At 38.2% G+C, this 58,336-nt stretch overlaps 2 protein-coding genes across 2 annotated transcripts; one reads left to right on the forward strand and one right to left on the reverse strand.

The window, feature by feature from the left end:
* Positions 1-12,020: 12,020 nt before the first annotated feature.
* Positions 12,021-27,298, forward strand: LOC124159869 (putative gustatory receptor 28b). Its single transcript, XM_046535764.1, has 5 exons — positions 12,021-12,922; positions 18,030-18,293; positions 26,061-26,129; positions 26,593-26,682; positions 27,158-27,298. The coding sequence occupies exons 1-5, from the start codon at positions 12,203-12,205 to the stop codon at positions 27,263-27,265; spliced, it is 1,251 nt and encodes a 416-aa protein (XP_046391720.1). The 5' UTR covers positions 12,021-12,202; the 3' UTR covers positions 27,266-27,298.
* A 1,777-nt stretch (positions 27,299-29,075) lies between these two features.
* On the reverse strand, positions 29,076-42,589 carry LOC124159402 (putative serine protease K12H4.7). The gene is made up of 8 exons (XM_046535188.1): positions 42,113-42,589; positions 40,559-40,740; positions 34,156-34,388; positions 33,427-33,559; positions 31,546-31,859; positions 30,931-31,063; positions 29,382-29,551; positions 29,076-29,302 (listed from the first exon to the last, which is right to left on the reverse strand). Exons 1-8 carry the CDS (start codon positions 42,332-42,334, stop codon positions 29,196-29,198), a joined length of 1,494 nt encoding a protein of 497 aa, XP_046391144.1. The 5' UTR covers positions 42,335-42,589; the 3' UTR covers positions 29,076-29,195.
* Positions 42,590-58,336: the final 15,747 nt, after the last annotated feature.

Consider the following 58,336-nt stretch of genomic DNA (forward strand, 5'->3'; position numbering starts at 1 on the left):
TTAATTTCTCATCACTGAATACTGCTTATTCTCTGGCAGCGCAATAATTGAAATAAGTGGAAATTAGGCGGAGCTAGACGCACATAGACTTCGTTTAGGTTTAAATTTAAAAAGGGAGCGAAATGAGAAAGGAGAAAGATATGCAGATTTGTGAGAAAAAAATAATCTTATTCTATGCCACAGTATCACGACGAATCCGAAAAAAAGGGTAAATTACTTTGCACTCAACGCGATAGTTTAAAGCAATGTCTTTTCCACCAGAAAAAAATAATCATTTCGCTCAAAAATAAAAGCCATCGGCCCAGGATCATAACTAGGGGGCGGGGGGTGGCAAGCCAAGTTGTGACATTATAGCATAGAAAAGGTGAATGAAACCAACATTTTAAGAAAATTATAACAGCGCTTTATTATTTTATGAAATTATTTCCTTGAAAAAATAGTTTTATTTTAGTTACCTATCTTATTGTACTAATAAATATCATTGTACGTGAGCTTAAAGAAAATTTGTTGAATACTTTCGTTTCAATTAAGTACTGATTTTGCTTATAGACTTTTGCGATTTTTACTTCTAGAGGGGGGGAAGCTGCCCCCCTTGCCCCTCACTGGGTACGCCCATGCATCGGCCCATTCGTTTAGAAATTTTATGAGGGGATGGTAGTTTCTGCCTCCATTCTTGACGGGGGTGCCTCATTTTTCCACTTCTGTCTCGGAGAAATCTGCAACACCGGAGAACATTTGCTGACGCTAATGCCCAAACAGTTTATATTTCGACATAACATTTAGTTTGAGAGTTTCTTGCTTCACCCCATGATGACTATGAGGGGCACCACAACAAAATCGCTATAACACTTACATATTGATTTTCAATGGCAATGTTTACCTAGACTAATGCTTGTTTTCCAAAAAATGTGGTCATTCTGGTTGAAAAAATACTTCTAAATTTTGTTAACTTTCGAAAAAGCATCGTTAGTTTAAAGATAGAAATCTGTCCGAAGGTACTCATCAGTTTGTGAAAAAATCACATCTCTAATATCTTTAAGATTCGGCTAGATTTTCCGGATATTGAAATTTTTTCCAAGAAAAAAGTGACTAAACCACACACCCCATTCTTTGTATGTTCAAGGGAAAAATTACCCAATGAATATACAAAGAAAGCAATTGCCAATGAAGCGCTTCAAGTAATTACCAATTCAATATAAATTTTGGAATAAATTGTTTCATTAAATGAAAAAGAATTAAAAATCAGAAAAGTATGCTCAGGAATGCGGAGAGTCGCAAGCTTCTTCCTAATATTCCTATATTTTACAATGAAAACCATGCAATCTCAGTAGTATTTATTCATATTAACATTCATTGCAGCTTAAAGACTTCTCTGCACAACTAGTACATACAAGAGTAACATTCTCAGCATGTGGACTATTCACTCTGAATATCGCTCTTCTTAAATCGGTAAGTAAGTAAAAAAAGGAGCCGAGGTCAGTGAACGCAAACAAAACTTCTTTATTGCGATTAATGAGCCTCCAAGCATCTAAGCAATTTTATCGTTTATGAATGATTGAATGTAAGCGAGTGACAAAATTACTCTGACCCTAAAATTTCTTTTACAGATGCTAGCAGCCATTGTAGCTTACCTCGTCATTTTCACCCAGTTCCACCAATCGGCCTAATATTAACTAAGCGCCAGCGCTAATATTTTTGGGCGGCTGCGTAGCGACACACTTGAAAAAAATGTTATGAATGGAAAAGATTCAGAGACCTCAACACGGAGTTCTTCCCAAGAGTCTCCAATATATTCATCAAGACATTTTGAACTAAATTTTAACCCTCTGATAGACGCTATTAATCTGCGAGATGGTGTAACTGACAACAGAAGTCTGACAATATTTAGCCTGACTGAGAAATATTTTATATTTGTAAATGGTACCTAGTTGAGTGTCAAATAAGCGGCCTGATAATGCTTTCAAGAAGTTGCAAATTTATAAAATATGTTATATGTCCCATTTTTGTAATATAAAAAAGCAATGATATTTGGAAATATTGTATGAAAAAATATACAAGAGTATAAATGAAAAGTTTACTTTTATTTGTTATCTCCTAAGCCTATACAAAAATTGCATTAATCTGACCGATAGATTGCGGCCGAACGTGGTAAGATTTGCATTGCGTCTCTTAGATGGTTAATTGTGTTTTGAGTGGAATATTTTTTATTATTATTAACCCACAGCCTCGCATATAGTGGCAATTTTACAGCTACCACAGTAAGAAAACTGGAACAACTGAAACAATTGTAAAGTGTAGGTAAATAAAAAATTCGCAATTAATGACACAACCTGGAAAAGCTTATTCGGCGGATGCAGAAATTTTAAGTCATTGGGATTCATTGCAATTATGATGTACAAGACTACATCACTCGATGACTTCACTGTAACTGTTTCCAACGATCAACTTCAGTCGAGAAACCAAGAAAAGCTCGAAGATTGTGTATTGAATATTTTTATAAACAAACAACTGTAACATTTCACTGTCAGTCATGGTTGAGCTTCCACGCGAGACAGACGTGGGCTGGTGCTTCGCTCGAGACAGGCAGGTGCCTCAGTGATGTGTTCAGTTGCGTCCAGAGTATAAGTGCATTCAATTACGAGGATAACTTCCTACTCAATTTAGAAGCTCGAGTTACTAATATTAAGTGGAAACCGCAGTTTAAAATGGCTAATTGCAGTGTATGTAATGTGAATGTTCTTAAGCGCCAGCTAAGGATTACCTGCAGTGAATGTCAAACTCAGTGTCACGCTACTTGTGTTCACTTGTCCAAAGAGGATATCGAGTATATTGGCGCTGAAAAGCAAAGTTGGCGTTGTCCTACCTGTGCTGCGGAAAAACGTAAGAGCATGTCAGTAGTTCCACTGGCGGATACGGACACTGCTAGTATCTCTCATATTATAAACCTTCTAGAAGAAGCTAAAGAGGACAGGAAACGCATGGAATTGGACTTGAACAAGGCTATTGAGTTTGTGCACAATAGATTAGATGAAAATACTAAAGTGCTTCAAGAAAACTCAACGCAGATTGCTGAATATTTAGCGACAATAGACTTACTTAGGCAAGAAAATGTTGGCTTAAAATCTCGAGTGAGTGAATTAGAAAAGAGGTTAGACGACCAAGAGCAATATTCTCGCGTTAATGACCTTGAAATACACGGCATTCCCCAGCAACCAAATGAAAATACCTTAGAAATCGTGAAAAGTGTGGGGGACGCCCTTGGTGTTAAAATAACCGACGATATGGTGAACACATGCCACCGATTGGGAAAGAAGGGACACGAAGGCGGAACGAGAGGTATCATAGTCAAATTCGTCCGTAGGTATACAAAAGAAGAAATTCTTCAAAAGAGGCGAGTGAAAAGGACCTTCTCCACACGGCACCTGGGCTTGGCGACCGATACTCCGGTGTACATAAACGAGAGCCTGAGTCCAGGTCGGAGGAGACTCTTCGCTGCTGCGCGTCTTGCGAAGAAAGAAAAGGGATACAAATATTTATGGCTAAGGCATGGGACAATACTCATGAGGAAGAAGGAGAATGATCAAGTAATCACTCTGAAATCCTCTGATGACCTGGAGAAACTGTAAGCATTCTGTGAGTGAGTTATGTATGTCTTCAACCTATCTTTACTAACAAAATGCAGAGTACTGTTAATGATAGTGGATTTAATGGTGGCAGGTTCCTTGTCTTGCATCAAAATATAAGAAGTCTAAGAGCTAATTTTGATAAATTTGTATTTCAACTAATTAATCTCGATATAAAACCCGCTGTAATTGTTTTGACAGAAATTTGGGTCAATGACACTGAAGTATCTATGTATCAAATAACTGGCTATCGGAGTTTTGATGTGTGTAATAATAACTATAGGGCTGGAGGAGTTATTGCATATGTAGCAGATACTTATGAGTGTTCTTCTATTGATCTGGGTGAATTAAAAACTGCTGATATGGTTAAAATATCAGTAGGGATAAATGATTCTTCTTGGATAAGCATTATTGGTGTATATAGACTTAATTTTAATCCTGTTGAACATTTTTTGAGTGAATTGGAGAATGTATTAACCATCTCTCGTGAGAGGAATTTAATTGTAATTGGTGATATTAATTTATGTATATTACAACCCAACGATATTTCCTTTGAATATCAAACCCTTATGGCTAGTCATGGACTGGACCAGCTTATTCGAGTACCAACTAGAATTAGCAAAACGGGTAGTACATGTATAGATCACATTTTTTGCAGAAGTAGAGATAACTATAAGTATGAGGGAAGAGCGGACGATTGGGGTTTAACAGACCATCATGCTGTATCATGTTCTTTAAATATTAATGTACCCATTAATATATACGAACGAGTTTATCGAAGCCATTGCCGGATAAACTTTAACCATCTAAATAATAGTTTGCTAAGATGTGACTGGAATGATGTTTATTCACAACAAAATGTCAATGAAGCCTATGAAATATTTATAAATAAATTGAAATGCTGCATTGAAAAAGCTGAATACGTGTCAGACAGTAACAGATCGGGAGGAATGAAGAGGCCATGGATGACTTACGCTTTGTGCGGGAGAATTTCTAGGCGAAATTTTCTGTATAAAAAAATGAGGAAACACCCTGAAAATGAAAAGCTAAATAGGTACTACGTATCGTACACGCAAAGATTAGAATATGATATTAAAAAGCGCAAAGAAAAGTATTACAGGGACCTATTTGATAGTAATGTCAATAATACCGCTGCTCAATGGCGCATTTTAGATTCACTCACGGGAGGAAAGCAAGGAAATGAGAATTGTGTAAAAATTAGAACTAGTAATGGTATCGTTGTCTCTAAGTGCCAGGACATTGTAAACGAATTTAGTTCACATTATGGTAAAGTAATTCAAGAATTGACCCAGAACAATTATTTTGAAAGTAATACGAATAAATACAAAGAAATATTCCCAACCTCCAATTCAATTGATTCACTGTTTTTTGTTCCTACTGATGCGAAAGAAATTAGCAGCATTATTAAGGAATTAAAGTCTAAAAAATCTAAAGGTGTTGATAATATTTCCACACAAGTTATAAAAGAAGTAAATGCAAATATTTCGGAGGTCCTTGCCCATATTGCTAATCTAAGTATGTATACTGGAATATTTCCTAAACAATTAAAAACTGCAATAGTGATACCAATTTTTAAAAAAGGTGATAAAATGAACGTAAATAATTACAGACCAATATCCCTATTATCTATATTTGCTAAAATAATAGAAAAAGTTGTTAAAGTCAGACTTCTCAAATTTCTAAATCAGCATAGTTTTTTCAATAAAAACCAATTTGGATTTATGAGTGGTAAGAGTACAGAGGATGCATTATTAAAATTCTGTTCAGAGCTGAACGACGGACTGAATAAGAACTGTAGAGTTGCTGGCTTATTTGTAGACATTACCAAAGCCTTCGACTCCATTAATCATAACATACTAATGAATCGATTATGGGAAGCGGGTATACGTGGAACCGCATATGATTGGTTTCAAAGTTATCTTTGTGATCGAGATCAATGTGTGCGTCTCAAAAATTGCTACAGTGAAAAGATTCTACTCACCTGTGGTGTCCCACAGGGTTCTGTGTTGGGACCCATACTGTTTTTAATATATGTAAACAATTTATGTGCTGGCAGGTTTAAAGGTCAATTAACGTCATTCGCAGATGACACTGCACTAAGTTACTCTGTTAATAGTGTTGATGATCTATATGAACACATACAAAGTGATCTATTAACACTCAATATGTGGTTTTCGGCTAATTATATGTTGTTAAGTGAAAAAACGAAATATATTATGTTTAGCATGAGTAAATCTACCTCAAACAAAAGTAAACTATACTATCAATGTGCAAATTGTATAAAAGATAATGTTACTTCCTGTGATAAATGTATTTTGATCGAACAGGTTAGTCACATAAAATATTTAGGTATATATTTTGACCAAAATTGTAAATGGAAGTCTCACATAAATAAATTAAAATCAGAAATGATTACTATTGTAAGAAAATTCTACTTCCTCAGATACATATGCCCTGAATCAGTGTTAAAAATGGTATATTATGCTCTCGTTAATTCAAGATTGCAATACGGAATAGCCTGCTGGGGTGGAGCATATTTTATCAACATTAAACCATTGATAGTGGCGCAAAAAAGGGTTATCAGGGTTATAACACGATCGTATAGGAAAAGCCACTCATTTCCTCTATTCAAAAAATTAGATGTCCTCCCACTAAGGCATTTATTCATTTATAAAGTCCTTAGAATATTCTATAACCGTAGTGGTGAAAAGGCCCGACCACAAAACTATGACATTAGAGCTTGGAGAAACTTCCATATACCTAGGCCGACGACCGAAATTTATCGACAGTCATACAATTACTTAGGGCCTAAATTGTTTAGCATGTTGCCGAGTAATGTAGCAAACTCGGAAAAAAGATGGGGATTTAAATCCGCAGTTAAAAAATGGCTTATGATGTGTGAGGAAGTAGAGTTTCTACTAAGAAAGGTGGGTTAAAAAGTTTACAATAAAAGGTATATTCCAAAATATTTAAGTATGTTCTAAAATGTAATATTTGATTGTAAATGGAATAAATTATATATTATTATATATTATATTATTTGCCTTTTAATCCTCTGACTGTACCACTAAAAAAATGCTTAAACGTCATTGCTTTACTATTTCATTAAGATTTTGATGCATAAAGACGAGAATATTTTAAAAATATAATCAAAATTAGCTGAGAGTCTTTTTTTCCTATTCCATTCCCACCCATCACGCACGAAATATTTATTATTCCAAAGTCTTGGTTATAATTAATGTACTCGAATATGATGCTTTCTCAGGTTTACTGAACTTTTAACTGAGTGAGAGGGAAAAAAGTTCAAATGTTGAGAGAAATATAACTTTAAGTGATCTGATGGCTAACGGCAAGGTAAAAATCCATTTAAATAATAATAACTCGAGTAATGAAAATCCGGGAAGAATTAACCGACCTTATACATGTTTACTTGTTTACTGCGCGTTATACGTACTGATTTGAGAAAAGCTTTTGTTGGCTAAAATGGACATATAATTATCTTCTCGTGCAAAAAAGAAACCAAAAATCATTATAAATGCCAATAGTACAGGTAAAAGAACATCAGTAATTTTTTGCTATTCGCGTGTACAAGACGAAATTCCTTAGGTTTGTAACTCAATGTGTCGCGACTATTGCGTCGATTGTGCGATTTTTTTTATTAATAGCATGAAAGGCAATTGGAAATGAAACTCTTTTTATACACAAATCATGTTAGGCAGCAACGGTTAATTTATAGCATACAGAATCTCAGTTGAATGACTTTCAGTTTATCTCAATCACGGTTGCACGTTGGAAGTGGGTTTTCCCGTCGTAAATACAAGCATCTCTGTGGGATGTCACTCCCAAATGTACGACCTTCAACTGTAAGACTTCCCCAGTTTCATGACGCATAAAGCCTAACAATTTTAATCTAATTATGCGCAAATCAAAAACTCGGTGAGAACTTTATTTTGCGACGTTGAAGTTGTAATTTAGCAAGTTTTTTTTTTATTATAGTAGGTATGTAGGATATTTTTAGTAGACCAAGCAAGATAGAATATCATAAAACAATTCTTTATTTACATGTCATTGTTTAATTAACACGCAAGGTCAACCCAATCCTTCCCTTGATTCCAACGTCAACCTATTGGAACGACCTCTCACCATTCCGCCATAGCGATTTCAGAGCCGCATTCCCAAGCTACCAATCTTCGCCCCATTTGGGCGGAGCGAACGAGCGGAGGGAAGTCCCGTCTAGGCTTTTTAGACGATAACTCGACTTCATGGCTCCCACAGTCATCTTGTTGGTATCTTACGGTGGAAGTGACCCTTCGTTTTGGGCAGCAGGTAACACACGATTAGATTAGCCACTGTTTGTGCCACAATTAAGGTCGAAGGGCGAATTTTTATTTCCTACTACATACCAGGGGGGATCCCATTTCCCCGCCTGCAGCAGTCCCTTATTTCCTGTGCTTTCACTACTAATATTACAAGAGACGATTCTTCAGTCGGTCATCACATTTAAATGCATTTCTTTAAATCAACACTCGTGCCCTTGACGGTATGGCGATCCCAATTTCAAGGGGAAATAAATTATTACCGAGGCTGTTCACCGAAATTTATATTCATATTGACTAACTCTAACAAATATTTGAAATTTCTATGCTATTACTTTCGATCGCAAATACTCTTTTGCAAATATTGAAAAGAAATAGATCGCTCTGCATTCATCGCCGCGCGACGGACATTTTTTTACCGATTAAAATTCACCCTATGAGGCATAATTGATCTAGCTTCGAACGGACGGACTAAGGCCTTCTCTATGTTCTTCAAATGACTTCCACTGTGGCTTTCAGTAAACAGGAGCACTATCTTCGTCTCACAATATCAATAACGAAGTTTTCAACGGCGCGGCCAGGTTCCAACCGTACACGGTCGTTTAGAGCCAACGGAGTGGAATTGTTTTTTTATCTTAAAAGGCGATTTATTCCACATCTATGATTATTTTTCCCAATCAGTGGCGTAACTGAGGGGTGGATGAGGGGATAGATCTCCCCCAAAATCCTCATAGAAAAAAAAATAATTTAAAACTATTGTCTTGTTTTGACATTCAATAACTGCATCTGCTTAAAGTTAATTTTTAGGGCCAAAATTATGTAAAATGTATTTCCAGGCTTCTCATTTTCAAAAATTTTCCCGGGCCCCCTTTACCTTGGGGGGGGGGGGAGGGTCACAACCCCAAAGCATATTCCTAACTACGCCACTGTTCCCAATGATGAGCAAAAACATTTAACAAGAGATGTGCTTTGAATAAAAACATAGGCAAACGTGTTTCATCTCTAAAAAACGCAATAATCATTCAGTAAGCATAGGATCCACTGCCATAGCTAACAGTTGCCGACTGGGAATAGCCTATTGTAGACATTGCTCAAAACAGCCATTTCCAAACTAATGTGCGATGTAGAATATTTTTAGGAGAGGTTAGCAGGGGACTGAGGGGTCTTGATAAAATAGCATACGCAATCATTGTGAAATTAAATAAACAATAACTCCTAGAGAAATAATTGCGACCGTCAATAAAAAATAGAAACACAACCGGCACTCCAACCCCAACTTTACTGAAGGTTTTGTTTATCCATCTTCATAGTCCGTCTGGCTCCTTTGACGCTATAGGATATCCAAAGAACCTTAAACAACATTTAAAATGTATACTGCAGCCACTTCAGCGAATTGTATCTTCATGCCTGGTAAGGGTCCCCGCAGAAAAGTCAAGAAATATTATGTTGATCGCATAAGCAAAATAATTTAATCCTCTCACGTGCCATTAGTTTCGATTGCATATAGGCACTCCGTTGGAGTACACGCATTACGGTTCACGTCAAATATCTCCTCCTCTTATGCCTTTCCCTAATATCCGTTTTCCACGGCTGATGGCGCAACACACGTGCATAAGGCCTCTCCCGGGACTCACAAGTCAGTAAGCAATGTACCTAAGTGACTCAGAAGGCATAAATTTCCCTTGGATGTAAGCATGACTTTTTTAATTCATGACGTCCCCATACAGCAAAGGTGATAGGCGTGCAGTGCACAATTGAAGTAGGCGCGTCTTCGCGCGGGACCCAGAGCAGATAAGAAATTAAGCGTAAGGTTCATTATCTTCTGCAAATTATAATGAATTCGCTACATGAACTTAATTACCAAAAGATTTTAAGTTAATCCGAAAAAATATTGATAGTCAATCATGCTGAGGAATTATTTCCTTAATTTCATTATTTTTTCTTTTTAACTTTTTTCTTCTTAGTTAATTACGACAAACAATAGATACATTTTGGCAAGGAGTTCGCAAATAATAGATATATTTTGGCAAGGAGTTCGCATTCACTCGACAAGAATGAAAAAACGTAGGTATTCACTGATCTCACATCATAACAATATGCTTACGACATCAAATCGCCTTTCACTCTCATTGGAAGCCAGGATAATGCCCGCACTGAAATAGATTTAACGCTATTTTGAAGAAATGGCAATCACAAAATAACCTGAAAATTTCACGACTATTAACCATTGTTGTCAAAATAAAAATTCTAGAAAGAGACATAGTGAGATGAATGATGCCTTACCCATAAAAACATTTTTACTATTCGTGAACACGTTAGCTACCAATCATTCCATACTACCGAACCAAGTCAAACATTCAATCTCACCTTGTGCATTTCAATCATCCCCAACGTATAACCCTCTTCATAGATTCATTCTCCGCTCACATTGTTATTGCCAATTCTGATCTCGAAAGGTCGTATCCGCCATGCTCAAGTCAGTTACACATTTCAGTCTCATGGCTTATGGGAGTTATTGGTAGGAGTGATCTATCGTTTTCATTCTAGCAACCAGTAACGACCGGCAGGGACGCAGCTAGGAATTACGGCTAGGGGAGTTTAGACGCAACTAATACTTACGGGTGTGGGGTATTGCATACCCACCAGGGTAGGCAGGAGTTGCTGGGACCCTCCTCCAGAAAAATGTGAAGAATAATGGTTCAAAATGGTAAGTTTTACGACTTTCTGAGGGATATTTGATAAATCCTAACACTAGTCTTTAAGTAATACTGATCCAAATATGTGAAATGGATTAAACTTAAAAATTTCTCTGAGCTCTGGGGGGGGTTTTATCCCCCAAACCCCCCCACCTCGCTGCGCCACTGACGACCGGTATCCATAAAGTGCTGATCTTAAAAGGCAAAATACCCTCATGCTGTCTTTCACTGGGTATGATTTACCGTCCATACGTACGACTACTTCGAAGTCCTCCGGATAATCCAATTTCACTAGACTGTCATTAGCGCGAGCCACTACCCATTACTGTAATTTCCTTATGCAACAGGAAACCGGTCATATACTAAGTTTTTTTTATTTTTCTTAAAGAGACAGGATTTATTCGACGCGATATGGCCATTTAGATCACTTATTAGATCAGGATGTTCAGGCTCAAAATCATCAGTTTCAAATAACTACTTTTAAGTGTGCTTCGGACTAAATTCATAGTAACTGTTGCGACGGAATCATCACGAGCAATGAGATGAAACAATTATGGGAGTAAAAAAATAGAAATGCTTTCAATACATTTCATCATAGATTAGACTCCGACTGCTTACTATTTCGCAAAGAAAACCACATTTTTAACCAAGGATTAAAAAATTATTTCATGGCTAAAAAAATTTCTCCAAACGTGTAAATTGCTGTGAATGAGAAAAAAAATTATTAAATGAATAGTTGCGTGTCTCTCAGTACTATACCCTTAAAGTCAGCTATTTTCAGTATCCCTTACCAGAAAACAAATATGCACCGCAGTTTATATCGATAATGGTTTTGTGTTGAGTTTGAAAGTAGATAATCTGTATATAATTAAATGCGCAGAATCGTCCACCACTTTGAAGTCTTTTTAAATAAATCTGTAAACTAAGAGGCAAATATGATAAATCGTAAATCCACATATAAAATTAAAACACTACAAAATTAATCGTTGATTCCGAAAGGTAGAAAAAGGTTTTCACAATTAAGTCAACAGCACGGGGTCGGCTTTCATGAATTCAGCACCCTCGCATGCAATGCTTCCATTCGCAGATTAACCATTCGGCGATGGAACCCAAGTAAATATAACACCACTCCATAAAACCGTCTAATTACAAAGATGGAAATATCAACGGCAGATGATGCGACAGGTCAACCGAGGCAGTAGCAATTATCGTAATACTACAAATGCTTCTACCAGGAATCGCTAACCTTTCATGACAAAAGGAAAACAACGCCTAGTTTCCAGTTAGCGTGACACCTCATGCCACTTCAATTCCACCTCCCTCGTCCCACTGACCAAGCAAATAATACGGAGCGCCGTCTGAGCCACTTTCAAGCTGAGAGATCCTCGATTATACTCGCAGGATTATCTCGTGGCGGATCGAAGGCTGGAGTCAATTACTCCTTGGCCGCTCGCGACAACCGCGATGACTTTTCACCATACGGACAGCAGCTAAACGCACTTTTATCGATAATATTATTCATATTGTGGTAGCAGAAGACGCAGAAATGGAGCCAGAAGATTCCAAGAAATATTTTCAATCGTACCGCGCCCTGCGATATCTCCTGGCGTTCGGAAGGTTAATCGGCCTGGGAACTTTCCCCATGCAGAGACACGGCTCCATGGAGGAGGTTCCGAAGTTAGTGGTGGCTTACAGCATCACCGTATGCTTGGTTTGCGTCGTGATGCTCTTCATCTTGCTGGTGCTGATGTTCGAGAGCGGTAGGACGATCGCGAAGAGAGAAGAGGAGAAGATATTCAACGTTTACATACTGCTGACGGGCTGGAGCGCATGTGCCGTGACCGCCATCGAGTGCCAGGTGAACTTCTTCTTCAGGCGACGGAGGATTCATGATCTGATCGTGAAAATGGCAGAAATACCGACCGCCAAGGACAGCGAGAAGATGGCCCGCTCCTCGCGGACGAGCATAATGATAAACTGCTCCTTCATCGCCATCCTCGTCAGTTTCATTGCCTTCGCCAGCTACACACAGCAAATTCCACTGGATTTGACGGTGGCCGTGTCTTCGGAAGCGTACCTGACTGTGGCGGCCATCTCGCGGCTCACCATGGTCGCCATTCTGCACGTCATACGGAGTCAGTTCAGGAACATCAACGAGCAGATAATGACGATCGGAGAGGATACATTGTGGGCAAGAGCGGTCGAAAACAAGGAAATCATCCGGAATGGAAGCTCACTTAGCATGAGCGAAGCCGCGGTATGCAAGGTGAGCGAGTAAATTTCATTGGCATTTCAAGTTATCTGCTAATTAAGTTACGTTAACCTGGTTAAAGAACTCCAATTTAACTAAACTGCTACTTCAATCATGACTTGTATATCTTCCTTTGATTGGCCTCAAGACCTCTGGCCTACTTCATTCTATTCAGTAATCCTTTTTTCTCTAGTCCTTCCTCGATAACAATTCTTTTAAACTTTAAAAATTCTTTTAAACGTTACTTCATAAATGATCGGACTTGCATAGACACTGCGCTTCACGAAATGATTGACTAAATTTACGACACTTACGATCTACAGTAACTAATCCGATGGATGCTTTTACACAGCTCTCAACAAAGTCTCCTATTAATCTCTCCACTTAAACTCTCCTGAAATAATTTCCATGGGAAATATTTCCCCGTGAGTCATGAATAGAACTCCGGACCTTTGTCTTTCCGATACTATAGAAATCAAAGTACCTGGATAGCTTCGATATCTACGCAGCGCCCTGCGCAGTGAAATATTTCTGTAATTCCATGCTTGAGGAACTTAGACTGAGATATGGTATAATGTTTACGATAAAATAATTAGCCAAATACACCAATAATGTATTAAATTTGGTTAATGAATATTATATGACCTGTTATATATGTTATTTCTGGATGAAAGCTTCTCGGGTTTCCAACCGGATCAGGGTCTCCATGGTGTGGGCCGACGTTTCGTTGGGAGACTTTCCCAACATCCTCAGGGCTGATGATGCCGATGTCGCGGTGTTTCGATATTTATACCCTCCTCCTTCACCTAGGTGGTCTCTGATTGGTCCGGTATTTTTCCTCCTTCCTCGTCCTATTTAATGCCATGTTATTTCTGTTAACTAAACCATGGGCAACTGAAGTAATTCTTCATTCAGACGTATTTTGAAGTAAATACGTCAGAGAAATGATGAAGATCATCAAACATCCTCGAATGAGCTGAAATTTAAGAAATGAAAATTGTCCATATTGCACTGAAAGAAAACAATGCTACTGGAAATGTTTCCATCATTCGAAACATTTTACATCAGTTACGCATTCTTCGTTATTTCAATTTTTCGTCTCGAAAGGGATGTCAAAAACTGAGGAAATACGATTGCCACAATATAGGAATTTATGGATAAAATTTGAAAAATATACATTAGATTTAATTTTTACAAGTAATTTACTAATGAACAGTGAGCATAAAATCCTTGAATAAAACAATTTAAAGCGCATTGTAAAACTTTATTCTGCCCATGCTTGTGAAGCGATTCATGATGCAGTAATTCGTATATTACGAGTAAAACCCATTATTTGTACGTCCTTTGGGAAAGTCTAATAAAGAGGCTTAATTGAAATAAAAGCCGTTGAAGACAATCGCATCGCGACATTAACTTGAACAGTCCCCTAATTTGAATTACAAAGCGGACCAGAGAATTATTAAGATCAAAGCATGTAACCATTTCCTTTATTAATTTCAGTGAGTATAACAATTTTTACGGGAAAAAGGGCAATAAATTTCATGATTTGGAGGCGGATATCATTATAGGAGGAATAGTTGATGTTTCAGTTTTTTCTAATTTCCTCTTTCATTAATCCATGCATCAAAAACAAATAAGCTGAATGCTATGAACGGAAATTGCCGTTCAATACCCCGATGATGCCAAAAAAAATGCCTTGCGAGGCGCGACCTTCTTTTATGCCCTAGATCGTGAAAAAAAAGTTTGAATTTGCATAAAATGCGAAGTAATCCTCATAAAATTCCATTTAATAGTTCATTAGAGGACCCCACCTAACCAACGCAGTTTATGTTTGGTTAAAGGGTTTTAATTTGGAGTGTTTCTGGGAAAATGAACAAAGAAACAGCATTAATTCCATAATTTAGTGTTCACTCGGCCCAATATCCAGCAAAATTTACCGGTATAGGGCCGATAAATATCAATGACTTCTGAAACACCTTAATTCAGAAAAAATTTGACGAGAGAACGTTGACTCGCAAAAATTAAATGAGTCAGGCATCCAACGCTTAGAGCGTTGGATATCTCCGGTCACGTGTTAGCCTTCAGCATAGCCTTCGGCGACGCAGGCGCATTTTTTTATTTTTCTTCAGACATTACTTCACGTCAAAACATTCCTAAAATGAATTTCCCCAAGAAGCACATTTTTAAACACTATTTTCGCTGCATTTTATGACAAAAAGAGCGTTAAAATTAGCGCCTGCCATTGCAAATCCTTGCAAAATGTCTAAAAATTATTTATATTAAGAAAAAGTATGATAGTAATAGATGTCATAGTAGCAGATAGAGTCAAGTTTTTCAAGCAAACTGCAAAACGCCGCTCCTCAGAACTTTGTAACTATCGCAAATGTTAATTAATTCGTTAATTTCTTCAGCCGATTCAGTCGTGATGTAGTGAAAGTTCGAAATACTAAAATAAAATGTATACTTTCCCACAGTTATTTTAATAATCATGGAAAAGGGCATCTACCTTTTATTTAAAATTTTCGTTAACTTTTAACAATGAAAATTTATAATTTATCAGAAAAAAGGTATAATATCACACGGAATCGGATCGTGATTTTGAGCTATATTATTTAATGGGTATTTGCTATAGTATTTAAAATAAATGGACGTCCATCGAGTCGAAAAAGGACTGTTTGATAAAATAATTACTATGCATTACAGGCGGAAAGGGACTCCGGCCGCGGTCGTGGCATGGCAAAGGGTAAACTATAATGCAAGCAATTCCCATCATGGAAAGCAAATTTAAGCAGGCACCTACAGTATGCATGATATAAGAAGTCATATAGCTCTTATTAGTCAGTAATAAATCAAATTGGGATGCGATATGTACTGTGTTCTTTCTTAGGTACAAGTATTGAAGTTTTTACACTAGGGCCGAGATTTTTGAAACGTTGAGAGGCTGTTTTCCGAGACTACGCATATGTCGTGTATGAAGTGATCGTAAATGTTATTTCCGCTCAACTGAGGCGTACTTACGCGATTCCGTAGCACTATAAGAAGAAGATTCGAACTCCGCTGTACGAGTTCCAGCTGAGGTGGCGGCGATCTGGACGGACGCAAATCAGCTTTCTGAGTTACAACGGGGGATGGCTTCAGGGAGAAATAAAACCTCCCTCTTGATGAAGCTCCATTAAAATCAACGGCAAGTCTCGTATAAGGGCGCCCAATCGTGTATTTACATACCTAAAGGGAAATTTCCATTTCGATACCTAAAGGGAAACAAATACTGGCAGTCACTCAGTGAGGTAGAGGCGGAGAACCAGACCTTGACGACAGAGAACACATTGGGCGTTACAAGAAAGGGGTACCAGACGGAATGCTCTCATGAAACTTAACGTTAAGACCTTACCGCCTTACATGATCCTCAACTTAGTGAAAATAGCGTGCAGTCCGGTCAAGAATTCTATTGTGATTACTCCTTCCTGCGGAGAAGCTACTCTGCAAGTCTTGCTGGACCACACAATAGACAGGAGGTACAGTCTACTGTATCTGCTGAAAAAATCCGTCATTTGCTGCTGTATCTGCAAACGGGCATTGGCAATGAGGAGTTTTTGAATGATTCGAGTATTATCATAAAACCGCTGGTTTCACTGCAGCTTTGCTCTTTGCATAGAGAAAGGCTGAAGTATGGCAAAATACGTGTTCATATTCTCCGCAGTTCTGTCGCCCTATCAAATTAGAGTTTACAAAGGAAACAACTGAGTCTATCCACGCTTAGATAGGAGATATTATGCCAAAGAAGCTGAACCTAGTTGCTTTTGAAGCAGTGATCAACGGGAATAAGTTAAGTGTGACTTATAATCTCGCGTCGATAATGATCGCTGCCAAAGTATGTAATGCCATTACCAACACATCATCAACGCAAAAATGTAATCTCTTTAAGGCTGCATTGTCAGGCTTTAATGCTGTTACAGCAGCTATGATTACAGGATTGAATGAGGGCCTCCTCCGACGATTTTACAGTATACTGCAAGTGCTTCTCCTGTGGGCACGGAATAGAGCCAGACATATTTGAGAAATAAGATTTGCAGACTGCTAGACTGTTTGCAAAGTTATATCCGTGGTATTACATGCCGTTCAGCGCAGCGTACAGAAAAAACTGCTGCACGGGAAACAAATTTCCTAGATTGAAAATAAAATAGTCAAGCAATTCCGTCGGGCATTGCTCAAAACTGGGAACAATTCACGATTTTTATTAGGCAATCGGTATCTTCGGACCCAATAATATCTAGTCAGCGACCACTCCTGAAAAAACTTGTACCATTGACCAGCGATGTCTTGAACTTACTCATAATGCCATTTCAGATTTTATTCAATGACCGTGAACGTGAATGGACGACTCATCCCCGTGTTCGCAGCGAGTCGTCTAGCGAAGAAGAATTCATATTTATTTGTTACATGAATTTACTCTATATTGTTTTATTTTTATCATTCTCATCTACTATAAATATACAACTCTTTAAATTATATTACCTTTTCGCTTGAATACTGCGACCGCATCTCCGCTGGCAGACGTATGCTTGCCGGCGCGCCCTTTTCCCTCCCTTGTTCTTGAGTGCACGGCGAGACAAATTAGTATGTACTGTATTGCTCTCCACTCGCAATACACCAAATTTTATTGTATCTCATTTGTTGACAGTAAGCAAAATTTATTTAATTGCAGTGAAAAATGCTACCTACTCACACACTTCAGAGTAAATCTAATTTTTTTCTATGAAAAATGAAAGTTTTTCACTTAGGTTCTCGGTAAAATAATGTTCTAAATTTTACATAGGATACGTTTGCAACGATCAGAAATATTGAAGTGAAAATTTAGATTTGATTCGTTCAGATTTTTGTCCTGAAAATTTATTTAATGGTAAAAATTAAAAAAAAACAGAAAAAAATATATAAAAACCAGAAATATTAATACCTTGATGTCAGATTTGATTCCATGGATCTCTAAAACATATACATGCATATTTTTGAGTTGATCATGACATTTTTGGACCTTTGTCTCTATAAAGTGGGGTTGGCCCCACTTTAACATTAATAACTATGGTAATATCCTAAGATGAGTTATTTGTTTGACTATTTCTAGGTGAGGCAGCTGGCGTCCGATCACTTCCAACTCACTGAATACTGTTCCCAATGGGCATCTCTTTTCGGCTTCAACTGTGTGATGATCTCAGTGAACACATTCTTCTCCGTGGTGTGCTTTGGGTACACAACGGTCGGGAAACCCCTCAACCTGGTGCACATGAACAATTTGGAAATTGAAATCTTGTGTGCATTCGGTTGGACTATAATCACCGTCATGGGCTTCGTGTCGGTTGTCAACAGTTGCAGCGACGTAGCAGCTGAGGTGAGCTCACTGCGAAAATTACACAGGCCAACAAAAAAATTTTTTTGAAAATTTTTTTTTTATTTTAATAGCTTATCTTTATAGATTTTTACCTGCCGAATCCAAACCTGGCCTTAGTTTTTTTTTGTATCACCCATAGTTTTCAAGCAATATATATTTAATCTAATACCCCTATACGGTATATAGGGAAATCAATGAAACACTGTGTTACATCATAAAATTGTTTGTATTTACTACAGCGTGATAATACAGGGTTCACTTATCAACAGGAATTGGTCTACATTTTCTTTCCCTTTTTTCCTTGAAGCTTCTTGTGTAGCTTTATCTGCGAGGAATCCCTTGCTGAACTTCTCGGTGAGGTACCAACAGTAATCCCCCATTTTCTTCGTTCATTAGACCTACTTTTTCAATTTTATTATAACTATAAAAAAGCTGTTAAATTCTAAAACTATTACTTGATTTCATAAATTTAACTGTAAAATGTGAATAAATGGTGGGTGATTCAACTTTAAAACCATCATATTTGGATTCAGCCACTTTAAAAACATAAGAATAAGGTATTTTCAGTAAAAAGGTTTTTTCATTGTTGGCCTGTGATATGGTGCTTTGCTTTTCATTCGTTCTTATTTGGGTAACTAGACATTCTTCAATGATCTAATTTACAACCTTTGCACAAACGTGAATGCAGCCAATTAAAGTAAGACTTACTTACCTATTTATTATTATGTACCTTCGAATTTTGAATTTCAACTTTTTCATGTATATTACGGGTAGTGCAAAAGATATTCTTAAAAAATATTCAAATTGCTTCAAATTTAGAGGTCGCTCAAGAGTCAAAAATCCAATAACAATTAAATTCTTGCAATCAACATAAGAACACCAATTATGCGGGTAAATATTTAAATTAAGCACCAATATTTTCTCCGTTTTTACGTACAAACAACCATTATTTCACCACAGAATATTTCAGTACAGGATTCTGTCGTGAACCCCGCTTGAAACGCAATGCCAGGAGCTCTTCCTGTGCCCCTATTTGCCCTACATTTTCAAGGAAAACATGTTGGAGGAATTTTCTGTGGGCAACACCAGTAGAACGTCAATTATTCGCAAAAACCCTCAGCCCAAACAGCTCTAATACATTTATGTGAATATATTATTAAGTCATTGCCATATAAGTTTTTAATCAAAGTAAATACTCTACTAAATAGTTAGCTACATTTAACTAATGGGTCATTCCACCTCAATTCAAAAACGTTTGTCTCTTAAAATCTCAGATTTCGTTGAAATTTTCTATATGATCTTTATCGGTCTCAAGCTTAATACCTTGGGACCGTTTTGCGAAAGCAATTTGTGCGTTTAATTGGCTTTAAAGTTTGCCGCATTTTTCCAGAAAAACATATGGATTGAATTATATAATTCCCTCCATTTCACCACCAAATTGTCGTATAGCCGTGATTTATGGCTTATTTAAAAGCAGAGGCTTTGCGTGGGAATTAAAGTGTGTCAAAAATTGAATAATTCCCCTTTCTTATCTTTATTATATGCAAGTGTTTTTAAACTCTTAATTAACTTTCTTCAAATAATCCACCTCAGAATTGGTCCAAACATTTATTTCATAATCTAGACACATCTCCGTATTATTATGAAAATAAAATGAAATGGAAACTACTAAATGGATTTTTTTAAAATATTTTAGCATGTACACTAGGGCGGATCGGAAAAATCGATTTTTTTCAAATCCATCTGGCCCAATGAAAAAAAGTTGTGGGACCGATCAAAAATAAGACCTGAAAAATTTGAAACCTCTACGTGAACCCCTGACCCTCGCTCAAATGCAATTTAGGGGGGGGAAACGTCAAAATTCGAAAAATATTATATTTTATGGTCATTCCCTACAGATTTTGCCGAGATACTGTACTCTTAGGGAAAAATTTCGTGCATTTTGACGTATCTGGCACCGTTTAGCCACAAAATGCCTAATTTGAGTCCGCGAAGAAAATATTCCAACGCCCACGCAGCGTCGCGGATACAAGAGCCGCAGGCCGATCCCTTCCCCTCCCCGCTCGGATCTCTCCCTCCCACGCCTCGAATACAGCAAAATTTATCCCGCGTATGCTTCTAGGAGGTCGTTTGTCTTTTATAATATAAATCGGAAAATGGTAGAAGGTAATAAAGGAAGCGCAGTGGGACGACTTGTCCCTTATTAGGCGCCTCGTCGGCGTTAAACAAATCGATGTTACCAACTTTTAGAGAAGTGATGAAATATTTTTAGATCCGAGAACGCAGGAAGGGAGACTACGGTTTATGGAAAGTCCTCTTGAGTGGCTATGAAGGTGTGCGAACTATGGTGACGCTTCCCTTCCATTATGTGTGTGACTAAATGGATTTAGCGGTATCACAGGAAGTACTAAAACTTACGGAAAATACGAATAGGCCAAAATTAGGGTTTTTGTTTAAGTACAAAACTCAAGCACTTTTGAGGGAACATTTGAAATCATGCGATACTTTTGCGTGTAAGTGCAAGAAGGAGCATGAGGTTCCCCCTAATGAATAAGTATATTGAGATACCAGCGGACGAAACTAAACATGATGGCTGCTGGATTGAATCCTAAAGAAACTCGACAACTGAGGAAAAAAAGGGAATCGTCGGAGAGCATTGAGTCGACATCGTCAATTATTTATAGTGAAATTAACTTCCGGCCTCTGTAGTGACAACGGTGGAATATAAGCATACCACACAGGATACACCTTCGCTATCGTTTACTACGATTCACAAATGGATGAATACACCACGCTGCCCTAATCAAGTCCTGATCGAATTAAACCCATAAATAACAACAGCAACGCTAGACATTGGTTACCCCAGGGTGATTTACTTACTATTCGTATAATGTTTAAGATTTTTATGTCTTGATCAGTTAAATATTTTCATTCTCCCTTCAGTTTTTTCTGATGGTAGATAATACCCAAAGTCTCACCAAATCCACGTATCAAAGTATTTTTCCATATATATGGAGGTTAGAATGGGGTTGTTGTAAATTCGTGGGCGGTTTAAGCAGGCACATTTAAATTTTTCCGCAGAAAAACGGAATCCAGTCTCCCGGCTTTTACATTTCAATTATTGAGGTGCAGTTGAGTATGCCCCCATGGAATTAACTACATAAGAGATCTACAGAATATTGATAGAAAGAGTGACCCAACCACAGGCGCCTAGATGCATTCCTCGACGGCGTTTCTTGAGATGGGGAATAGGGTGACGGTTAGACGTTGAGCCCTGTGGTACGCCATTTTCCTGCTATTACGTTCCACGTATGTGGTTCCCGATTTTGACAATGAAAAAAAGTCGTTTAAAAAGTTATAAACAAATTGGTAGGTTTCCTCTTTAACATTAGCCGTGCAATTTTTCTAAAATTCTCCACCGTCAATATAATATACGTAGAAAACAAACATTGGGTACATTGATAGTACATGATTGAAGCTGAGGGCCATATTATTATGGTCTGGAGCAGTCATCACATCCATATAGGTGACTATAATCGTACGGTATGCATTTACAATGGAGTAGTCGGAATGCCGCGCGGGAGAAATATGTACATGATCAAATATTTTCTAAATATTACTTTAGAGGTTGCCACTAAATTTAATTTTTGAATTAGTCTGGCAAATGTTAGGTTATGAAATGAAAGTTAGGGCCACTTCTGAGATGTTTTTTATAAAAGTTAGTACATAATTTTAAAAATTTAATATAAAAATCATAGGAATTGGGAAAATATTCAATTTTTGAAACGCATTATTTCCTGAGCAAAAAATTAGCTTTTAAGCAAGACATAAATCATGGCAAAAGGGTGAGGAACTTTATGATTAAAGGCACTTATTGGCAAAAAAGAGCCTTCAATCATAAAATTTTTGTTATCACAATTAAATCAAGCTATCATAAAATGTTATGCGGAACAATTGAAATGCGCATAAAACGCAATTTTTTCGCAAAAAAAGTCTAAAGGTACTTAGTTTAAGATAGATATGACCCATGCAGAATATTTCATCGAAATCTTGGACCCTAAGGGACAGAGGCTGGTAGAATTGAGTTGGAATGATCCTTATGTATTGTAACAAATTATGTCATAGGTTCGAATCGAAAACCAAAGAAAATTAAAAACCAAGCCGAACCATACAGCTCATGCGATTAGAAATTAGTCCTCGGAGAATATCTTTCCAATGTCCATGCCCATATTGTTTTCGGTTTGAAAATACGTGTTGTCCTAGGGAAAAACGATGCAATACATGGTCCACGCAAAGATATCCTTTTATTAATTCAAATTCTTTGTTAAAATACCCAACTTCTCTGAATATCTCAACAGCTTGGGAGGCAATATCTTTGAATCATAAGACTCGGGACAATATTCGAATTTATAATGGGAGATATACTTCGTAATTATCACATTGGGAAAACGAGTGGATAATAAATATTGGTTTGATATTTGCTAAAACCGTTCAAATAAAAATGATTTTATTGTTTTATTTATAACATTCTGATTACATTATACCTGATCACTCGTTTATTCAGAAAAGAAACGACATGATATGCCTTAATTAAGACATTTTTGGTATCATCCTACAAACTACAATACTAAGTGACCGAAAAGGGGAGATAATTTGTGCTATTTGCGGCACCAATTGTTTCAGTGCATTCGATGAGAATGAAAGACATTAACTCGCACCGAGAAAAGTAAGACTTCACAAGCGGGTGTGTCCCAACCGCTAAAATGGGCGTGTGGAGCTAGAAAAGAGTGAAGATATATGTAGCAAGAACTAATTGAGGGAGTAAGTAGCATTGAGCTGTTTGCTAACTCACCATGAGCCTTGAGTTTTCACTGAAAATAAACAGTAAATACGAGAGGTGACAAATAACGTCCCAGGTGGGTTGAGGATAGAACAACAGAATGGAAATGAAGGCTCGAGGAGGATCGCGAAGTACACTGACCTCGCACGATATACGATTGACATGTCAACAAAAAAGAGCAAATTAACAAGTCATTATGACGGCCATTTCGGAAAACTGTATATTCCCTTTCTTTACCACGAAACTCAAACTTTACTTTCGGCTCCGTGCGTGACCGTCAACAGGTGCCCTATTTCAATTCAGGGGTCTCATCTGATGAAAATGATGGAGCGCATTGGGTAAACCACTCTTGAAAATTAAGGTCGGAAAATACAAAAGATCACCGGGAATCGGTTCGAGGGAAAATTCAATTACCACTCACCCTCACGCGAAGCCGGTGATGAGCGTTAAACTTCCCGAGGGAAAGTCAGTTCTCCCTAAATCCCTAGATCAATAGTGTATCAAACAAGCTACTCAGCAAGCACTAGGATGAAGTCGAACGGTCGGAGAGGAAAACTAGATGCCCATAGGGTCATGAGACCAATCCTGGTGCTCGGGAGAGTGATAGGCTTAGGCGCCCTACCAGTGGAGAGAGATGCTTCCATCGAAGACGTTCCCAGGATGGCGATGGTTTATAGTGCAACAGTCTGCATCGCCAGCGTGGTCATGTTCATCGGGTCGATCGCCACTTTGCTCAGTTCCGGAAAGAAAGTATTCATCCAAGACAAAGAAAAAGTATTCAATATCTACATACTGTTCATAGGTTGGACAATCCACGCCTCGACGTCCATTGAATGCCAGCTAAACTTCCTCTTCCGCAGAAGAAAAATACACAAGCTGATTAAAAGGATCGCAAAACTGCCCATGGCAAAAGACAGCGGGTGCATTTCACGCTCAACCAGAGCATGGCTGACCTTGAATTTCCTGTACATAGGCGCCCTGTCGTGCTTCATCATTTACGGAAGCTACAAGAAACAGATTCCGCTAGATTTGACCTTAACTTTTCCGCTCGTGTTGTATTTGATGGAAGTCATGATGAGCCGCATGACCATGGTCACTATTCTGCAAGTCCTGCGAAGTCAGTTCAAGTACGTCAACGTCCAGGTTCTGAACCTCAGCGAAGACGATTCTTGGGCCACAATTGTCTCCAAGGGCTTCCAGTGGAAGAGAAAAAAAGCTATTGCTTTTATAGATGGAATGATGGGTGCTACAGAGACCGCCCACAACAAGGTGAGAAACTTCATGGAATAAGAAGTATTGCTAATAAATGCAGTTCATTAAACAAAATCGATTCAATACGCCGTGGTGCTTAACTACCTATGATTTTCTAACTTTTCATCCCTTAGCTTTGGGTTATGATCATTTGACGTACTGACAGCCATTCCCGATCTCGACCACTTACAGGTCAAGCGGCTGGCGTCTGACCACCATCAGCTCACGGAATATTGTGCCCAGTGGTGTTCGCTCTTCGGTCTTAACTGCGTCATGATCACTTTGAACACTTTTTACACATTAGTGTGTTTCGTGTACAAGATGTTTGGTCAAGCTTTCAACTTACTGCGCACTAAAGACATGGAAACTGAGACGTGGTGCGCGTTTTGCTGGACTATCGCCGCTTCTGTGGCATTTATGTCCGTAGTCAAGGGATGTAGCTCTGCATCTTTTGAGGTGAGCCCTTAGCCTAACATCATCCCCATTTTGAAACCTCAATGCCTTTTCCGTGATGATTCATACTAGAATACGTACCTATATTCGCTACAGTATGTGAGCATGTTAACATTAAAAAGATTACGCTTAAAATAACTATTGATGGTACATGATGCACAATTTCTTAATGCGAAGTAAATACTTGGAGCCGTAAACATTTTTACAAAAAGTTTCCTTTACCTGGACAAAAAAAATGGATAGCACAATTAGGGCTTCGCAGGTCTCCACTTATTATTGCTGATATTATACCGATGATGTGACGGGTGATGTAGTCTACTATGGTGTACGGCATTCATTTTTCCTATCTCTCGAAGCTTCCCCATTCCCGCATGTCAAATTATGCACTCAATCCATGAAACCTGTGCTCTTCATCACCTTTCCTCACTCACATCCTTCTTGAGAACACGGGTTTCAGTATCTTCTTCCCGTTCACACTCACTCCATATACTATTCTATTTCCCTACTCAGGCAAGATTTTTCTCTCCTGAGCAGCCATTTTAAGCACACTCTTTTACCTATCCGTTCATCTTACGTACTCCATTCTCCTCCATACCCGCACCTCGAACCCTTATTGTATTCTCCATCCTCAGTGTTTCCGAACGCTATAGTACCACATTCAATGTAAGAGTCTTCGCTAGCCAGTCCTTTGTGCTTTTAAACAAAGACATTCTTTCCAACTCTTTCTGTCCGTTGAGGCCTCCTTTGTTAACGCTATTCTCATTCTCCTATCTTATACTCATTCTTTATCATCAACTTATTAGGTGTCTTTTACAGCTTTACGATATGCTCTGGGTCTCTTATTTAAATATTATTAAACTTTAATTCCATTTGATTTCTTATCCCCTATGTTTTGATTATGTTATTCAGATAGCCCCATTGCCGTGCTATGGTGTGTAACAGGTTAATGGTACTGGTAAACTGTCATACATTAATAAAAGCATGGTCATCCATTATATCATTCTCTAGATATTTATTTGCTAGGTAGATAATCATCGTGATTGCAATTGCTGTTACGCAATCCTCAAACTTTTAACCTGGTATTTGCATTATTATAAAGAATTTTTGGCTCTCATGAGTGCTTATTTATGGAATTTCTTGGCTCTAGGATGCTCTAGGATGAAAATTTGACACCTCCTGACTACTTGGTATTTTTAATAAAGCATATTTTTCTTTACTCTTAGGCTAACCAGACTGGCAGAGTAATATCTACGGCGCTGCTTAATATCAATGACGAACAACTCCAAGTTAAGGTAAAGAAGTATTGTCAACATATATTGGCTGAAGTCTCCGAAACCGCATTTCATTGGAGAATACACTTAGATATTCGTAATAGATAAATGATAAATGCTACACCAAGTAAATTATTTTTTCAGTTAATTTCATGTTGTATTTCCATTTCCGGTATAATTATTCATGCTAATTTATGCGCAGGTCCATATGCCGCGCTTCAGTGCACTGCAACCAATGCAATTTTAGTATGAGTCATTTCTAATGACAGTTTTTTCGTGGAAAAAAATAAAATATTTTCAATTGAATTATTATGCGCATTTGTTTACGCACTATAAAATTTAATCTCTTCAATACGTCACATTGTCATAAAAGATGGATCGTGAGACCTGATTTTATAGCTTAAGTCGTATCATCTTTATGCGTTACCACTATTTGTCAATAATAATCAGCATGCAAGTAATTTTTTATAATTTTTACTTGCAGCTGAAAGATTTCTCAGTTCAGCTACTTCATTCCAAGGTGAACTTCACGGCGTGCGATTTGTTCAGCATTGAAAAAAGCTTATTCACTTCGGTAAGTATTCATTTTATAATTAAAGCACTCATAAAAGAATTCCCTTTCCATAGCTTTTTATGGGCCAACAAAATTTGGTCAGTGGTTCCATAGTTATTAAAGTTTTAGATCATCCAATTTGCCCAAACAATTATTTTTACAGATTATAACTGCATACAAAAATGGTAAATATAAGTTTCAAATAATAACCCCTAATTGCCAATCATAGCCTTATTTTTCATTTGATAACTCTCTCCATGAAAAACAAACTTTTCTGTTTGGAGTTATCGGGTACCTTTTTCCATTTTCTGGCCAAAAATCTTCAAAACACGACGCATTCGGTTAACTAAATTATAATCTATGTCCAGGGCCATCGATTGAGGAAATTGAAATTAATTCCTCTGAGAAGCTCAGCTTTTGCCATGGACTGTGAAAAAAATTTCCCAAATCGAAGTAATGGTCAATCTTAATTTTAATTCTGGCCTTTCTCTTTCAGATGGGCGCAACTATTGTCACTTATTTCGTCATTATAATCCAGTTCCAGATGGCAGATGTACCTGATGCACCGACTGATTCTGTCGGAAATGAAACTTTCGTCAGTTAATTACTCATATTGTAAAGTAACATTAAAACTGTATATTTGTTTTTCTTTTTAAGATAAAATGGAATTAAATTGATCGAATAGATTTAGGTCTCCAAAAGGTATCATTTAAAAGTACTCAATTATTCATATTGACTTGCCACACTTTAAAAGATAGTCCAACATTTGACGTTATTGTGACATATTTTTAAGCGTGTAAAAATAATTTAGAATGCAGTGAAAACAAGTCGCGCCAAGGCGTCCTGCGATAAGATGGCCTTGCCGCGAAACGGTTGCTCCACTACGTTCCAGGCCCGGATCCACTCTTAAATCCCAGCCGATACTTGTATGGTATGGTATTAGGAGGAGGCGACCGACAGCAGAGGTCACTTGTGGCGCTTGAAATGTCCTCCACACAACATTCTAGTGGGGATCGGACAGTCTCTGAAATTTCCCTGCCACAGCCGGGATTTGAACCCGTGGCTACAGGGTGGAAAGCCAGCACTCTAGTCACCACACTATTGCGATCCCTCGTTATTCGAAGTACTTCCACTTTAACTATATATCATATTGAAGTGAGGTAATTTCCGAAAAATCTCTGTCTAGGTGTATCGCTAGTATAGGAACCCGAGCTCTCAGGGTAGAAATACAAAACTCCAAGCGTTAGTACATCGAGCATAAAAGACTAGTGACTGGTCAAAGCCTATGAATACCTTTGTATGCTCACTTTATGTTCGCAGGTGTGCTTTCGTGAGAGCTAGGACACTCTAGGAGAACTTCGCTGATGGGGGATGGGTAGTACCGGTAGTAACGAGGGAGAGAACAGGAGTGAACTCAACGTTACCAAATTTCGCGCTACTTTGTCACAGAAAACCCTTGAGTCATGGGTGGCAACAGGTATTTTGGAGCCGGCACCGAGACAAGATACGTGTAAGGGCGTACCCAGGATCATAATTAGGGGGGGGGCAAGCAAGTTATGACATTTTAGCATGAAAAAGGTGAATGAAACCAATATTTTTTATTATAACAGCGCTTTATTAGTTTATGATATTATTTCCTTGAAAATATAGTTTTATTTTAGTTACATATCTTATACTAATACATATCATTTTTGTTGGGTTTAAAGAAAATTTGTTGAATACTTAAGTTTCAATTCCGTACTAATTTTTCTTAAAGACTTACACGATTTTTGCTTCTGGGGAGGGGCAACTGCCCCCCCCCCCTGCCCCTCGCTGGGTACGCCCATGGATACGTGCTCATTTGGACGGTATTTAGGATAATTCCTTCACAGAATACCATTGCATTGTCAGCTACCACGCTGAATGCGGCACCCATGGTTAAAGGCATACTTAAAGGCAGTCAAGGAAAACGCGTGACGTTGGGCAACACTGCTCAACGATGTTAACGCGACGTAGGACCGAGAGCGACTGAATTTTCGCACTACGCTACGCCTTCTGTCTGCTGATTGGCCAAGGGAAAGTCACGCGTCGTGAAACATTCCCTCCCCTTACTTTAGCCACACCAGCTCATCATCAAAGATAAAATGAAGAGGATATATCTCGGGGGAAAAGGATCGAATTATGAAGACTAGTAAGAATGATTGAGGGTTTCGTAAGATGTTTTCAAAATTAGATACTTCATGATTCCCTAATTTGGCTTCTCTTCAAGAACAAGGTAATCACACACAAACTCCTATCGATCATAAAATATCCACACATTATCATTACTAATGTGACTCCAGCATATGAATTAATAATCTGCAGTAATTCCAATTACCTATATTCTTTCAGCCATGAGCAAGAAATAGGGAAAATGTCATAAGAATCAAACACACTTTCACTGCAAAATGTGTATTTCACCAGTTCCAGGAGATAAATCAGTTACAAGGCCCTTGTAATCTTCAGATAAGTAAATGATAGGCAGAGTGGCCAAGTTGAGCAATACAACCGAAACATTAAGAGAACCACTGATTCATGATTTCTCTAACTTTTTCGTGGACCTCTTTCAACTGCGGAGGATCACTGATGTAAGATGGCATCATATCGGCGCAATGAGATGTTCCTGCAACAAGAGAAATGAGACGTCATAATGAAGCGGCTACATAGCATTACTATGTAAATATTTCACCACTAGATCTTACCTTCTATGAAAATAGCCGGTGAGTTAGGATTGACGGTCTTCGTTACCCCCAATGCATGCCATGGGTCAATTGAACCATGGATAAATATTATTCTGTCAGCTTGTATTCCAGTGCCGCCATAAAATACATTAGTTCTCGCGACGGACGAGTTCAGGAACTTTGCGTCGAACCTGCGATAAATACAAAAAAAAAGTCAGTCCCCAACATTTATTACAATAAGACGAATTTCACGCACACAAATATGAATTACTTTTTATTGACCTCATTCGTTAGATATTGGAGCATTATTCCTTAATTCTAAGATAGCCAAAAATCCATATGAATTTGTTTTTTCTTTTAATGGAAATCTTTTCAACTGCATATTTAAGAATTCTATCACAGAACATTTCCCCACTGAATTAGTGATTAATTTAATCGGTAAGTATTGTAAATTAATTATTAACTTTCGAAGTTATTTCAATTAATGACCGAAATTATTCTGCATGTTACATTTTGATTGCTCGAACTAGCACACTTGTTTTTCAAAGGACGAAGGCAAATAGTTTAATTCTCCACGCCCCTCATACAATCGCCTTGGGGGGTACTGCGTTGCAGAACACAGTTGCTCAGTATGGTGCCAATTGAGTAGCACATCATCACCAAGATGACTGAAATACCAGCTAATAATATCGGAGATTTCTACAATTACAGGAACAACAGACGGGTTTCCTTTTCCAGAGTTCTTCAATTTTCATAAAAAATGCATCCCGTAAAAAAGATTAAATACAGTTTTGTGTCAACAAGGAATGCAAAAAATACAACCAAGTGAACAAAATATCCATTTCTATACTCAAACCTGACATCAAATATGACTGAATTATGGTTCTTGGCTGAAATTATGACAGGACAGAGAAATAAAGGCTGTTAACTAGAAAATTTATTACAAAGACACCTGATTCAAAATTACGACAAACCAGTTGCGAGTTCAACGCAGTATAAGCTGAGGCCGATAAATGAGAATTCTCTCACTTAAGCCGTCACCTTCAAGAAACTTCTAAACCAAGAGGTAATCCTCCATGCCTTCACAAGCAGAATTTATTTGCACCGGATTTATTTTTTAATTCATTTTATGTTTTATTTTTCACTCCGCAAACCCAACCAATAATGATAAAATCCAAATTAGGGCCAAATATGAAAAACCTGAAATTATTGGTATGGTAGTTGGAGGAGGCGACCGACAGCTGAGGTCATTTGCGCCATGAGGGATGGGTAAGGAAAGAAAGATGGAGGGACACCCGGAACAGCATTAGCCTGCTCTTAACGAACATCAGCCTCTCTTAACGGAAGACACCGAGGGGACCACGGCTAATCGTCCCTTCCGACGGATGGAATGTTGCGCTTGAAATGTCCTCCACATAGCATTCAACCAGGGATCTGAAAATTCACTGCCACCGCCGGGATTTGAACCAGAACCCACGGGGTGGGAAGCCAACACTCTAGCCACCACGACAAACCGATTCCCTCGAAACTATTTTCGAGTCATGAATAATGCAAGGCAACTGAAACTTACGTGCTGCCAAAGATGTCCTTGCATTGCTGGACGAAGAAACTCAATGGAAAGCCACTTCCGAAGGGCTGCGCTGAAGAGTCAGATGTCTGGTAAAATCCGAACTCGCTGCAGGTTTGATACATCCACTGACGCACTGGAACGCGAGATACAAAACAGCTTAATACTGCCCTCATTCAGGATTCAGGTCACTCTGAGAGAACTTTTCCAACAAATTACAATTTGAGTGGCCAACCATCCATACGAAAAAACTCACAGCCATAAAAATTAGATAAAATTGCATTAGTGGTGTAACTGCATTTCAAATGTAGTGAAGAGAGATAATAATGATGAGGTTAGAGTTTAATTGTATAAATACATGGGTTTCAATCGTTTTTACTCATTCTGCCATCAATAAAATCTATCTCCCATCCCAACATGAATAATGTAAATTATGTATAGATGAAGGGCTTAGATTGGAATAAATAGTCTTGTCATACAGGTATTATGTGATGGAATCCAGTTTACGAAGTACGAGGAATGGAAAAAGGATAGACGCGGACGGAAAAGAAATAAAACGGCCCAAGAGAAGCAGCCCAAAGCGAAGACCAAATACAGAAATGGAAATTTCACACTCACTCATGAAGTTCTCATCGCCGAAGTTTGTAGTTTTCAAGTAACCGATGTAGTCGTTGTAACTGGTATCAAGACAGCTTTCTCCCAAATTGTTCATTATGAGCGTGTTGAGGGACGAATAACGTTCCAAAGAAGTTCTTCCATCATTCCTCGTCATTACTTGACAAGCCGTCCTTATTCCGACTGTTCCAGCTTTCGGATCAATGAGTCTTCCGTTGAAGGGATTATATTGTACAACGTAAGCCCAGTTATCAGCCAGCAGCTCATAAAAATTAGAAACGTCGTTTTTCTTGCTGAAATCCAGCGGTGAACAGAGCCTAAAATATGAAGATAAAAAATTGATTGGCTTTGGCGATTGGGATTGGCGTCTACTTTACTCGCGTAGCGTTTTAACTTATGGGATGTTCATCGGCTGTGGCGCAGCTAGGGGGTGGGGGGGTTTGGGGGATAACCCCCCCCCCAGAGCTCACAGAAATTTTTAAGTTAAATCTATTTTACTTAATTGGATTAATATTGCTTACGGAACAGTGTGAGGATTAATAAAATATCCCTCATAAGACCGTAAAAATCACCAGTTTGAACCATTTATCTTATTTTTTTCCGGCGGAAGGTCTCCGCACCTCCCTTACCTTACCCAAGCCCCCCAGTATTAGTTGCGCCTGAAACCCCCCCAAGCCTTAATTCCTAGCTGCGCCCCTGTTCATGGGTATCTCATTACAACTTCTTTGACATTGAACCATTATCAAATTATGAAAACCGGAACTAGCCACGGTGACATCTTTACGGAGTCACGCGCAATGCACAAATTGTGCAAAAAATCCACAGAGAAAAAATCATTCACCTTGACAAAGTACGAACCCGGATCCCCCGATTATCGGTCGAGTGCTTTAGCCAGTTAAGTTACCGAGGCGTCACTCTTCTCTGTGATAATCAAAGGACTACACCGGACAATCATCAATCATTATCACTTATTTTTAGAGATTTTAGACGAACTTCCCCGCGAAATTTGAACTTGGGTCCATGCAGAAAATTATTTACTGCTCGCAATTGCTAATTTAGCATTATTTTTTGGGGTACAACTAAAAAGGATGTTCAATACTTTCAGGTGCTGCATACTCATATACGTAAAGCTTTAATGACAAGTTATGGAAATAATGAGCGTAGCATATAATTTTACGGAGACTTTTCAATCGTTGCTTGCGAAGGTGAAATATCCAAAGAAACGTACTCCATTTTTATAAGAAATGAACACTCAAAACCAACTGTTTTCTCTAACAACTTCAGGTTTTTTTAAAATTATTCGATTTTCTCAGGCTTCTTTAGGTAATCCTCCCTGGAATACTTTCATAATGAACAAAGACCTTTTCTCTTATAAAGCACTATTAAGTCTGCAAACGTATTTATAGACATTAAGATTCATAGAAATTCGTCATCAAGTCATATACACAAGTACAGCGGCACATCAAAAAGCCACTTGTTGAAATTAACTTGTGTTTCAATTCTTATTCAGCTACAATTTAAGTAAGTAGGTTAATTTTTCAACGATACAATACCAAATAAATTCACAGATAATTTATTAGCAATGAAAACAATCAGTGACTTTCAAAATTCATTTTAAATAGTACCACCAGTTTCGACAATCATGCCATTATCAAGCATATAAGTACCAATCCTTGGTATTTATGTATGTACTTGATAATGCCTTATTAGCCGAAACCGGTAGTATTTTTTAAATTAATTGTGGATGTCAGGAAGTGCTTTCATCACTAATATGGAGGCCTTCCACCACCTTCAAGCTTCAAGTTTCGATTTAAATCACAGATAGATTTTAAAAAAAAGGGGGGGCAGGAAATATAACGTAACAGTCTCTTCACTTTGCCTCACCTGAACATTTCAGAAATGTAACTGGATTGTCCGGCTTCTAATGACGACGCAATCTGTTGAGTTGCTTCACGGACTTCATCCACGCATTGCGGACTGACAGAGTTTATGGACTCCTGGACCACTTCAAGGTACTCTTCATGAAAAAAAAACAAACCTTATTAGTAAAATCTGCTTGAACAGAGACCAAGAAAGCGTGGCAAAAAAACGTGCTATCAGCCATAACTTGCTAGGAGTAGTGAAAATAATGAAGAGAAATAAGTAGCGCTAACACACAAATAAGGGGGCGTTCATAAATTACGTGAGGTTCTTTTGCCGATTTTTTGGAACCCCCTTACTGAGATTTCCTGAAATTTGGCACGACCTCCTCCCGCTAATTTCATGTGAGATTGTTCAAAATGCGTATTTTTAGTATAAATACGTTAATACATGCTTCATTACGTTGGATTCACTTTTTTTTAAACAATTTGTTCAGTTACATTTATTTAATATTAGGTAAGACTAGTGTTTAAGAGTACTGAGATCGTAATTTCACACAATTTCTTGCGGAAAAAAATTACGTGATACTCGCCAGGAAATTTCGCGAGAATCGGGTTTACCCCCTTCCCCCATAAAGGCCTCACGTAATTAATGGAGATGCCCTCTAACTTGCTAAATTTTAATGATAATATGCTAGAAAAATCAGTAGTGCTAGCACAAATATGACCCTTCAAGTTGTAAAAAGTCACTTACCTATGAAATCAGCCTTCGCCTGGACAGGGCCGCTGCTCGATACGGCACCATGCACCAAGTGAGGGTATTTCAACCTCATCCAAGCAGCCAGAGAACCAGGGTATGACCCGCCGAACACAACCCATTTGGTTCCCACCATGTTGTACTTTTCATTCATCGACTCAATGAAAAATGCTAGGTCAGCCAGGGCTTGTTCACTGCTTAAGTATTTTATGTTTTCCACCGACATGTCCCTATTATTTGGAAAAAATCATAAAATGGAATTTAGTAAAACAATGAAGAAAATTAGCAAGAATTTGGTCGTTACAACCACCAAGCGTTGTATATTTACAAATCAGCTTAAAATTAAGTAGATTAAAATTTTCAATGGAAAATAACTTCTTCACTTCTTGGTACGTAAAAGGTTCCCTTATTGGCGGGTGGCGTAAAGATGGCTATGCAAGGAACGATGAGGCAAGAGAAGATACTGCGATCATTTTTTTTTCATAAGTTAGCATTAGCTTAGCAAAACGTAATCGCGGGCAAACGTGTTGAGCCGACCAATACCATGGTGGGCACCAGATACGGCATATTGTTGACGAATACTTGAGAGTCAAGCGACACATAAATAAAAACAAGTTGTAAATATCTGGAGACGCTGTTTCCGAGTTTTTAGCGTGGTCAAAGTTCTGCCATCTTGGTTTGACAATTTTAGGACTAAGTCTCCCACTTATATTTTGAGCTGGCAAAGTTTTTTTTCAATGCACTACAATAAGTGTAAAATGCTACCATAATCCAATTTATTTATCCGGTGATTGACATCAGAGTTCTCCCATCATTCGTGATACTATTAATTTATAAACTCTGTGTCCTGTTAGCCAGTTTACTGGTTGGGATATCTGTGAAAATATACTTTTGTACTGTATTTTTTATTTCCATTGCCTATAATGAATTAAATACCAAAATAAGAGTACGGAAATGACTAGTTTACACTCGTTAAATTTTATTTTCTGCTAAGCTGGTTGTAGAACGTAACCGTGGTGATTGATAATAATTTTTCCGTGGAAAAGATGTTTGAAACAACTTTGCAAAGCCTACCAATGAAGTAAGAAAAAAAGGTTTACATTGTCGGTTCCACAGTTTATTTTAATTTATCAACGAGTTATGACCAAAAATTTCACCACATAGTAAGCATTTATCCTTATGGGATTGTCAATGTTTTGGTCAAAGTAGGCTCGGCTAATGTTACCCAAGTAGTCCCATTCCTGCCACACTTCGCTCCATGCTCGGAACCAGTGGTGACCCCCTCCAGTATATTACAACCGCCTTAGGTGTTAGTGACAACAATTAAAATTTAGATTTAACAACAACACACGATAGGGGAAAGTTTTTTGGTGGAAAAAAGATGTTAGTGGTAGCTTTGACAAGTGCAGCTATTTAGCGGGATTTAAATCAACTACTTAGTAAAACCTCCATTTTGTTTGAACTTTGAACCAGTTTTACACTAAAGTTAGCTTTTGCCGCTTACATCTCTTTGCTTTTCACTGCTTCAATTGATATCACCCATAGATATTGTAAAAATATAACCAAATAGGTTGAATTTTGGAGGAAAATGGGGTCGTTCACGCCGCCCAGAAATTGCAATTCATCGAATTAATTTGGGAAATGGGAAAGTTACATTAGACGAAACAAAAATATTCCCCATTAAGCCATTATCTTTTAAGATTAAAATAGGAAAACGGGACACCAACTTTTTAAGAGTTGGAGACGTCATTAAAATATTTGTTCATTAACTCGACCAGGAACAACCTTATACTGAGGGAAGGAATCATTCACAAGAAATTAAGTGACAATAAACCACGCAAGGTTATTGGACACCACCAAAGAGAAGCTGAGAAAGGGAGAAACGTTCGGTATGAGTTAGTGACTTCATCAAATTCTGTGAAAGGATGAGGGTCGTCGATTTTCCATGGTGAATAGCTCAATAACTACGTGATGGATCGAAAAAGGAAAAATGCGGATCTCTCAATTTAATTAACCCTATCACAATCGTCATTTTTTTGATTGGTGAACGAGCCAATTGATGGCTTCTAAATAATTCCAAAATATATGCATACGATTTTTTGGGGTTATTACATATTTCACAGGTTAATATTTCAAGTTAAATCGTTTTCCTAAATTGGGTTGTCAAAAATACATTATTGCAACATAATTACGCAATAGCCGATTTGACACGTTCGCGTACCACTTCCTATTCACGAGCAGCGTCGCACTGCTGACCATCTACATACTCGGGCAGTCCATTTTCAGTTTCCAACAAAGCCAATCATATGAATTTATGCCCTCTTTTCCAGAATGAAGCAGTAATTCCCGTCGCTATTACACATTCTCAAAAACCTCAATTTACAACTAGGAGTACCATTTTATGCCTGAATTGAAAAAATGCACCCTAAATGTGCGCATAGTAGCTTTCTCGAAATCCTTTTACCCCTTAATGATCTTTTATCGTATAATCACTATAATTTCGTTTGTAAGCAGTTATTCCTTGCCTCAACTATACCAATAAGTTATCATTCAATTACGATTTGTGTCTTTTCACTTAAGTGGGAGCCAACTTCTACAACTCCCTAGTTACTAGAGTTGAACTAGAGTGATCGGGAGGTACGAAAGGTGGCATAAAAATGCTCTTTTTCTCCTCATTCAATTCTCAAATAGCAAATAAATATTTTTAATATGTTAATAACTATTTAGCATTACAGCTAGCTTTCATCGTCCGATGGTTCTGTCTTAGAATCAGAGGTCGTAATATTTTTATTCATAGCCGGCTTGGGTCACTCAGCTCCTTTAATATTGAATTGTTGAATAAATTATCCATTTATAAAATTGTGTGAATTCTAGTAAGTCAACGACGGCCGTATGAAACATTCATATTTCTTCACTCAACCTTTACATTTTTGGGAAAAGGTCCATCAAGTGGAGGAAAACAATTACACTAATTACATTTTCAGGGCCATCATTCAAGATTTTACTTAGCTCAATGGCTATTATAAGGAGTTATACGGTGTACAGAGTCTAGTATTTCAAGCAATCGGTTCATGCCATACGATCATTGGACAAATGGGGATAAGTGGGCGGCCCTTTCTCTAGCGGATGCTGCACAAATTTTAGCCTCCAATTTGTTAGACGAGCATCGCTCCAAAGATAAATGATTAAATGAAGTGAGCTTAATTTTTTCTGCACTCACAATCACTTTTTATGTTAAGACAAAACAAGCAAATTAAATGAAATAATTGTCCAAAAATTATGTAACACCACTAAAGCCTTAAATCAAGGATACATTTTTCAAACGATAACAGGAAGGAAGATGGCTTGATACAGAAAAGATTTATCTTGTCATCGATAACAATCTGATTTTCTTGGAGTTATCATGACCTTGACGCAACCTTCATATCTTATGGCTGTACGCTATCAGCACCAGGTATTTCCAACACTGTCAATCGATGAAAAGAACTTAAATTTAAAACACCAATCGCAACCATGAAATGATAAGTTCTATATTCACGCGTGCATTCGGTTTGACGAATCCTCTTTTATTTATGCAAATGCTGACGCAGATAGTAGTTAATATAATACGTACGTAATATAAAAACACGTCCATACGAACCAGATAAACTATTAAAGAAAGCGAATATCTTCAAAAAATATTATAGCAGTAGCAAAATAGTCGCAAGAAAGGGTATGAATACGGTAGCAAAAGCAATTTCATAACGCACGCCCTTCGCAGCTGAAACAGCAGTAAAGGCGATGAAAGGAATGAAGCAAGCCGTTTGGATGCAGTAACGTAGGCCTGGAGTAGGCGACCGACAGCCAGGGTCATACGCCATGAAGGAAGGATAGGAAGACAAGGGTGGAGAGAAACCCGGTGTCGGAATTTGCCTACTCTCAACGAAAGGCGCTAATGGGATCACGGCTTAACGTTCCATCCGACGGCCGGAGTGCTTCACTAGAAGTGCCCTCCACTAAGCACTCAAGTGCGGATCGGGCAGCCTCTACAAAATCTCTCCCACAACCGGGATTTGAACCCGGACATTCTGGGTGGGAATCCAGTACTCTGCCGTACTTGCCTAATATTGAGAAGCAACCATAGCCGTCCAATCGGAGCATTCTACACGTTTGCGTAAATTGTACCAGCATACCCAATGACTCAAGAGTTTTTTTCGGACAAGATAAACATCATGAGGAAGAGAGCGCATCCAATAATAGAATACTCTTCCTAGAAAGATCCGGTGACAGATGGTGCAATGAGATAAATTCAGGTCAGAGTCTTCTAGAGTTCCTAATAATAGCAACGAAGTAGCATTGTCGCAAACCACCATCGTTTGGCATACCAAGATGGCGGACTGTGTTGAAACCAAGGAGGTTTGTAAATATCTGGAGGCGCTATATTCGAGTTTTAAGCGTGGTCAGAATTCCGTCATCTTGGTTTGACAATTTTCGGACTTAGTCTCAAACAGTGTACGTATATAACCAAGTATTCTATTCCTTATATCGCCTCTGATTCATAAAAGGAAAATTAAAGAATTACTTCCTGATTGTCGTCGGAGTTTTCCGATCGTTCGTCACACTACTGTGTATATTAAACTGTCCATATAGTCATATCGTGATGATAATATAGGGACATGAACATACTTTCGTACTAATATTGCGACCGGTACGCTCTCGTAAGATTTCCATTGGCTGTAATCTTATAAAATACCAGTAGAAGTGAGGGGGAATGGATATTTTACATTGGTAAAATGCTATTTTGGTTAAGCTAGTTGCACAGCGGAACCGTGGTGATTGACAATAATTTTTCCTTAGGAAAAGATATTCAAGGCATATTTTCACGAAGCCTTCCCGTAATGACAGAAAAAAGGTTTACTGTATTCGTTTGCGATAGTTTATTTTAGCGTAACAACGATCATGACCGAATATTTCACCAAATAGTTAACATTGACTCTTATGAGATTATCAATGTTTTGGTCAAAGTAGGCGTGGCCATCCTACCCAAGCACCCCCATTCCTGCCACACTGCGCTCAACGCTCGAAACCAGTGGTGCCCCCCAGTATATTTACAACCTCCTTGGTTGAAACATAGGCGTCGAGATGTATGGAGGTTCTTTTACAATTTTCCCACTCAAAATTGAAATAAATGGACAATTCGTAGGCAAAAAAATATTTCTAATAATACCATGAATGAGTTTCGGTCTCTACACTTTATTTCCAACGTTCCCATAGTTGTCACGCTTCAAAACTTCGTTTGGTTCTCATAGTCCCAGGGAATCAGCTCAATTCTTCTTGAATGCCACTCGATCTTCATACGTTGAATAAACCTTACATTATAAAAAAACATTATGTAGGGTGGCAAAAATTGTTGTCACGAAATTTTAATCTTGGATATCTGATATAGCCAGTTGGAATCAAACTTATCAATGATGATTAGGTCGAAAACGCACCATGTTTTTAAACTACAAACACTTTGAGCCGAAGGCATTCGAAGTTATGAGTCTGAAAAAAACATGTCTTGGAATTCTTTGCTTGTCGGAGATCGCGATGTATCCAAACGGTGCGTTTTCGACATAAGCATCATCTGTAATGTTCCTGCTGGAATCAGCTGTCGAGGGTTGAAGTTTTTTTGACAAAATTTTTCTCCAACCGTTACATACCACACTATCGGACATCTGTCTACGCTAGGTCTCTATATGTCACCTCTTGAGAAGTATGGAATCAATTGTCAGACGATGTAAAAAAAAATCTAAAAATGCATGTCAATTCAAAAAGAAATATTATGAAAATTGCTACATGCGAATTGATTATTGTAAGTTAACTGAATATTGTGCTAAGTTAACAAAACCAGATATTTTTATGAGTACTCATACGTTATTCTTGCTGATAGTTATATATATTCAGATGTATTTTTTGTTCGATTTTGTCATACATTAAGTCGCAATCTGTGACACCGATGTTTGATGTAAATCTACAAATTGTTTGTAATATTTTTGACTCTTATAACAACTTTGACTCTTATACTTATAACGTGTATGTTCCTAGGGTGCACACTTCACTTGTCTCGGAATAATAAATTTCATTTTCTATTTCTATATCTGTCCATTTTCCCATACGATTCTATAGGGGGCGTTTAAGTTAAGAGAGCACAGTCTTTCCTATAAGTGGAAACGTAATAGATAACTCAACTTGTTAAAGGAAAAGTGTTGAGAGTGAAGTCATGAGTAACTGCAACGCAGAAAACTCTGCATTGAAATTGCACATAAGCTATGTCCATCGTAAAGGTCCATCAGGTAAATTGAACGCTTATATTTGCAAAGAAGTGCTTGAAGTTAAATCAGGAAGGATAAATCATAAGTATAGAAAACTATTCACTTACGGGGTAGGATGACTCTTGCCGTAAAAGCGATGCTCGAGCTGGAAACATATGGCCCCGTGCAATTTGGCGAGCTCTATCCACTGACCGTATAGCATCCATCCCACGCCTATTGCTCCTTCTCCGCCAATCATTAAAAATGCTGGGCCACCAGGGTTATGATATGAGCTGTTAGTAAAAAATCGCTGCGAAACGAAGACAAAAATTTTTAATCAAGACAATAGACAAGACAAATCAAGACATCAATCAATAAAAGACAAGTTTTAAACCAACCTGTGTTCGATCAAATAAACATTACTTCGTTGAATACAGAAAAATCACAAGTGAGAAAAAACACTTAAGAAAACGGTGAGGCTATTACTGAGCACTATAGCAACAACACACTTGTAAAATATATAAAATCCTATTGTGTTAATTTTCTGTTCCACGATTAATTTTTCATACAAGAAAGAACTGTTTCCGGCAGAATAACAAATAACTTCTCGAGTAAAAATTAGATTGTTAATGTTACAGTGGTTTAAGGTATGTTAATATTTTCATGCCACAACCCAGCGGGTATATCCATTTAAATGAGGGTGACGAATTAAAAGAGATTAATTTTCAGTTTGTCCTAATTGCTTAATGCGTAGAAAACAATCATAACCAATCCTTCAAAAATTTCCACTAGGTAAAAAAATAATAAATATACTCGGGACATTTTCTTAATTAAAAATAGTACTTACACATCACGAATGATAACACGGCTCTCGGTTATGCAAACACCATAAATTTTCAAAGATTATAAGAGAAGAATATTAATGATAGATTGCTGTTTCCACAATTCACTTTCTACTCAATAAACCATTGACCTCAAAATATTTTCATTACATGTGGTTTATTTCAAGCCTGCCGCGTGAAGGGCGATGAAAATCACAATGGTTGCCATAGAAAAAAATTCCCTAGTCCGGAAATCCAACCTCGAACCTAAATTCTTTAATCACCACTGTAATAAACACGTGGTCTACGCAGTAGCCCGGAAGCCAGAGGTCCGTGGTTGTATTCAAAGGGAAATTTTTCCCGTGATAATTAATACGATTTTCATTTCAGTTTAAAATATTGAAATCAGCTCAACAAATTCCAAGTAACAAGAAGAAAGTCATGTTTAACACTCAAATATAATTTTATCCACAACAGCGAAGTCTCTCGCGGTATAAATTTCAATTATATAAGTCAAAGATATTCTTACTTTCTTTCCATAAAACTATTAAAGGTTATATAATTTGAAATTCAACCCCATGGATTTTCGATGCAACTCGGGCAGTAGATATTACATATCCGAAGAAAGACGCAAAGGACAAATGCAGGAATATATTTCTGCACATGGCTTAATAAAAACACATTTGAAAATAATTGTTTCAAAACTTAGTAAGCATAAAACCCAAGCACTAACCACATAACCGGCAAATAAAAGGAACTCACATCCACAAGCTACCTTTATATGCAAAACCAGAATTCTATAACACTCATATGTAGTATAAGAAGATACCCGTGAAAAAAAAATTCTATTATATTGCTTACCTGCGACCAAGTACGTTCATCAGTGGGGTTGAAGTGATCCAGCTTTTGATTGAACCATTCCTCAGGGGGATATCTCACATTGGAGGGTAGGGTCGGCCCACGAAGTAATTTGTTGTTATGCTTTCCACGCATAAGAAATCTCATCCCGTTTGCGCCACTCATAAAGAACATTAGGAGAAGTAGTAACGCAAAATATTTTGTTTTAAGCCCTATATTCTCCATATTTGCTGCTTTAGAGAACTATCACCTATAAACTTAATGAAATTTCATTCAATAACGACCATTAAGCGACACTAAGCTTCTGTGCTTGAAGAAGTGTCTCAAACACTAATTTTAAGTCACCGGAGGTTCCAAGCTCACTATCGCCACTTCTCGTTGATCAATCTTGGCTGCAAATACTTCGGATGCTGTGGTTGGTCAGGCGAGAAGATTTGCAGGTGCACACGATAAAAGGAGCTTCATATCAACGGGGAATCCAGTAATTCTCAAGTCGCGAGGAAAACAAGATACCCCGCACGATTATCTATGTGATATATACCTGAGATAACACTGACCCACTCCGGTACCAAATATTTTACAAAAAATTCCATGTTATCACAATGCCACCTGAACGGCAAACGATTTTGACCTAGATAAATATTTCACCGATTTCAATGTTAAAAAATCCCTCGGAGCGTCCGGCGTCAAAAAATACGCTAATCTGAGACTTAACCTTCAATAAAAAATACAAAAAAGACGGAAGTCATGAGAGGAGCAATCTAATATGAAATAAACTCAAAGAAAAAATCTTCCAAGGAATGAATTAAACCACCACGATTCAAGAACACCGGTCCAAGGGAATTCTCTCACGACAATTCAAAACACCATTATAAATATTAAGCTTTCTAGTCCCTCGCATTTTAGTAATACACCACTTTATTTCGTCTTCGCGTATTCATAAGTAATCATGAGGCAGTTCCCAAAGATATCACATTATCAAAGTTTATATATTCCCAGTGGGAATTGCCCACTTACTAATGAACTAGATAACAACCATAGAATAATTTCTTAAATAAAAACGGTAGCGCAATTGTTAAAGCGGATATAACACCCGACAGTTCAACAAGAAACCTCCACAATTCTGGATTTAAAAAAAACGGAGATAAACCCAACAAAAGATGAAATGTATGATTCAATAAGACAACTCACCATAACAATAAAATAGAAACAAAAACTCTACGTGGGAAAAGTAAATAGAAATGCGCAGCCATCACCCTCAGATAAAGAAAGAAATAAAGCCATTACCGAAATTATTTTTTTTTAATAGTAGAGCAAAGTTAATATTTTTTCATTTCGTGATTCACTATTAAACACAGCATTAAACATTGTGAAATACACGGATTTCCAAGAAAGCTAGGAGACAAGATGCTTCAATACCATCCCAGACACGCCGTTACTCGGATGCGGAAGCTAGTCTGATGGGTTCTGATCGATGTATCCTCGATTTGAGGCCACACCCATAAAAACACAACTGCTCAAGAAAATGCAACCGCGAAATTATCGAAGAAATGATGGCTTTGACACTGACTGATTCAATTGATGAACCAGTTTTTGAAACTTCAACCTCCACCTCAGAAGCTCTTGGTGATGAAGTACACATGAGGAAGGACGCGAGGCATTCATCTTTGAGAATTGTTGGGGCCGTCTTACATGCGAAGAGTTTCGGATTGAATACGGAAAACTATTAATAATATTGATAACAATTTATTAAAAACGTTTATTACCTTTAAAAAGGAGATAACTTGGAAAGACTGTCCGTGGAATCGCCTAAGGTGGTTTCCAACGCCCATTTAGCTTATTTTTAAGTTGAGACGGCAAGTATTCATCACACTCGGTCAGGATATGTCGCACGCTTTGAGGGGAATCGCAAACATGACACTAAAATGATTCCTTCTCTTTCGTAAATAGGTAAGTGTGGGTCAGGTCAGTATGCCCTACTCTTGGCGAGTAATTGCGACTTCTTCCCAGCGGAAAATTCTGATACTTTCGGTATTACAGCTCGAAGTTTGTTTTAAATTATTCCTAGGGTGTAGGGTGTTATTGTAGGGTGGATTGGCAAAAACCACACGATACTTCAAGCCTGCACTTCATTTCCAGGTGGTCGAAAATAATTCGTAAAATCGACGTGAGTAGGGTAGCGTAACTTAAAGAGACCCTCGCACACAAGTTACAAAGTCCGGAAATTTTTGGCTTGAACTGGGCAGACTGTTGCAGAAGTGTCGTTGGGTATTGAGATAATTGTAGAATAGAGGCACACGGTAGGAATCCGATATCTAGTTACGGTTCAAATAATTAATTTCCTACGAGGTATGTTTCAAATTTTTGGAGCCAGAGCCATTCTAGTGCCGGAATGTACTCAAAAATGGGCATTTCCGCCATTTTTTTATTTTATTGAGGGAGAAGGAGGAGGATAATCGCGGTTTTTGGAATGTTTCTCCGAATAGTTTAAAGTCCCTCGCTTCCATGAATATTTTCAGCTCCTCAGCCCTCCCGGAAGTGGCCCGGAATTCGTATGCATGAATCGCCCTAGCGCCTTTATTGTCATTATAGTTTTCTACCGATTAAGGTAGGTTTCCATGCAGTGCTTAAGAAGCATTCTGGGAAAAACCCCTTTCTTCAAGAACTTCCCTCTTCAATTCAGAATTATATAAAATGCAAAAACAGATGTTGATTTCATTGCTGAAATGTGATAGAAGGGTGCCTTGCATGCCTTGGACAAGAGGATGAATTGAGGATAAGCGGAAATGGATTCTAGAGAATTTTAAGGTAACTAGCGCGCCTCGATAAAAGTAACAAGAATTTGATGAAACTTTGGACACATATTCTTTGAAAGACCCACTTTCAATTTTCCAAAGAAAAATGGATTTCCAAGTACCGTTTTTGAGATATTTTACGGTAAAATTAGGATAATTTAACATGGTCTCTTATGGAGAAACATGGTTTATTCGACCTAGCGAAGCCGTTTGTAACAAGACGTTGTTAAGACGGCATTCATTAGCAGCAAAATGTTGTGACAAATATAATTATGTACAAGAAAGTAAAAGCCCATGAAAACATAAGAAAGATATTTGAGAAAAAATGCCCAAAACTGGCAAGGCGGCTGGGAATCTCTGGTACCAACATCGCAAAACGAAAACCACTACAACGACTTCGTCTAAATTACGCAAATATATTTATTTTCCCGGCTTTTACATAAGTCTTACTTATCTTTTATATTTATTTAGGATTTACCGCTTAGATTTAGAATATTTAGCCAAGGTGTGTCGTCAACTGTTCAATGTGTAACGGTTGGAAGCTGTGTTAAGTTGACTACTGAAAATACCTTTCAAAAAATCATTTTTTGTGTGTTTCTTGTGCTGAGGTGCAAAATTGCATTTACATTTCATTTTTAATTATGTTTTCTTTTGATTAATTTTTTTGCGGACTCTTTTTCGTTACTCAAAGATAACCCGAGTACATCACTTGACTTCAGCCAATGCCGTCTAACTACCTTCAGTGGAGGTTCATATGAGGGATGACCCGATTCGCCTTTATATTTTGTTAGACTCGTCTTAACGGCGAAGAGTTCCACAGTGAACGAGGGGAGACCCAAAAATAACCGGACACAATGTTTAAAAAATTCAAAATTTTATTTTTTGTGCTACAAACGCTAGTCACCTTCTAAGCACTCTCCATTTAAACTGATACATTGGTTAAAACGTTTTTCCCACTGCGCGGAACTCATTTGGTACTCGCTGTTTCCGATTCCTTGCAGGACCGCCTTCGATTCCATTTTTATATCCGTAATGTGATAAAAACGTTTCATCGCCATTTTCATCCGGGGGAACAAAAGGAAATCACAAGGTGCGAGATCCAGTGAGTAGGGTGGGTGAGAAAGCTGTGTCATGCAAATTTTTGCCAAAAACTCATGTCGCGGCCAGCAGCATCACTTGCCGCATTTTGATCAGGAGTCAGCAAACGGGGGATGAATTTCGCCGCGATTCGTCTCATTTCCTAATCTTCAGCTTAAATTAACTGCAATGAACTCAAAGAAAGACCAGATTGTTCAGCAAATTCCTAAGTAGTACGCATTTTATCTTCGTGCACTAGGGCACGATTTTTTACCACATTTTCATCAGTTCTGGACCTGGAAGGCCAGCCCGGACGTTGAATGTCTTCGATCTACGTATTGCCGCGTTTGAATTCTGAATACCACTCGTGCACTTCAGTTCTTTTTAATGCGTGTTATTTATAAGCTGTAGACAAAAGATTAACCGTTTCTGACTAAATTTTTCCGAGCAAAGAACAAATTTTCAACGCTGCACCCTGTTCTCGAATGTCAGCCATTTCAAAAATCGAAGAGATCAAAAAACTCTTCTAATGTAAACTGTCACTGGAGCTCGCTGGAACCGTCTAAAGCCACGCCTTTTCGCATACTGATTAAAAATAATGAAATAACACCCATCTAGCGGGAGAAGCCCAAAATATAAGAGTTACATGCGCAGCGTTTTCCGTCCGTTTATTTTTGGGTTCCCCCTCGTATACGCTGCATAGTGGATTATCTTCTTAATTACTTCGTGATGTAAGGAAACTACACTACAGGCGCATGCTAGGCCTGATATCGATCGATTCGTATAAATGGATTTCGGATAGCTACTCAGCACTTCTAAGAGCAGGCCATGATACTCAGGTGACGTAAGAGAGGATTTCTAGTGACTACGCTGAGTGACGTGGCACCCTGGTCGCGGTATGCACCAAGGCGCGTATTTTGGATACCCGGCCACGTGCAATTCTGGAAGTGATATGCCTAATTCCCAATTAAATCATGAAAAAGAATACATAGGGGTGCGCAAATAAGAGGGATAATGAGCAGGATTATACCTTAATATATATAGAAGATAGTTCACATTTGGGACCTCATGAATACTGATTCATGTCGCGGTATCTCCATCGGATCATTTTACTCGGAAAATTAAAATAATATTAATTCTGGTATTAAAATTTTCGTTACCTCGGATAATTTTTATAAGATCATTTTTGATAGCTTTTGCTCAAGGAGATCAATTGTTTTTTATAAATTCGGTAGCCATAGATTAAGTACAAACCTCTATTTTCATCATTATCAATATATTCATTGGGTTTTTATTATATTTCCCTTGATTCCAGTCATCCATTTCCATGAAATGGAATCTTTCCCCTCAGTCATCGCTCCATTGTTTTCGGTATTAGGGTCCAATTTAACTACGAGTGCAGCATTCTCACTTTAAACAAATTCCTATTACTAAAGTGTGAGACCGGTTAAGGTAGCTTTTTATGGAGGATTTACGACTTATTCCATCCATCTTCCCCTCCCCGGCACGGATATCCCTCTTCAATTAATCATTAGGCATATTCCATTTCATCATAACCAAAAATGTAATCCCCTTCCTCTCCATATCCCGCCTACAAGGAATTTCTTCCCTCTAAAGAGGTTTTTGACACTTCTGACACGGCGCGCTACGAGCGTAATGTTACGCCACGTGAAATCCTTCGATTTTTGTAACGGGCGTAATATTATGCCACCCGTCTTTGGAAAAATCGTAGTTTGCCATTTTTTAAAGAAGTGATAAACCTCTAAATCTAACCTATAAATAAACAAATGAAAAAAAACGACATTCATTCTTTAAAATCATACCAAGCACGTATTCCTTGCATCAAAGGTTGGTTTTTAAGAAATAACACAAAAGTATTGAAAATGGCCAGAACTGGGGTACAGATCTACAGTACGGAGAAGGTCAACACGGTAACTGTTAACATCCCCTCACAAAATTTGCTCTATCCAAACCCTCTGTCTCCCTCGCCTTCCCTCAAGAAGATTTGTTTCCTAGCACACGATGCCCGGCAGTTTGTCATTTCTCTTCCTCTCCGACGATTTAACCTTCTCCGGCCTCCTCCATACACACAATTCCATCGTTTTTAGTCTCTTCTCTTCCTACTTCGTAGACGTTCACATTTCCGCACCGTAAAGCTCTATACTCCATATCAGACCCATTACTAGCCTATTCTTGAAATTTCAATACAATGATCTATTCTGCAGCTTACTCCTGCTCATGAACGTCTCCTTTGCCAACGGAACTCTCCTTCATATTACTTTGCGGCTGTGTCCGTTTTCCCCTAAGCAGTTAAAGGAGCCTAAAACTTGGTAATCTACAATCGTGATGGATATTATTTATTAGATATTGAAGGCATTTGTGTTTCCACGAAAGTTGACAACTACAATGCGGAAACCTGTCATGCTAACCTGTATATCCGTACTCATGCTGATCGATCTCTTGCAGGCATTAAGTCATAAAACACTGTATCAGAAAGAAGCATTAAGATTTTAATATAGTCGTCATTGGTATCGGCGTTTGTGCTAGCCTAGTCTTAAGATAATTAGATACGCTGAGGGTAAGGATGGCAAGCAGGGAAAGAAAAGAGAATTCATGAATAGAATGGAGGGAAATAGCACTTATTTCAATAAATTTCATCAGTAGAGGCTACCTGATCCGCCGCACACACAGCATGGGAAAGTAGACAATGGTTAACTTATAAGAGTCGAGGGTTTTCATGGGCGAAGGTCAGCTATTTTCATTGTCAACTGAAAAAATAAGTGGGTCAAGTGTTTTATGAAAGCACACGCTCACCAAATGAGTCACATTTTGTGAGTTTTAACTACAAAAATAGGTCACCGTCGTTCGATGGAATTGGAGCCGCACCGGGAACAGCTGATAAGTGATAATGGGAGATCTGACGCATTTTTTCAACTAATTCCGAGAAAAATTGTGTTTGGGGAGCCGTTTGATATCAAATGACATTAAAATAATGCATTAACGGCATTATTTATACGTCAACACATTTCTCTGACATTTTACAGGGACAACTGGTTAAGGACTTTTCAGGGACAGACTCTTCAGACCACACTTGGTTAGGCGCACACTTGGTCATGGAGAGATGAGCAGGAGAGATTTTGAGAAAAGGAGTTATGGATTAAGTATAACACCGAGGGAGGAGATTTGGCGTCCTATTTGCCAGGCAAAAGTCGTAGTAGCATAATGTTTTAATGGAGCGCGTCGATAGCGAAGGTCATTTTGCACCTCCCTCATTTAAAATTTCTAAATTAGTTTTCTCCATCATAAAATGAACAACATACGGGGCAGTTGCCTATATTGTGTCACTTTTTACATTTCATTTTATTTAGCTCGAATAATAAGTTATAAAGTCATTGATATTATTTTATAATGTTCAGTGTGATATAATTCATATATTTCGATAGTAATTTTTTTAAGTCACACCGTTAACCCTCATATGGATTATCTGCGCCTTAGCGGCGCTCGTGGTTTTAAAAGTCGCGTAAAAATTTTCCATTCCAATGGATCATTTTGAAATTTTCAGTAGTCTTTTTTTTCTGCTTTCTTCGTCTACACGTAAAATTTTGTTTGAATAGTGTCAATAGTTTACATTTTATTGGCCTCTAATGAAAAAAGTTACGTCGTTGGATTTACTGCGCCGCTGCGGCGCTCAGTATTTCCTCGTCGCTACATCGTGGACTGCACTCTCAATGTTAATGTCAAAGCAATTATGTTTCGTATGAAGTGCTATAATATATTTATAACATTATTATTTAAATTTCTAAACTTTATAAACAAATTGAAATTGTTAAACAAAAGGAAAATATTACTATACCAATTTTGCTTTCTATTTTCGCTAAGAATCATAATGTTTGCCTCAATATAATCTTCATAGACAAAACTTCATCTTTTTGCAAGAATTATTCATAGAAACTCATGGCTAAGCTAGGTTGTTTTTTCCATGGCATCCGTCTTAGTTTTGCTTGTGCACTTCCGCTCCGCGTCCACGTACCTGCCGTGGTGATAGTCACCTTTCAGTAAATCCCAGTGTTACTCTGTTTAGTATTACACTAAGCAGCAATTCTAAGAAAATTGTAGCATAATGCATTGTCCGAATTCTTAGAATAATGGTTCCTCACGGCCGTGTGAATATTTCTCGTTGAATGAGCAACTGTAACTTGCCAGGAGATTCAGAGGTTTCACCGACTACCGTGAAGAACACATTGCACGGTTACTGTTATATGTCTTGTACCTCTCATTCGAAAATATACCTTTGCGGCTACTATAGTCAATGCAAAATTGCTGACGTTTATTTAATTACCGATGACGTGACAATTTACCATTGGGGTGAAATCAAGATAACTACCCAACTAATTGTGTGATAGAAAATAATTTCTTTTTCCTGACCATTAGTTCAGTATTTACATGGTAAAAATCGTTTCATGATGAATGGGATAATAGACAATTTGCCGTGAAGTGAAAATTTGTAAATATATTTCTCGTTCTTTGTGTACTCAAATGCACAGATATTGGGATTTTAGTAACATGAAGGGGTGAGTGAGGAGGAGAAAGGAGAAGGAATGCCAGGTAGGTTGTTTTGAGGTGAAGGGGTGGTAGTGTGTCGACTGCCAAGGATCAGGGAATACCCAGATCGTTAGGCCAAGTAAGAGTAGAAAACCCTTATCGCGAAAAAGGTTGGGAATGCAAGGAGACAATTAGATACAATAGCCTGCTTTTTCTTTATCTTTCCATCGCTGCATGAGGGACAGGGAACAAAAGCCTTGTCAAAACGCCTCGCGGTGGCCCTCCCTTCATTCCAAGAAGGTCCAGCTCGGGTGGGTCATTAGGGCGGAGAGAAGTTCAATCAACTTTTGTGGGAGGGGGGAAGAAGGTGGTGAATGACGAATAAGGGAGCTTAGTGGGAAGGTATGGATAGTCTCAATGTTTGGGTCAGTGAAACGCTACGGAAAGAAAAGGTGAGGGAAGTCCTCCCAGATTGAAAGTATTTTTGTCACCCCAGAACATTCTTTCTTCAGTCCCTCACTTAGAGCTGGACAAAAGAAAATAGGCGCCTGTTCCCCCTTCCCTACCTCCTATAACCCATACTTCTAAGAAGTTATTTTCTTGGATTCCCCACTAATCCAGGAGTAAAACCTCATCTGGTACACTCCCACGCATCACATTTACTCGTCCATCTCTAAGGAAACGTCCTTAGTGACGGAATGGGTCTCCGCGGGCGAAAAAAAATATCGGCTCTTCTAGCTCAACTTCCGAAGCGGCGTTGGGTTGTTGGACACGTCGCTAACTATCCCATATTCGTTATATTTCAAAACCTATAGGTCTTAATTTTTTTAATTGCAGATTATGAGCTCCCAGAATATTCGTAAGATTTGCCTTGATCGCCAGAATCCTATAAAAATCACGAAAGTAACACTCGTCTCTTCTCACTTCACCTACAGTTGTTTCCTAATTAACGTGTAAAAACTTATCCCTCTGTATACACTGCAAAGATAAAACATATGGGTGGACGCAGTGAAGAAAAATAATATCATATGGGCATAAACGAATTTAATTCGGTACTCATTTTTAGTATTTAGATACATAAAAATATAAACATTAAAAAGCCAGGTTATTCCAGCACTGCATCAGAAAAAATATTTCAAACAACCATTACACACGAAATTAAAACTTTCATTCGAAAATAACAGACAAAGGGAACAGAAATAGAAAGCATTACGGCAAAAAATGGAAAAGAATGCAGCGTTCAAGAGTTTTTGTTATAACTTCCACAAGAATGGGTTAAATCTAGCAAAACACGGTGAGAAATAAAGATAATAGATGTATTTACCATTATCAATCAGAAAACTTGTAAATTCTGGCTAACTTTGAAAGATAATACCAAAAGATGACGCGGCGCCGCTGCGGCGCCGAAAATCCAACGACGTAACTAAATTTGTAAATCCATATGAGGGTTAAAAGCAAAATATCTCTGAATGTATACAAATATCTGCAAGTGATAATTAGACCATAAGGTATCCTAAATTGGACCACACATTTACTCTTAACAGTTATTTGGCCGAAGTTAAATAAATCCATCGCAGTTTGTATCAATGTTATCTATATAAGCATTTTACTGTACCTTGCTAGTCAATTTATAGACATTACAGAAAAACTTTTACTCTTCTTCCCACATCCGCGCTTTTAGCTTGAATTGCATATTACGCACATATTATGCATATTGCATTGCATACACCTTATCATATCTTCCATTTTACCTTCCTCGCACAGTTTACAATACCATTATACCGCAGCTCCTTCTGTTGGTTTCTTTGTTGATTTTACTGCAGTGTCACCAAAGCATTTCCTTTTTAGAGGTGATTTTGCAGTTTTGGCCTCCTCCTCCGTTAATTTGTGTTTTACATTATATGGACTACTCGTCAACCCACAGGCAGTGGCGCCGACTCCATAGGGCCTGAGGGGGCCCGAGCCCCCCCCCAAAAATTCGTTACAGATGTGAGGAAAAAATGTGTTAGGCTTGTCAATTTTCTCAGGAATATCCAGATATCTAAATTCGAGTGATCAGGGTTCTAATTTTGATTATATGACTCTTCTAAAATGCTTAAAAAAACTTAAAATTCACAACTTATAAAATTTACCGGGGCAAGGTCCTCGGTTTGGGCCCCCCCAATATTTTTTGTACGTCGGCACCCCTGCCCACAGGCTCCCTGTCCAGGTCTTGGAGCTCTAGTAGAAGCTACTCTTACTTTAACCCTCGGATTTGGAGATATCCCCCGTTTCTTTATTCCGCTACGGCTAAATGGAGTTCATCTACGCTCCACTTTATTTTAATTCCATATTTATTTTGGAACGCATACGGTAATGGAAATTACTTACTGATGATAAATAGCACATTAACAATGAATAACATTAACGATAGTGCATCAACTAAAAATATCCTTACATAAAAAGCAGCTAAATCATCATTTAATAGCATTATGGTGTCCTAAATTGTACCGGTACAATATAAGAAACTGCTAGTGGTATATTATGGGCAACTCCGCCACTTTGTCCTCGTTACTTCCTTAGATACTAACCATTAGAGTTACAGAATCATACCTTCATAAAAACCGAGGTATATATAAGCACGTTCAGCTACTAAGTTATACAGTTTGTTTCCATTTACCTTATTATTTTCATTCCCTTAGCTAGATGGAGAAAAAATAGCTTTAAACTATAAAATATTTTATTCTCTCATACACAGACTGTTCTCGAACGCACTAAGCTGGCGTCTGGTATTTTGGCATCTAGTACGACCTAGTTGAAGCTGCGCGCGACAGAAGAGTCAAAATTCCACGTCCTTCGGTTTTACCGAGGTTGCACAAATTAGGAGCTGGTACAATATAGGCAACTCTCCCCTAAAATATAAACTAAGAGTTTTCTGAAATTCCTATAAAATGTAAAAATTTTAATTGAGTTTTAGTTACAATACACTCAGTGATATCACTGATTACTTCACTCATATTAGCCCTTAAGTAAATATATTTGCGTGCAGACCGATAGTTATCACATTCAGTGATGCATTCGTCAGCACATTTGTCTTCACCGGAGAATCCAGCAGCTTACCGAGCCGGGGAGTTGCGTCCTCTGACCAGAATAGTTCCTGGTGAGGCTCTTAGGTTCTTTAGTGGTGAGGTTCTTAAATAAACCTATTCCTTACAGATATTTTGGGCTTTGTTTTTATTTTGGTAGGCAAACTACATGAAGTGCTTCAAATGGTAGCAGAGCGTAGTCCCCAACGAAATTCCGATTATTTTATCGTTTTCTGGTCCTTTTTTTTCTCCATTTCCATCGTCCCATAAATGCCCTAACGGACCTAAGAGACGCGAAGCTTACCTTTTCCAAAATTTCCTCCTGGTTAGGGTATTTTATTTTATTGGTAGAAGAATTTCTACATGGCGCGACGGAAATTACCAAGTGGAATTAAACTGCGATATCGATAATCCTATACACATGCACCCGTGGAATAGCCGGAATATTAAAAACTTCGTATTATTGGAAACGAACAGAGAACAATCACTATGCTCAAAAAGCTTTTTAATGCATAATTTTGCAATAAAATATACATAGTGACCCCAACTCTCTCTACTTCTTAGAGTGTTATTCAAGTTAGATAACCAAATTAATAACAACGATTATGATCGATAAAGGCATAATAAACCCAGGACCACCGCGACTCTGAAAAGAGCATTTCTTTTCCCGATTCGGTGGGTCACGCAACCAAAACTTCATGTAAATTATGAACTGACGATCACCAACATACACAATAATAAATTAAATACTTGTTATTCACCGAAAAATCTTTTATTTAAAAGTGACGATATTATATTAGCCGAAGAAAAGTCGCCAGCTTTGAACGCCGGATAAGTGGAAGTGTACAATTACCGCAAGGCCGGATTACAGAGTAGTTGGATAAACGACCTGACAAATGATGAGGCTGGCGTATCGGCGTCCGCCTCTCCGCATTCGACGCCAATTCTCCATAAATGAGCAAGATATATATACATGCATTGGTCATCTCCAAGGTCTTGAATGGTCCATTTTCCTCGCACACCCTTCAATATGTTCATGAGGAACATATTACACATCATTGCGCCAAACAGCCGCCGCTCACCCTCACACATTAATCTATCAAATCAAGGTAAAATAAAAGCAAGGATAAGTACGTAGGGCCATCGATGCGTGCCACTTAACGGAGAATTTGACTCCAGCCTCGACTCCTCCCGATAGTCAGAGCACTAGTCTCAGTCTGAGAGCAAGGAAGACCCGACGCCTCCGGCTGTAACCGCTGACGCTTCTCTAGGACCCGGCTTCGGGCACTTAGACATCCCAACAAGTCAAGAGCAAGGTATGATACTCCTTGAGTAACTCATGGAACCTGATCGGTCCAATCAAAGGCCTCTCGCGCTTTCACACACCGCTTTCGGCCATTTCAGGATTTCCGTACGATGACCCATCGGTAACACAAGTATCATTTGAAGGAATGCTTCTCGGGTTTTCCACCGGGTGTAATTTTGGGTAATTGGTCCCTAACGCATCGAGGGTTGAGTCTGCCATCGTCTTCGGGGGTAGAAAGTAGAGCTAAATTCCAGCAATGAGCCGATGGTATTCGGTTCCACATTTTACCCCTGAAGATGATTGCAGACTGCCTTCGAAACGTTGGGACCAATTAACCAAGACCGTGGGAAACCAGATAATTATTCCTTCAAAATATACGCCGGGAAAAAAACTCAAATTCCACAGAAGTACCATTTTTAGGGGGCAACCACAGAGAAGCTCCATATATGCTCCATGATTTTGGTATTGCCCCTGATGTAGCAAGTATTTTATATTTATAAGAGCTTAGGAATGTGTTGGAGAAAAGACGTCCCAAATGTGCCTTCCGAACCTTCACCATCCCAAAATCCTTAGGGGGGGCACATATTGATGTATGGTATTAGCCCTTGGACTCCCCACCGTAAAAACTAAAATTCAAGTTGAAAGACGCAACAATGGCATTCTCTATGATTACAAAAGATGCTCGTTTCGCTTAATTTGATTTAACGGAAATTCTTTTCTAAACGCCCTTATAACCAAAAGAAAAGACGGAACCCTAGGCCATCCAGTGTACAGGAAACCAACCAATGCCAATGGATACCTTCTTGCCAGCTCTCACCACCATCATTCACAAATCAGAGGAATAAAAGCAATCATGATCAACTGATCGATATTAATTTAAGTGACGACGATAATAGGGAAGAAGAATTAAATCAACAGACGAAAATACTCACGAGCAATGGATACCGGCAACGAGATATCGAGGAGGAAGCAGACGACAATAAGAGAGCATACCTGCCGTACATTAAGGGGCTACAGGCTCTTGGCTGGTCTCCCCACACCCCCTGCCACACGCCTTTTAGGTGGCTTGCGGGGTAGTATATAGATGTACAGACAAGATCTTGCAAGAATATCCAATTTTATTTCAGTATACAATATTCAAACATAGGAGACGAATTAACGATACAACACGCAGCGTTAAACAAAAAGATACACTAGAGATGAGGGGGTTCATACATTTAAGCTGCCATATTTGTAATCAAGTGGACGTACGGGAGATGGGCCATAAGAACAAAAATTAAGGAGCATGGAGTTGCCAATCGACTAAGGCACTTGGAGTTATCTGCCGTCGCAGAATACACTGCCCAAGGCCAAAATATCGGCGTCACTAACGCATAAGTTCTGGCGAGATAAAAATATTTTTAGAGCGAGATTAATAAACGACGCCCTCTAAATAATATGACATTTTAACAGAAACCACGCATAAATCATTAGCTCAACCTGACTCCCAGTATTTTCGAAAGAAAGGAAGAAATTTCGAGAAAGTCCAACCTCCAGCCTATCCTCCATCGCTACAACCTTGACGATAGTTAAAAAGATCGACACACAAGAGATGTATCATAGCCCTGAGGTCGTCTCCAGCAGCGGAAACGATTCAAAAAAAAAACATTTCAAACTTGACGTGGTGGAAATGCGACACATCCATGGAAAAATAGGCACAACACACTTTAATATAAAACTCCACTACCGACCATGGTTTCGACACTCTAAGTCATTTTCAAGGTGATGAAACAGACATTATCTCATATATTTATACCTGAGCTAAGGCAGGAGGATGGGTATGTGGAAGTGGTGTGAGGGGAGTGGGAGGAGCAAGCACTTTGGGTGAACAAATGAAGGCCGATGACATAAAACAGGCAAAGAAGCGGGGTGTTGGTGAAGGTCAAGGTTTTTTAGTCAGAGGTAGGCTTAACTTCAACAAAGGTGAGTCATGACAGAATGAAACGACATTAAAAAGTCCATCCGGGCTATTGGCAATTTCAAAATTTTCCAAAAAATTTCATTTAAGCCCTTTTTACAAAACAATTTAAAATATCTATGTCATAGTTGCTAAAATAATGCACAGGACTAATGATTCCAAAACAAGATTATGTATAAAACTTTTTCTGTGTTCCTTCACTCTGACTTCTACCAGTCAGGCCAACATAACCAAACGTTCATCTCCGGAATTTTCTGCCGCAATTGTTTGTGTTTCGCAAGGAAGTTGAATTATTCAAGTCAACAGTTCTTCGTGCATAAATAAATCTTTCAAAGTTAAAAATGCCCAAAATATCTCATTTCCAGAAAATTTTCAAATTTCAATTACATTTAATTAAAACGGTAACAGCGATTCTAGCTGCAAAATACTGCGAATACCCTGCGTCATATTTTTCCATTTTCATAAAAACGTATGAAGTATAATTTTTTTGTTTGAAATGATGTCTTCTTTGGTAGACAAGTTGTTCGAAACATTTTGAACGGTCAAACACAATAATCGACAGCAAGAAAAAATCTTAAGTCTACAGGAATTTAGGTACTTACCTAAACATATTCATTATGTATCCCAGGGTCCCTATTTGTATCCTGTGCCACATGCAACTATTCACACGAATCAGGATAGCGTGATGCATAGCTACCAGGATATATGCACTCCTGTTAAGGGCCATGGTTGGCTATCAGGAAGTAGGACTCAAAATTAACGATTCAATGGCATGAACCGAATGAATTAAATCTACGCTTTCTAGAGCTGTGTCGTTCATGAGTGAATCGTTCATTTTGAACGGTTCATTGGCATGAACCAAATGAATCGAAATACGCTCCTCGTTCTAAAGGGTTCATAAAGAATCGTGTGGTTCATGTCGTTCGTGTGGTTAATGGGGAATAAAAGAATCATTTGGAATAGAAGTATCATTTAAGAATTGAAGAATCATGAAAGAATCGAAGAATCGTTTGAACAATCGTCACAGTATTAGGAGAAAAGTATTGAATTACTTTGCGGTCCTCGGATGACAGTAGGTCTTTCTAATCAATTAAGAGCATTGGTGGATCCAGAGAGCCTCTATTTATTATCATATTACATTTATTACCATTATATCTAGAGTAAATTTTATGCACCAGAAGTTTACTCCCAAGCCCCCCACCTAGCCTCAAGTCGCAATCCTGAATCCACCACTGGTCAAGAGTGAATATTCCATGGAATTCTCACTTATTATATGGAATTTAACGTAGATGAATAAGAAATCATTTTGGAATAACTTAAATTCTATAAGAAAATAAAAGCAATATTCCTTATTAAATTTTCTGTGGGATCTGAGGAAGCAACTGATGGTGTAACTAAGGCTAATCGTTTTGCCAAACACTTTTCAAAATCATTCTTCTTCCTTTTGTTTTTTTTTATGAACTGCTACCCATTTCCTTCACTAAT

The sequence above is a fragment of the Ischnura elegans genome, chromosome 5, assembly GCF_921293095.1.
Source record: "Ischnura elegans chromosome 5, ioIscEleg1.1, whole genome shotgun sequence".
Lineage (NCBI taxonomy): Eukaryota > Metazoa > Arthropoda > Insecta > Odonata > Coenagrionidae > Ischnura > Ischnura elegans.

Excerpts from the sequence above, each read along its gene's own strand:
- LOC124159869 (XM_046535764.1), top strand. The coding sequence starts at position 12,203 with ATGGAGCCAGAAGATTCCAAGAAATATTTTCAATCGTACCGCGCCCTG. Across the intron at positions 18,294-26,060 it reads GCAGCGACGTAGCAGCTGAG|GCTAACCAGACTGGCAGAGT; the intron begins GTGAGCTCACTG and ends CTTTACTCTTAG. Across the intron at positions 26,683-27,157 it reads AAAAAAGCTTATTCACTTCG|ATGGGCGCAACTATTGTCAC; the intron begins GTAAGTATTCAT and ends TTTCTCTTTCAG.
- LOC124159402 (XM_046535188.1), bottom strand. The coding sequence starts at position 42,334 with ATGGAGAATATAGGGCTTAAAACAAAATATTTTGCGTTACTACTTCTC. Across the intron at positions 31,860-33,426 it reads TACATTTCTGAAATGTTCAG|GCTCTGTTCACCGCTGGATT; the intron begins GTGAGGCAAAGT and ends TTCATATTTTAG. Across the intron at positions 29,552-30,930 it reads AAGGACATCTTTGGCAGCAC|GTTCGACGCAAAGTTCCTGA; the intron begins GTAAGTTTCAGT and ends TATTTATCGCAG.